The sequence below is a fragment of the Anolis sagrei genome, chromosome 5 (genome assembly GCF_037176765.1).
Source record: "Anolis sagrei isolate rAnoSag1 chromosome 5, rAnoSag1.mat, whole genome shotgun sequence".
NCBI lineage: Eukaryota > Metazoa > Chordata > Lepidosauria > Squamata > Dactyloidae > Anolis > Anolis sagrei.
The window spans coordinates 124,707,443-124,771,026 of NC_090025.1; the positions used below are offsets into that span (position 1 = coordinate 124,707,443).

The 63,584-nt window shown below is 40.3% G+C and overlaps 1 protein-coding gene across 2 annotated transcripts; it reads right to left on the reverse strand.

Annotated features, from left to right (window-relative positions):
- Positions 1–3,923: 3,923 nt before the first annotated feature.
- Positions 3,924–52,010, reverse strand: MAPK12 (mitogen-activated protein kinase 12). Of its 2 annotated transcripts, none has more exons than XM_060777777.2 (12): positions 51,679–52,010; positions 44,787–44,916; positions 39,267–39,325; positions 35,866–35,977; positions 30,339–30,368; positions 27,092–27,139; positions 18,145–18,259; positions 15,960–16,031; positions 14,768–14,847; positions 9,517–9,595; positions 7,224–7,397; positions 3,924–4,126 (listed from the first exon to the last, which is right to left on the reverse strand). In XM_060777777.2, exons 1-12 carry the CDS (start codon positions 51,792–51,794, stop codon positions 4,056–4,058), a joined length of 1,086 nt encoding a protein of 361 aa, XP_060633760.2. In that variant the 5' UTR covers positions 51,795–52,010; the 3' UTR covers positions 3,924–4,055. The 2 variants fall into 2 exon arrangements, with proteins under 2 accessions (XP_060633760.2, XP_060633761.2); XM_060777778.2 differs by having other exon boundaries at positions 44,787–44,911; positions 51,679–51,784.
- Between the last annotated feature and the right edge of the window lie 11,574 nt (positions 52,011–63,584).

Consider the following 63,584-nt stretch of genomic DNA (forward strand, 5'->3'; position numbering starts at 1 on the left):
CAGCCAGCACAAGGGTTTAATCCATTGCACCACTTGAGGCTCAATAATAATAATAACAACAACAGCAACAGCAACAACAACAACCATTATTCTTATATCCCACCTCTATCTCCCCAAAGGGACTTAGGGCAGCTTACATGGGGACAAAGCCCAATATAAACAAGGTTGCAAAATAACACAATTAAACTATATTAAAACAATAAAACTAATAAAATCTAAGACACCATAAAACATAACCAAACAACACACAACTAATGGCTGAGAAAAGTGGGCATGTGCAGATTTGAGGCTAATAGGGGACAGGGTTAGTGCAACATAAATTGCAAGACTGGAGGCAGGGAATAAAGTGCTGGAGAACCTACCAAAAGATGTGGGCTAGGCAGACTTGATCAGTAGTTGAAGCACTATTCAAAGGCACATTGGAACATCCAAGTCTTCAGATCTACAGTAATTGTGTTACTGCAGTTTCCAACTAGAGTCAGCATGATATAGGGATTTGAACATTGGGCTATGACTCTGAAGACCAGGTTCGAATCCATGCTCAGTAATGGAAACCCATTGTGTGACTTTGGGTAACTCACTCTCTCTCTCAGCTTCAGCGGCAAAGACAAACGCCTCGCTGAAGAAATCTTGACAAGGCAATAATAATAATAATAATAATAATAATAATAATAGCACTTTATTTATATTCCTCTCTATCCCCAAGGGGACTCAGCGTGGATCATAATACACATACATGGCCTTTTTGGATAGACAGGAAAAAAACAGACAGAACAGAAAGGAGGTATGTTGTGTTGATGACATCCAGCTTTTTTGGCACCTTGAAGCTCAGATCCACTCACTGGAGCTCGAATCCAATCATAGGGGGTGCTGTCACTCCATCGTCTATGACGAAGAGCCATCAGGACTTCCTTCTTCCTTTTGATCACCGTGGATCTGATCTTTTCATTTATGGTGTCATAAAATATCTCCCCTGCTTGTTTTAGCGGTACCCAATTTCTTTACTTACAGCTCAAGCTGTTTTCAAACTGCTTAGGTAAATAGTAACCTGGGCTGAGAGTTGGGAACTCATGCCGACCCAGGACTTTGAACTGGCCTTTAGATTGGTAGATCTTATCATTGCTGGTGATTTTCCAGCTATGCTAAAGCTTGGCCCAGTGCTACAGGCCAGCTATGGCCCAGCTGCATTTCCAGTTGCCTGCTTAGTGTAAAAAAAAATCTACAGTTTATCTTCACTAGACAAAATGTAACAAGCAATATTTAAATAGGAGGAAGTAGGAGTTGATTATCACAGCATTTTGGGGACTGCAACTCAAGTTCTAACACAAAAATAAGTTGTATTTGTGTAAGAAATATCAAGGTGCATTTGGCAATATTTGAAGAGGAGAAACTCCCATTCACCCCCAAAATATAAGAAGTTACTTGACAGGGTTAGACCAGATTGAGCCCAAAGAATAATTGTGCCGTTCATTAGCTATGGATACGAAAGGAGCCACAGACAGATCCATTGTTCACAGACTGTAGATTAGGTGTGGTTGCTAGGTGGAAATGTCATTCCCATGTACTGGCATAAAAGCCTTTTGTGCAGCACAAGTGTTACTTGGCAACTGTGGAGGAGGACAGCATGAAAACATGTTTTCATGCATAAATGTGCCCTTCGTGTACGGTGCCCCATCTCTGTCTTACTATCTTTCAAGCATCATTTGCTTCCAAAAAAGCCTTGGAGGAAGAATCACACTCTCTGAAATCTCGCTAGTGAAAGTCAGATATACAAATAGATGAAAGTGTGAGCTTCTAAAAGGATGCCTAAAAGAGTGTATGCAGGACTCCTGGTGGCTTTTGATCTACCGGTTTTCAAAATTCTTTGCTTCATAAAATCCCAGTGGGTAAAGGGTTTGTAACTGAAATATGCCTATTGTTAGGCAAAATCCTTTGCGTTACATCCCATCCTTCAAAAGAATTGAGTCATTTTTAATTATTGGAAAAAGAAAGCATCCTCCACTTTCCTATTCTGCTATTATGTGCCTTCAAGTCATTTCCAATTCATGGCAAACTTATCATGGAGTTTTCTCAGCAAGGCATTTGCCTTTCTCTGCGGTGGAAAGTATGTGAATATTTGAAGAAGAAGTTCCTTTGAAGGATGGAAGGTCATGCAAGGCACTTCGTTGAACAATGATATAGTTGGCATGATTCACTAGAAAAGGCAGGCGTCCCCAGTGGCGCAATGAGTTAAATCTTTGTGCCGGCAGGACTGCTGATCGAAAGGTTAGCAGTTGGAATCTGGGGAGTGGAGTAGGCTCCCACCTGTCAGCTCCAGCTTCCCATGTGTGGACATACAAGAAGCCTCCCACAGGATGGTAAAACATCCAGGCGTCCCCTGGGCAACATACTCACAGACGACAAATTCTCTCACACCAGAAGCGACTGGTAGTTTCTCAAGTTCTGAGACACACACACACACACACACACAAACTAGAAAAGGCAATAATGTAGAAGGCAGTAGGAAAAGGGGAAGGCTGCATTTCAGGCGGATAGGATTCAAGAAGCCATGGCTTTGAGTCTTTACTACCTGAGAGGGCTTTCGATGCTAACTTGGAGGCTTCTCATTCATAGAGCTGCCATAAGTTGATGTTGACTTAATGGCAATTAACAACCATCTTCCACTACATTTGATGTAGCGGAAAATTGATAATAAGGTAGCATAGTAAACACAGGGCAGCCTGTGTTTGATGGTCATAAGGGAGCTCAGTAAATACAGGGCAGCCTTTTTCTCATACACATCTCCATATGCCATTTATTCAATTTTGTCCCTTATAGTATCTGCAGCCAATCCTGGCCAAATGTTCCTTGGGGCCCTTGGACCAACAATTTTTATTTTTAGCTCTTCTTTTAAACATCTCACAGGAAGTTACTGGAATAGTTTGTATTTGGTTTTTAGTGAGAATTGAGGAAAGAGATTGCTAAGTAGGAAAAGAAAGGGAAAAAAAGAATGGGATAGAGTCCCCTCTCTCCTTTTATTCAGGAAGAAATTGAAATCATGGATGTGCGACCAAGCTTTTGAGCGGCTGTTGCAGCAGTAACAATTATAAAGGAATCATGTGGTTGGCAATGGTTGGATTTTGAATTCTGACTCTGGACTTGGACTTATCTCTTTTAAATGGTCTTTTAAACTTATGATGATGTTCATATGGCAGGTCAGAGCCAACCTCTCCGGTGCGTATAAGCATTGCCAGTTCCTGTGCTTGAGGCATGATCAGCTGCATGTTCACTTTGCTTCCATCTTTGCCACATTTTTCCATATAGTTCATAGTACATGGGGCATATAGATGTGTTCCTAGATGTAATTTTACTATAGGCATTAAGTGCACTTGTGAAAGCAAATGTATCTAGGGAATGTTGAAAGTGGGTAGTTTTCTAATGGAAACATAGTCTATTTTTCAAGCCATCTCAACTGAAAGTTTTGGTTGTGGAAATACAGACCACAATTCATCTTTTTTTCCTTCCCTTGATTTTTCTTGGTACTAATTCCGGTGATTACAATGACATTTTTTTTGAGGCAGCTGCTATGAGAGTAATTACAGCAGCTGAATGTGCTTCTGTTATAAAAGAGGGCCAGATAGCAGCAACCAGACCTGAATACACATCAAGATAAGATGGGGCTTTTTAAGTATAGCAATAAAAACAAAATATGCAGTTGGAACCAGTCATGAATACCTGCAGCTGCAACAATTGCCAGAAATTTGAAAATGTTCCCTTTTTGAATTTGCCTAAGATGTCATCCAGTGGTTTCTATGGCCAATGAGGGTCTCAAATCCACCAATGCTGGCTCTCTGGATAAAAGGGTTATGGGGAAAGTCAACACATAACCACGCTATGCTATTTATCAAGGCAGTCATTCAAAGAGAAAACAATACAAGGACAACTTTTTCTTACAATCCAGATTAAAACAGATAACATCCAGTTTATTTATAAAACATTTGTACAATTAAATTATATATACACACACATATAAAAACACTTTACACTCTAGTATGTTCATCTGATATCTGAGATGGTTACACTGCTGTTTCTTTTGACTCTGGTGATGGCGGAGGGTTAAAATTTATCACTTCTTTATACGTGATACCTGGAAAAGATTTAATAAATGGAAAAATATTATGTTTACATTCAGAAAAAAAAGGATTTGCATCTAAAAATCATCATGAACTGTGGGAAAATATGACCCAATATTTTCTTAAATTAAGACCTCCCTTCATAACCTAATACTAATTATCATTATATTAATTAATATTATTGTGTCAATATTTGTATTATTAATACTATGTTGTCACATAACATGATGTTATGTAAGTGTTACATAATTATAAAAATGTTTTGCTTCCTGTTATTACTGTTGGGATTCAGCCCCACACTACCCAAGTCTCAAGTCCTCAATGAGGAACAGTTTAGTTAGCTTAGAATAGTCTGAGGGTTTCCTGAATGACAGTTGGAATTCATCTTATTCTTCTCTCTTTCTGCTCTCATTCTGATTGGTTCTATTAGCTCCAGCTCCTCCTGCGGGGACATGAGAGAAGCCTCCCACAAGGATGATAAAACATCAAAAATCATCCAGGCGTCCCCTGGGCAACGTCCTTGCAGACAGCCAATTTTCTCACAACAGGAGCAGTTGCTCCTGACACGACAAAAAAAATTCTGATTGGTTGTTTAAAAGGGATAATTTTCTACCGCAAGATTTTTGAATCTGACTTCTGACTTCTTACGCTTTAGTATGGAGAGTATGTGCTGTGTGCTTTGAGATCTCTCTTTGCTTGTGTGTCAGGAGAGTTGTAGTGATTGAGTTTTCCCTCTCCTGAAACATTAGAAGAGATGAGTAGCTCAGACCCAGTTTTTGATTATTAAGAAATGCAATTATTTCTCATTATTGTAAATAAATCTTTTGTGATTTTTTAAGATTGAACTTTGCATGTTTGCCTCCTAAGCAATGAATTCTTTACAGATGCATTACCCGGCACTTCACGCTCTGCTCACTAATGAGCTGATGTTCAATTTAGGTAACCTGTTTGTTTTTGGATGTTCTGCTATATTTTAGGGTAGTATTCCCTAATAGCTTCTTGAAGGCAACAAGAGACGAGAAATGGCTAAAGGCGCCAAGATGTCAAGGGACTGGGAGAAAAGAGCAAGCCCATTCTTGCACCTTTAATGTCAGCAGAATAATTAAGAAGGGAAACGTTTCACTGCATATGCAGTGAATTCAAATGCCTGAAAATCCAGTTGTTATTAAGGATCCTGTCAGGTGCTAAAATGATGGCAGCCCCAAAGCCCTGTCACATTATGCAATTAAAAGTATGATTCCACTTTATGGCCATAAAAACATCCCATGGGATGTGTAGTGTGGCTGAGAATTCTAAGCACCCATTCTGTAAATCCCAGCATCTGACAGCATGGCAAAATTGACATTAAAATGAAATCACAGTCATAATTTCTAGTATTAAGGGCTGCTGGATAATAGCATGGACAGGTGACTAAATATGGCTTGATTTCCTTTGTATGGAAGGGAAGGGAAAGGAAGGGTTCAAGGTTCTGCCCCCCCCCCCCCCCCCCCCCCGGGCTGCTAGGTTTTCTGAGCCCAATCAGGTAGGATGGTTGTGGAGATGGACAGCTGAGATCATGGATGGCAATCCCAGGTGTCTGTCTCCACAGGCCCCATATCTCCAAAGACTTTTTTTCAGGGAAAGTCCAGGACTTTGGAGGTATTTTTTAAATCTAGATTTAAACCAGACAAATCTGATTTCTTCCAGGCTGAAATGGATTCACCTGAAGCATCATTTGGACACCCCAGGCTAATCTGTTTCCTATGCCATGTTATTTGGCAGTGGGGATGGTGCCTAAGAGAGTTTATTTATTTATTTGCCACACTTGTACCCTGCCCTTCTCAGGGCAGCCTCACAAAGGCAAAATTCAATACCTTTATTAGTAATAAACAATTACATTAAAACCAACCCAATTAAAAACATAAACATTAAAACGTAAGTTAAAATCACAAAATCCAGATCATATTCCAAGGCCAATCATAATGATAATTCCATTATTTGTTGTCTATTACTGTTGTCTATTACTGCGCTGCTTACTGAGCAAAAGCTTATTCCCATAGCCATGGCATTAGATTTTTCCTGCAGGTCAGGAGGGAGAGGGTCGATCTTATTTCACTAGGGAGGGAGTTCCATAGACAAGGGGCCACCACTTGAAAGGCCCTGTCTCTCATCCCCACCAGTCATGCTTGTGATCTTAGCCTCTGAAGTGGATCATAGAGCTCTACAGGTTAGCTGGGTCAGAACTGATTAGGGCTTTTTAAGCTAAAGCAAGCACTTTGAATTGTGCAGACTGAATTGTGCAGACTCGGTAGCAGACTGGCAGCCAGTAGAGCAGGCATGGCAGAAGGGTTGTGTGCTCTCTGTACACCACTCTGGTGAGCAACCTGGCAGCTGCCCATTGGACCAATTGAAGCTTCTGAACAGTCTTCAAAGGCATCCCCATGTAGAGCATATTGCAGTAGTCTATTCGGGGTTTAACAAGTGTGTGGACCACCGTGGCCAAGTCTGATTTCCCAAGGTATGGGCACAACTGGTGCACAAGTTTTAATTGTGTGAAAGCTTCCCTGACCCCATTGAAACCTGGGGTTCCAGGCTCAGCAATAAATCCAGGATCATTCCCAAGCTGCAAACCTGATGGAAAAAGCAACGTGTTCTTTGCAACGTAGTGGCTCCAGTACAGTAGTGGTGTCCCTAGTCTGTACACAAATATTCTATTTGAACTGTGAATGGTATGTCGTTTTCTACACATGAAGGAACCCAGCACATCTTCTTCCAGATTCCCCACACAGAGCATGGTTCACATACAGTAAGGTACAACTGAGAATTAAACAAATGCACACTGAAATCTCACCAAGCTTGGAATAACATAACAATGCTTTCTTTCCTGTGTAACAGCCAAAGGTTAGCCTCATTATAGCAGGCAAGAGAAAAAAATAATAGCCAGACTGTCACTGTATCCAAGCAATCCAATTCCTATTACGCTACTTTTAGGCTTAGATTTGTAGTAACACTTTCCTAGACTCTCCTGAGTCTTATTATATATTTTTTTTAAAATTAAAAGCCTACTAGTGTAACAGTTTTTTATGCAGCACACACTTTACTACAGCAGAATGACAGCAACAGCAAACGTACATTTCCATTCATCCAGAGGTAGATCCATGTTATCAAAAGTCTCATCGTACTTCTCAGCTTCGGTTTCCTCTTCCGGATCATGAATAGCCTCAAAGTAAGGATGGGCTAAAGCTTCTGCGGCTGATATCCTCTTCTCTGCATCTAATACCAACATCTTTTCCAAAAGGTTTACTGCTGGCTCAGTGAAGGAGAGATAACACATTCAAGCACAAGCATTAGATCCAGCAATTAAAAACAAGGAAGGGAGGGGAGAAGAAAAGGGAATGTGCCACACCTTTAAGATCAACTGGTTTTTATTTTAGCATGAGCTTTCGTGGATATAAACCCATTTCTGGAGATGCAGGTCAGAATGATATTAAAGCCTTTCTTCTCCCCTTCTTCCCCCATCTTTGAGGAGGATTAACTCGGCTACTTTGAAAGCTATTTTCAGATAAGATGTCATTTAGTAATAAGTCAGATTCAGGAGGTAGTATCAAGTAATTCATAAATATGTTTATCGCAGGAGTTCATTAGATTAAGGGTAGCCCCTGCATTTTCAGAGGCCACCTGATTCTTCACATGCGGTTCCAATGGCAAAAGTAATCCATACACATAATAAAAGTGAAAATATGTATGTGTATATGTGGCTGGAGTGTCCACTTCCACAGACAAGATCCCGCTTCCACAAACAGCTTTAACCCACAGTGCTGAGAAGCCACCAATAGCTCTCCCTCCACTGACATTTCAGTTTATAGCAAGCACCATGAACATGTAGCCCAACCCCTGCCAATGTCCTCCCCAAATACCATACTGCCCACCACTCAAGGAATGATTTAATTCAGGAAAAACTGCATCCTAGATGTGTTTCCTCCATCACAGACATTCCAGTGTTTCTTATCCTCACCACTGTTGTGGAATTTTCATGATCCCGTCCACGACCTCTCCCTTAACCCTTTCCTACTCTTTTCAATTATTTCTGCACAACAAACAGAGCAGAACTAATCAGCAACTGGAGGAGTTTGGGGGATTGATTCCAAATGATGGAAGTTGTAGCTCACCCTGCATCAAGTTAGAGCACTGTGACCCCCACTAACAATGGTCCTGGACTACATTCGGCACACAGATCCCCTTGACCAAAGAAAAATACTGCAGAGGTTTGGGAGGAATTCACCTTGATTTATAGCCATTGTAGGTATTGGGGTTTATAGTTCATCTGTAATGAAAGAGCACCATGGACCCCACCAACAATGGCCCTGTCTCTAACTTGGCACACAAAACCCCCATGACCAACAAATAATGCAGGAGGGCTTTGGGGTTCAGAGAGCACTGTCAATGCAAACAACAATGGATCTGCACCAAATCTGGCCCACAAACCCAGTATGTCAAAATTTGAATACTGGTGGATTTGGGGTGGAATTGGCTTTGGCATTTGTTAGTTGTAGGTACTGGGATTTATAGTCCACCTGCAATCAAAGAGCACTCTGTGCCCCACTGATGAGGGGCATGGACCTAACTTGGCACACAGAACCCTCATTACCAACTGAACGTACTGGGGGGATTTGACAGGATTGACCAGCCATGGTGGTAGTTGTAATTCATCCTGTAGCTTGAGAACATAATGAACCCCACACCAATGATGCATCTAGAGCAAATTTGCCTGGCATGACAAACTTTGACTACCAATGAAGTTTCAGGGGGTTGACCTGGCATCATGTGAATTGTAGTTCACTCACAACTTTATGCATTTTGTAAAATAAAAAAGACTTCTTCTAATAACCTGGGCAATGCCAGGTACCCAAGCTAGTAGTTAATAAATTCTACACTAAAGTGTACCTAACAGGAAAAGCTTATTTTTATGTAACACGCTTTGGGCTAGCAAGGGGCCATCAGCAAGGGATGGGAAAGGAGCAAGCACAACCAGGAGGCAGAAAGCCATTCTTAGCAGCTCTGAAATACATGAAACAGCTACACCATAACATTTAGGTCATCTATAAATAGCATCACATTATATCTCTGAAGATCTACTCGCTGGGGCATTACATGCAAAATTCAAAGAAATGTGAAAGATGAAAGTATAGAATCCCAGTATCATACATACAACTCTGACAACATTCTTTTGTGCCGTGTTCATTAAACTGTGAATACTTTTTTTGAACCACTCCTCACTTCTGATACATTGTCATGGGGAAAATGTTGTATATTGAAAAGTAACAAGAATGTTGCAAATTTTTGCTGCAAGGAAGCATAAAGTACCCAACACCAATTATCCTAATTGTTCACACATGATTTGTGTTATTCATATAGATCTACTTACCTAAAGGATTTGCGTACTTCAAGATGGCAGCAAAGTCTTTCTTCTGCACTTTTGGAAGGCTTTTGATGTAATTTTTTGCCTTGAAAGAAACCCAAAAACATCAAAAAGAGTCTCTACAATAGGGAAAATGCATTTATCTATGCATTTATTTAGGGATGCTTGGCAGTCTCACAGCAATTGACTGTGTTCAGATTCCGTTCAGGCTCAGATAGTTGCTATTAAAGACTGCCTGGTACACAAACAAGACATTTCGTGGCGCTTAAAAAACTCATTTATTTCAACTTCAATTTCTGAAGAAATGAACTGGAGTCAACAAAAGTTGAGGCTGAAATAAATTCATTTTAATATGCTTCAAGATTTCTTCTTTTTATACTGAAACACACTAGCATGTCTCTCTCACACATTTTCATGCTAATGACATCACATGGCATAAGAAAAATTAAAGCTAAATATTAATGTGGCAATGAACATAATGTGAATAGCAAGTTGTATGGGTGCCACAAGCAAGAGTTTGCACTCCTGGCTGTATATATACAATTTATGAATTCAAGGTTTGAGGTCAGGAGAAGTGCATCAAAGGATGAGTGCAAAGACATGCAAGTCAATTTCTGTAATGATCATTTTCTTCAATGTGTCTATGCAGTGTGTTGGTTTATTGTTTATATATTTGGGTTGGAGTGATAATGTTCTGTTTTTTGTATTATGTCATTTTTTTTACAATTGTTCACCAATTTGAGTCCCACCCGTGGGAGAAGAGTGGGATATAAAAATAAATAAATAAATAAATAAATAAAATAACATTATGCTTTGCATGCCTAATGCAGAATCCCAGCTAAAGTACTTTGAATATGATAACTCTTAGAGGTAAACATCATATATTTTTGTGCTGAAATTATATTGCTTGACTTATATACCCTGAACTGAACTGAATATAGTCTCTTATGGTCAAGTTATTCTGGGTCGGGCATGAGTGGGTTTAGTGCATAGGTACTAGAACATGTGTTGAGGGATTGCAATTTTCATCATTGTTATTCAATATGGCAAATGAGTAGGGATGATGGAACCTGTGCTTCAACAACACCTGGAGAGTCACTGGTTTTCCACTCCTTATTTTTTTTATTCAAATACAAAAAGAAAAACAAACAAAAGCATATTTACACAAATTACAATTTTTGTATTTTTTTAAAAAAATAAAGAACTACTTAACAAACATAAAACAAACAAGGACACACACCTACATCATAAGAACAAAACTAAGAGACAGAAAAACTAACCCACAAACCTCTCACTCACTGCATGCTGACTTTGATTTCTATTTATTCTATTCCTTTTAAATGCTGTTACATAAGCACCCTTCTCCTTTTAATTGTTGTAAATAGCAAACTTCTACAAGCCTTCTAGACTAGTTATTTGTTATGTATATAATTCAGATTGCTTAATATATATTTATGTATATTTTGATATGCAGTTTTTCCTTAACTCTATGTTGTTTGGGGTTGTGAGAGGGAGTACAGACCATGTGACCAGATCTGGGACTATTCAGACTGAGACTCCATTTTAGATGTAGGAGTTTGCATCAGATGTACAGTACAGCTTAGAAGTCAGTACAGTTGAGAAGTCCATCAGCACATTGTATGCAATTATCAGTATCAGAAGTCAGTAGTGTCAGTATGCTGCAGTGTGTAATCAGTCTGTATTGAGTCAATGTTCAGTAATGTATTAGACTGAAGAGAGTGTTAGTCTGTATGCAACAAAGAAGAGACTGGAACAGAATGCTTGACAGAACTTACCATTTAAACTCTCAAGTAATAACAAATGTACATGTATGCTGAATACATTAAGTTTGTAAGTAAATCAACTTGTTCATTCGTTCAGTCGTCTCCGACTCTTCGTGACCTCATGGACCAGCCCATGCCAGAGCTCCCTGTCGGCCGTTACCACCCCCAGCTCCCTCAAGGTCAGTCCAGTCACTTCAAGGATGCCATCCATCCATCTTGCCCTTGGTCGGCCCCTCTTCCTTTTGCCTTCCACTTTCCCCAGCATAATTGTCTTCTCTAGGCTTTCCTGTCTCCTCATGATGTGGCCAAAGTACTTCAACTTTGTCTCTAGTATCTTTCCCTCCAGTGAGCAGTCGGGCTTTATTTCCTGGAGGATGGACTGGTTGGATCTTCTCGCAGTCCAAGGCACTCTCAGCACTTTCCTCCAACACCACAGCTCAAAAGCATCTATCTTCCTTCGCTCAGCCTTCCCTAAGGTCCAGCTCTCACATCCGTAGGTGACTACAGGGAGTACCATGGCTTTGACTAGGCGGATCTTTGTTGCCAGTCTGATGTCTCTACTCTTTACTATTTTATCGAGACTGGACATTGCTCTCCTCCCAAGAAGTAAGCGTCTTCTGATTTCCTGGCCACAGTCTGCATCTGCAGTCATCTTTGCACCTAGAAATACAAAGTCTGTCACAGCCTCCACGGTTTCTCCCTCTATTTTCCAGTTGTCAATCATTCTTGTTGCCATAATCTTGGTTTTTTTGATGTTTAGCTGCAACCCGGCTTTTGCGCTTTCTTCTTTCACCTTGATTAGAAGGCTCCTAGCTCCTCCTCGCTTTCGGCCATCAGGGTGGTGTCATCTGCATATCTGAGGTTGTTAATGTTTCTTCCAGCAATTTTCACCCCAGCTTTGCATTCATCCAGCCCCGCACATCGCATGATGTGTTCTGCATACAAGTTAAAAAGGTTGGGTGAGAGTATGCAGCCTTGCCGTACGCCTTTCCCAATCTTGAACCAGTCTGTTGTTCCGTGGTCAGTTCTGACTGTTGCTACTTGGTCCTTGTACAGATTCCTCAGGAGAGAGACAAGGTGGCTTGGGATGCCCATCCCACTAAGAACTTGCCACAGTTTATTATGATCCACACAGTCAAAGGCTTTAGAATAGTCAATGAAGCAGAAGTAGATGTTTTTCTGAAACTCCCTGCCTTTCTCCATTATCCAGCGGATATTGGCAATCTGGTCTCTCGTTCCTCTGCCTTTTCTAAACCCAGCTTGAACATCTGGCAACTCTCGCTCCATGTATTGCTGGAGTCTTCCTTGCAGGATCTTGAGCATTACCTTACTGGCATGAGAAATAAGGGCCACTGTACGGAAGTTGGAGCAGTCTTTCGCATTTCCCTTTTTTGGTATGGGGATATAAGTTGATTTTTTCCAGTCTGATGGCCATTCTTGTGTTTTCCATATTTGCTGGCAAATGGCATGCATCACCTTGACAGCATCATCTTTTAAGATTTTAAACAATTCAGCTGGGATCCCGTCGTCTCCTGCTGCCTTGTTGTTGGCAATGCTTCTTAAGGCCCATTCAACCTCACTCCTCAGGATGTCTGGTTCTAATTCATTCACCACACCATCATAACTATCCTCAATATTATTATCCTTCCTATACAGATCTTCTGTATAGTCTCGCCACCTTCTCTTGATCTCTTCAGCTTCTGTTAGGTCCCTGCCATCTTTGTTTCTTATCATACCAATTTTTGCCTGAAATTTACCTCCAATGTTTCTAATTTTCTGGAAGAGGTCTCTTGTCCTTCCTATTCTGTTGTCTTCTTCCACTTCCATGCATTGCTTATTTAAAAATAGTTCCTTATCTCTTCTGGCTAACCTCTGGAATTGCGCATTTAACTGGGCATATCTCCCCTTACTATCACTGTTTCCTTTTGCTTTCCTCCTTTCTTGGGCTACTTCCAGTGTCTCAGCAGACAACCATTTTGCCTTCTTGGTTTTCTTTTTCTTTGGAACGTACTTTGTTGCCGTCTCCTGAACAATGTTGCGGACTTCTGTCCATAGTTCTTCTGGGACTCTGTTTACTAAATCTAGTCCTTCAAATCTGTTCTTCACTTCCACTGTATATTCGCTAGGAATGTTAGTGAGATCATATCTAACTGGTCTGTGTATTTTCCCTGATCTCTTTAGTTTTATTCTAAATTGGGCAATAAGAAGTTCGTGATCTGAGCTACAGTCAGCCCCAGGTCTTGTTTTCACCGACTGGATGGATGTCCGCCACCTTTGGCTGCAAAGGATGTAGTCAATCTGATTTCGGTGCTGACCATCTGGTGAAGTCCATGTGTAAAGCCGTCTTTTAGGTTGTTGGAAGAGAGTAACTATGTTACTTTTAATGAAGGCTACCTATTTTGGTCTCTTGAGAGCATGATTTAAAAGGGTAGATGTTTATGGGAGAGTAGATGTTTTGGGCAATAACACTACTGAAGATCTGCTATATATTTTGTGCATTGGCGTATCTTTGTTCCTAACAGTTCAGAGAGATAAACAGGTATATCAGTCTAACAACCGAGGGCCCTTCCACACAGCCCTATATCCCCAAATATCAAGGCAGAAAATCCCGCAATATCTGCTTTGAACTGGATTATTTGAGTCCACACTGCCATATATTCCAGTTCAAAGCAGAAAATGTGGGATTTTATTCAGCTGTGTGGAAGGGGCCTCAGAAACTAATTTGCCTTGCATGAATATTAGTGGATATTTACCACTAAGAAGAAGATTCACTCCAATGAGCATTTAACTCTTCTCAGGAAGATCATACTTTACAAATGGTTTATGATTATTCCAAATAGTGTGAATGCCAATTAATCTCCAAAAGGGTCGGCTATGGAGATTTCTGTTTTCACAAAATTAATAATATTCTGCTATTTCCTAAAACAAATTCCCCCCTCATTATTATAACTAGTAAATTAGTACGTCTCATTTTTGCTTGTTGTTGGACAAAATGGAGACCTTGGCAAGATGGCAAAACAAAAAAAAGCCCCTCATTAAGCTCTTGAGGGGGGATGTTATCAGCTAAGATCTAAAACAGGAATTGTATGGAAAATGCCTTTGTTGAATATAGGATGATACTATTTTTTACAAAGAAATGTAATCTCTTAGGACTGCAGCACATTTTCATCTTACGCGCTAAGAAGTTTTATGTTTGAAGAATTCCTACTGTCAAACGCTGCCTGATGAAAGCTAATAACACCATGAAAAAAGGATTGTAGACTTCCTCATGTCAAATTCTGCCTGATGAAAGCCAATAACACAAGGAAGACTGATTTCTACTTTTTAAATGTTCAGTAAGGTTTTGTTTTTTAAAAAGCACACAATACATGCCATTCAAGAATGCAATTACTGGTCTGAAATGCAGAAAAGCCAGTAGCACCAGATAGTTCTACAATATGACTCTTAGAAAGGATATGACAGGAGTTACTTACATCTTGGCTTTGTAGTTTCTGAACAAAATCTTGAGTTGGTGTGCCTGTAACTTTCATAATTTCTGTGAGCTGGTCCAAATCTGAATGCCAAAGTCAAGAGTCAAATCCTTAGTCAGTATTGTCTGTGTTCTCAAATAATATGCTGTGTCCAGGTTGGTTCATCAAGTGCTCTACTATGGCTGACTTCTCTAATCACCTCCCAACAAAGGATTCCCCCAGGCAGTAAAAAGCCAGACCATGAAACTGCTAGGCCATTAAATACTAATCAGGATGACCAATTGCAACATCCACACTTGTCTCAAACAGACTAGAGTTCTTTCTCCCACCCTGGACATTCCACAGATATATAAACCCCATTCTCCTAGTTTCCAACAGAACTCACAACCTCTGAGGATGTCTGCCATAGATGCAGGCGAAATGTCAGGAGAGAATGCTTATGGAACATGGCCATACAGCCCAGAAAATCCACAGGAAAAATTCTGTGTGGAATCTATATGTACTCTCCTTCCTGTATCATCTCAGAAATGACTACAGTTGCTTAGGAATCACTGGGGGGCGGGGGGAGTTAGGTATAAGATGGGCAGTGATACCTTTACGAAATCATTTTGGCTTTAGTTTTTAACCAAAGTTCTGACTTTGATATAAATTTTACACAGCTATATTAAAGATTCAGGTAATTTGAAATTTCTCTCTGGAAACCAATTCTAATTTCATGTTCTTGAAGATTGTCAGCACTGGCAAGTTTCTTTGGCCTTCATGCATCAATGGCTTTGACTAAGATTTGAGACCCTATCCACAGATTTATATTTATTGAAATCACTTTGCAGCCCTTCAGGGCCTCCAGAGCAACAGACAAAAAGAGACAAAAGCTCTCTTCAAAATATAAAACTAAGAAGTTTAACCAGCAGCAAAATACAGAAGACACAGTATAAGCTAGCCAACCTTTTAAGGCAAATATTATAGCCCCAAAATATGGGTTTCTTCCTGCAATGAATTATGCAAAGCATCTGCAGCAAACATTACATTTTCTTCCTTGCAAACGTCATAAAACCTAATAAAAACTGGCCTGACATTTTCAGTAATTAGCTCAACTGACTATTTGCTCAGAGCATTTTGGAACTCACCTACTTTGATACCAGAATTGAAAAATATTTCTACATCTTAATGACACACATTCCTTATGAAAGGATACGATCGTTGCCTTTGAAGAGTGGCCTTCCAGTTATCATCTCAGCCATTATACAACCCACTGACCAGATGTCAACTGAAATACAGAAAAGGGTTTCGAAAAAATGTGTGTGACAAATCTAAAATCAGTTTATTCAGAAAGAAAAGAAATAGCTTTAAAAGGGAAGTAGAAACACTACATCAAAGACTCCTTCTACACTGCCATATAAAATCCAGATTATCTGCTTTGAACTGGATTATATGGCAGTGTAGACCCATATAAAATGTAAAGGTTTTCCCCTTGACATTAAGTCTAGTTGTGGCCGACTCTTGGGGGGGGGGGAAGGGTGATGTTCATCTCCATTTCTAAGCCGAAGAGCCAGTGTTGTCCGTAGACACCTCCCAGGTCATGTGGCCAGCATGACTACATGGAGCACCGTTACCTTCCCGCCAGAGACATACCTATTGATCTACTCACATTTGCATGTTTTTGAACTGCTAGGGTGGCAGAAGTTGGGCCTTAACAGCGGGAGCTCACCCCACTCCCTGGATTCAAACTGCCAACCTTTTGGTTAGCAAGTTCAGCAGCTCAGCAGGTTAACCCGCTGTGCAACAGAGGGCCCATGGACTCATATAATCCAGTTCAAAGCAGATAATGTGGATTATCTGCTTTGTTCATCTGGATTATATGGCAGTGTAGAAGGGGCTTATGTATTGTTTACTGTTGTTTTTATTTTCATAGTTTAAAGAAAGCCTAGTAATTTAAAACCTTGCAAGAACATAAATGACACTAACATTTCATTTTCTATTTCTCTGACTTTCTCATATCCCACTCTGGTCAACTTTGCTGGTCTGAAACAAACCCAAGGTAAATGGTTCATAGATCAAATTTTGTTAAATAAAGTATGTTATTAATAAGTTTCATTGAATGAGAACTGCCTGCATTTTTGATGATATATTAGTTTTAATATGAGCTTCTTTGAACACTGACTTGTTTTCTTCTTGTCTTAAATCTTGTTATTAATTTAGTTATGAATATAAGGTGTCATTTTTAAATCAATCTCACTTTTAAGGCTACCAATGTATGACAGAACTAGAATTTACACATTAAATTACACATTACAGATCCATCTGGCAATCAGTTGCTGACCCTTGTAAAATTTCCATTTCTTTGAATCAAGTGCAACTGATTGCAGTTTGTTTGAACTCACAAATTATCCAACTGCAAGACACTCAGCTTTGCCAGAAAGAAACAATGCTATTACAAGAAGCATCATTTAAATACATGTTACTATTAAGAACTGTAACACAGGTTGAGTATCCCTTATCTGAAATGCTTAAAGCCAGAAGTATTCGATATTTTGATCCACAACTACCCGCCAAGTTTTTGGAATAGTAGCATTTTCAAAATGGGATGTCTTAGAGGCAGGACCCAAGTTTAAACACCCAAACTAGTTAAAACCTGGAATCACTGACTGCTCAGAAACTACACAGATGGATCATGGGGATGAACAGCAGAAACGGGTAATGAGTGAGGCAGTTGCATTGTCCTAGCTGCTTCACCTAACCCAGGCACTGGGCAAACTTCAGTCCTCCAGGTGCTTTGGACTTCAATTCCTAACAGCAGGTAGGCTATTAGGAATTATGGAAGTCCAAAACATTTGGAGGGCTGAAGTTTGCCCATGCCTGGCTTAACCACACTCTTCACAAGTGTGGCACTACAGTTGGTCACTCTGACTTGAGAGGATGAGAGTTGTGGTCTATCAAATACATGTGAAGGACACCAGCTCACTACAGACTAATGTAAGAAGATAATAAAGATCTCTGATACCATGAGAAGGTAGAATAATCCCCAAAGAACTATGTAAAGACATATCCCAGATGAAAGACTCAAGGGTGGCAGAAAGCCTATCTGGTTTGCTGGTGGCTTCATGGGATATAAAGCTTGATAGCATTAGCTACCTTCCTTTTTGATAAAGGCATTTGTATGTAGATTGACAAGCACAATAAGTACAACAGGAAATGATAATATACCAAGTGTTCTGTCTGGATGGTTGAATGAAGAAACCAATATAAGCATAGTATATCCTTTTGGAGTGATGTCACTCCAATGCAACTGGAAACAAGCAATTTAAGATTTTGTAAACAGCAGTGAGAGAACGTTCATTGTGGAAAACTAGCATTAATTTTAGTACAATCACAAAATGTACCTGTTTGTGTATAATGCATCCAATTCAGTATAACCTCTGGGGCTCTGTACCACCTGGTGACCACGTAGCCAGTCATCTCACTATCTGTATGTCTTGCTAGGCCAAAATCCAAAATCTATTACAGAGCAACCAAAATACAAATTGCAATTTACAATTCCAAATTGTTCATAAAGTTGAATCTTGCATTGCTTATAAATGGAGCAGATTTACTGAAATCAATGCGAATTACGTCAGTGATTAGCAAATCTGGAAAACAGAACACATTGCACTGATGATTTGTCCCTGTAACCGATATAACATATATATTACTTGATTTCTACATTTTTCAACTATAAAGCTGGTGACAGAATTGAGCTGCCGTGTGACACTAAGTTTCAAATTTGCTTTTTTCTTTCTTTCTGAGAGCTCATTCCACTTGATCAAGGAAAGTTTCAGAACCTAATTAGTTTCAGGGCTTTCTCCCGGCATCTGTTTTCTACATCAAGGATCAACCATTAGAATACGTAAATTAAAAGAGAAATTAGTGCTATGGGAATTAGCACTTTTTGATGACAATTCTCAAGACCTATTAGCTAAGATTTATGCTATGGTAAATGCCTTGATAAATGGCGGAGGGTGGTAGGGAGAGAGAAATTAAACAGAAGTGGGAAAAGGATTCATGAACGTTTATTACAGAAGCTATTGGGATTACTATTTTTCAGTCCATGAAGATTTCTCCAAGTTTGTCAGTACAAACAAAACAGTATAACCTACTGTTTTGATGGAATTGAATGCTGCCACATTTAATAGGATGGTTTCAAAAACCCTATGATATAGAATATGTTAGAGAGATATGATTCATCCATGTCATCTTTTTCATATAGAGTTGAAAGGAGGACAAATCTAATTGTACAGAGATAACACAAATAACCTCAACATTTCTGGACCTTAATTTCGTAATGCCTTCTTTAATAAGGGTGGTTAAGGTGACTGTTGTTGTTTATTCGTTCAGTCATTTCCGATTCTTTGTGACCTCATGGACCAGCCCATGACAGAGCTCCCTATTGGCCATTGCCAGCCCCAGCTCCTTCAAGATCAAGCCAATCACTTCAAGGATAACATCCATCCATCTTGTCCTTGGTTGGCCCCTCTTCCTTTTTCTTTCCATTTTCCCCAGCATCATTATCTTCTCCCAGCTTTCCTGTCTTCTCATTATGTAGCCAAAGTACTTCATCTTTGCCTCTAATCTCCTTCCCTCCAGTGAGCAGCTAGGCATTATTTCCTGGAGTATGGACTGGTTTGATCTTCTTTCGGTCCAAGGCATTCTTTGAATTTTCCTCCAGCACTACAATTCAAAAGCATCTATCTTTCTTTGCTCAGCCTTCCTTATGGTCCAGGTCTCGCATCCATAGGTTACTATGGGAATACCATTATTTTAACTATGTGGATCTTTGTTGTCAGTATGATGTCTCTATTTTTTACTATTTCATCGAGATTGGTCATTGCTCTTCTCCCAAGAAGTAAATGTCTTCTGATTTCCTGGCTGCAGTCTGTGTCTGCAGTAATCTCCGTGTGTAGAAATACAAAGTCTGTCACTGTCTCCATGTTTTCTCCCTCTATTTGCCAGTTATCAATCAATCTGCTAGCCATAATCTTGGCTTTTTTTTGTTTAACTGCAACCCAGCTTTTGCACTTTCTTCTTTTACCTTCATTAGAAGGCTCCTCAACTCCAGCTCGCTTTCAGCCACCAAAGTTGTATCATCTGCATATCTAAGGTTATTAATGTTTCTTCCAGCAGCTTTAACTCCAGCCTTGGATTCCTCAAGCCCTACACATCACATGATGCGTTCTACATACAAGTTGAATAGGTAGGGTGAGAGTATACAGCCCTTCTGTACTCCTTTCCCAATCTTGAATGTATGAAGTTATATTAATAATCTTAAAATCACTTCTATCAAAAAGGTATTTGGGTGTATTTGAGAACATTATCCTTTGTTATAATGCAAGAATATTTTTGAAGTGCTTCAATGAGAAGTAATGGACTGAGCAGCTGTTTGAGCAAATAAATACATATGATTTACTGGGGCAGGGGACTCAAAATCAGATAATGAATCTGGATGTAGTGGATTGGATTGCAATTTATTGCTGCTATTCGGACATAAAACTAGTACAGATATGAAGAGATGTAGCTTAAAATTATCTGGGTAGTACATTTTTCTAAAGTGCTAAATGAAGATAGTTCCCAGACAAAGTGAAAGAAGGTCTTCAAAGCCATAAATTGGATGTTTGAAGTACACTTCAATTCTAACTCATGAGGCTACTTACACTACTTTTCTCCTTCTTCCAGAAAATACATGATTGAATAAATGGTGGAACTGGTAAATTTGCATTTTAAATTGTAAGAAAGAAATGAAGTTAAATCAAAAGATGAACCAGGGCTCTGAATCAATTAAAAGGCAGCTTATAACTTCACAATTATTTTGTTACAAATTTCAAAAGACTCCAATGATCAACTTTTACTTTTAGCATTTCAGGCAACTAATAAAGAAGACTGAAATCCTTAATAAAGAAACTGTTATTCTTTTCAGAAAAGGTCATATAGCCAGCCATCTGTTTTCATGGTTTCTGCATCCAAGATTCCACCATACCATGATTAAAAATATTCTATTTTTTCCCAATAAGCCAAGCTTGATTTTGCCATTTTATGTAAGGGTAACCATTTTACTACGCCACTGTGTATCAGGGGATTTGGCCATCCACAGATTTCAGTGTCCATGGGAGGTTCTCGAACCGAAACCCAGCAGATGCAAAAAACTCAGTGCATTAATCACAGATCTTAGAAGTTGCAAAGGTCTCTTTCAGATGTACATCCAGAGGGGACTCATGAAGCCTTGTGTGCACTTAAATACAGCTTTGCATAAAATTCCATTTGCACATAACCAGAGTGGGAATCACACAGCTGTCCAGATATAGTTGGATTATCAGCCCTAATCAATATAAAGGTAAAGGTAAAAGTTTCCCCCCTGACATTAAGCCTAGCTGTGTCTGACTCTGGGGGTGGTGCTCATCTCCATTTCTATGCCAAAGAGCCAACGTTGTCCGTAAATGCCTCCAAGTTCATGTGGCATGACTGCATGAAGCACCATTACCTTCCCGCCAAAGCAGTACCTATTGATCTACACACATGCGCTTGCTTGTGAACTGCTAGGTTGGCAGAAGATGGGGCTAATAGCGGGAGCTAACCCATTCCTCATATCTGAACCACTGACCTTTCGATCAGTAAGTTCAGCAGCTTAGCTGTTTAACCCGTTGTGCCACTGGGGGCTCCTAATCAATATAAGCAATGGTAAAAAATGCTGGGAGTTTCCTCATAATACTCACCTGATATACTGAAACAGTAAGGGATGATCAGTGATACTTTCTGATCTTTTGTACAGAATTTGGAAATGTTTCTCTCCTTTTTTGGACTTTAGCTCCCCAAATTCCATGAGAGTCATTAAGTGGAAGAATAACTACTTAAACTTTCTGCTTCTTGCTATCTTTTTGCTCAAAACCATCAGATACACGCTACTTTTCTTGCTACAGCAGAAAGGCAGAAGAATGTTGGATTGTAAAGTATGACTGAATTCTCTGGTTCAAAATGTCTTAGTGCTGGGTTGTTTTTCTTGTGTAATTTCTGGAAATGTATTTAAAATAAAAGTATTTTTTTTAAGTCTGGAGGTGTCAGCATTGTTTTGCAAGGTGCTTTACAAACCATGACCAAACAATAGGCAGTATTTATTTGAAAGGATTTTTAATGGGGTTACATGATATCTTCGTACGATCACATTTAGAGATTTGATGCAATCAGCAGCACTTCAACCCTTTTCTAAGAGGTGGTAATTTTTCCACAGGGCCTACACTTCACTCTAAAATGACTTGAGGTTAATAACATCCACTTGCTTTGACAGCAGTGCTTTACACTACAATTTCTTCATAGATAATAGGCTTATGGAGGATCGCTGTTCACTGAGAGAGGGACGTGCAAGTTCTCATCATAGCAATATAATAGTGCTTTTGAGCACACTTCATCAATAGCTCAAATTTCCTTACATTCACAAAACCTTCATTTTACAAAGTTTATTTCCCTATTTCTTGATCAGCTATAGTCTATTTTTGAGTGGTGGTGATGAATGCCCCAGTTTCACATGCGGTATTCTAGGCTTAGTTATCAAAGAAAGAGGGGTTTCAATTTAGAATTTAGCTAAAAGTTTTTAATTTTAATATTGTACATATCTACACATTTAACATCCATGGATTCAACTATCTATAGCTTGAATATATATCTTTTTGAAAAATACAAAAGCATAATTTAATTTTGTCATTTTATTATACCATTGTTTTTGTGTCAGAAGACATTTCTGGTGTTGTAGTTCAGCCAGCTGATGACAATGAGGGGTTTGGGGTGCAGGGCCTGATGATTCTGTGGGTGCCAAGACAGAGGGGGTTTTGCAGCAAGGTGGTTCTCCAGTTGGGAGACGGAGGGGTTTCTGGAGCAAGATGTTGTTTCTGTGTGTAGGAATGAAGCTGCTTTGGAAGCCAACAGGCAGGGAGGGAAGGATAACATTAGCTCATCCAAAGACGCAGCTGGCTTAGACAGAGATACCAGGCTGCTCCTGAGGGGGAGGAAATTCAGGTGCAAGCAAAGTCATGGGAAGGAGAGGCAGAAGCAGGTCTCTCAAGGTCAAAGGAATGTGTCCTTGTTTTGCAGCCTTTAAATGAGAGCGAGAGCTGTTAGGATTTCAGACTAAGCAAGATTTCAACTGGAGTGGGAAACTCCTGTCTTGTTCCTGGTTCATGCTTGAAACTCAAGGCCCAAGATTTCTAGTCAAGTTTTGCTTCCTGCTTTATGGATTTACCTATGGATTCATGCTCTTATTTTGTTCCTTGTGGATAGACAATTACTATGCCATTGTATCCCTTAAAACATTAATTGAAGTAGAGAAAAATTACAAGACATTATAATCTTTAATTGTAATCACACTATTACACCCTATATGAAAAAGTTCCACTGAGGCCAGATCTGGCCTTTGGTTTTGAGGATGGTCACTGCATATTTGGGACTCTTCTAGGCAGGGCAAAATCCAGATAGGAACCAGCATTTAAAATGTGCGTGCATTTAGGATACACAGCTGCCGCAAACCATATGATTTTGCTGGGGGAGGTGCCTACATTCCCTCTCATGCCAAACCAGCATCGGTATGGGGAGGCGGGGCGGTATGGATACCAGTCCCCTTCTCTTCCTGGCCCCCTTTTCTAGTATTAAAAACATTAAAAGTAGAAAACTATCATTGCTAAGGACTTCAAAGAGCTCCATTGCACTTGGAAATGAGCTCTGTTGCAGCATTTCCTTTCCCAATTGAGCACTTTGGATCCTCCAGCCATGATGACTCTTTTAACTTGTTTAATGATAGAAAATAGGGTGAGGGGGGTTAGAGTGGAAGTACCATTCCAGTTCTTTAGGCTCCTGGAGCCCGAAAAACCAAGATGGTATGGAAATTGTCCCTCAGGATTGCAGAAGGCAATCCCGAAGGTCAATCCCCACAGGGCTCACATCTGCAAAGATCTGGAACTTACTGAAATCAAAGTTTACTCTGGGTTAAACTTTGATCAGCCCGAGCCATTGTTTGGGTGCCTCAGGCTAATCTGAAAGAAATACCAGGCTTCAGGCCTGTGTAGAAGAGCCCTTAGTATAATTTTGGTGTACTAGAAAATGAAAGACTAAATGTGGGAAATAAAGTGGATGCAGGGGTTAACAATTTTCCCCTGTGTGCAGTACATTTGGTGGTGCTGCCATGAGTAAGGGACTTGGAGAGTACTGCTCATAGTAACACAGTAGCAAATGACTCCATAAACTTCAATGTATTATACCCTCTGGACCTCAGATCAGTAGCTTTTCCTCTAGAACAAAGCAAAAAGCCCTAAGGCAGATTGGACACTGTGTATTTATTTATTTATTCCATTTATATACCTCTTTTCTCAGGCCTCGGGTGACTCAAAGCAGTTTACAGTAGCAAAAATTCAATGCTTAACACCATAAAACAATTTAAACAATTAAAAACCATGGCATCAATATGCCATCATACAAAGTCAATACAACATTATTCATAGCGTCTCTTAGTTAAAATCAAGATCCAATCTCATCATCCAGTCGTTCCTGTTCCGATATTTGTTACACTGTCTTTTCAAACGCCCGCTCGAACAACCAGGTCTTAACCTTCCTACGAAATGCTAGCAAAGAAGGGGCCGATCTAATGTCTTTGGGAAGGGCATTCCATAGCTGAGGGGCCACCACTGAGAAGGCCCTGTCTCTCATTCCTGCCAAACGTATTTGTGACACAGGCGGGATCAAGAGCAGGACCTCTCCAGACTATCTTAATATCCTAGCTGGTTTATAGGAGGAGCTACGTTTGGACAGGTAAGTTGGGCCAGAACCATTTAGGGCTTTATAGGCTAAAGCCAGCACTTTTAATTGTGCCTGGTAGTAAACTGGCAGCCAATGGAGCTGACGCAACAGAGGAGTTGTATGCTCCCTGAGTGCCGCTACTGTTAGTAACCTGGCTGCCACCCGTTGGACCATTTGAAGCTTCCGGAGAGTTTTCAAAGGCAACCCCACGTAGAGCATGTTGCAGTAGTCTATGCAGGATGTAACCAGAGCGTGGACTACTGTGGCCAAGACAGACTTCCCAAGGTACGGGCGCAGCTGGTGCACAAGTTTAAAGAAATGTTCTGTGTAAAGAACATTTAAGAAGGTAGGGTAGGATCTGTGCTGCCACCTTTCATAGGAACACAGGAATGATGAAGAAGAGAAGTTCTTGGCCGGGGGGGGGGGGGGGGGGGAATGTGGAGTAGAGTGATTGGTCCCCTCTATTCTCACCAAATCACATTATAATTTTTCATTTCCACGAGGAAATAGCTATTTCACTTATACATTCCTCCCTAACATATACTGGGAGATAATGCTCACTCATTGTGCCTGACATGAGTTTCAGCACTATCCAAAGAATCACTTGTGTTGAAACAAGAGCTGTTGTTTCAGAGAAATGCAGCTGTCCACTTAGTTTTGATGTCCTTGTTTATGTTAAATGGCACTTTTGGAAGTAACAAAACACTGCTCTGAAAAAGCCTATTCATGGTGCATTATTTATTGGCATATCAATCAGAGAGGGCATCACAAACATATCCAATTCACATCTAATTGTGACCCGCCTCAAGTCGTGGGGAGAGGCAAGTAAGAAATAAAATTATCATCATCATCATCTTTTTAAAAACCTGTTACAACTGAATGATTAACAAAATTAATTTGCCCACTTTCAGGTATTTGAGTCTCCTGATTTTCTTAAACCAGTTGCAATACTGTGCTGGATCATAATTCGGTAAAACCTGATATCTCTTCTCCGTCTTTCTCATAGCATTCCCTGCAGATTCTCCAGCAATGTCTCATAAGGATTATTTATTTATTTACAGTATTTTCAGCCCTAAGAGGACTCAGGGCAGATCACAGAACACATATATGGCAACATTCAATGCCATTTATAAACTGACTAGACAGACAACTGTACACAGACAGAGGTATATATAGGCTTTCCCATCTCTGGCATCTTGGAGGTTGTGCTTGATTCTGGCCATGGGGGTGCTGTCGCTCCATCTTTCCCGTTGAAGAGCTTTGTTAGTAAACTTCCTCCCTGATCGAATTGCAAACATTTTCTGGCATTTCCTTATGGGTGCCTTAAATATCTCCCTATTTTAAAGCAGTACCTACTTATCTACTCACAAACTGCTAGGTGGGCAGAAGCTGGACTAAAGGCCAGGAGCTCACCCCAACCTGGGCTTCGAACTTTCAACCTTTTGATTGGCAAGATTTACTGCAGCTAGCGGTTAACCTGCTCTGCTAAAGCCCGGTCTGGTATCCTGTGATACTGGAATTAAGAAGGAAAAGGGATTCTGTGAAAAGCCTGGCAATGTATTTTCTATCAGAAGGAACAAAGTACCTGGCTGATTTGAGAGGGGCGCACATCTAACCTACACAGCAGGATCTCACAGTCTTTTTTAAAGGGTCTACAAGGGATGACATATAGAGAAGTGTTGGAGGAGTCCAGATAGCTTCATTTTAAGCAGCTAAGTCTGGATCCAATCCTGTGCCAAACTTTAAACTTACACTGATTTTTTTAGACATGAAAAAAGTTAAAATAATATAGTCGATATCGATCTTATATGAATCTTCGAGTTCCATAATATTCACCTGTCAGACAACATGTCTATTTGGGATTCTTTGACTGTTTTTGGCTGCTACAGTTTCTAGCATTCAGATACAAATATTCTTTTAATCCCTGACGTTCTCTTCCTCTTTTTCCTTACATAGTAGCTTGGCAGCTCAAATACAGTGAAGGTGCTGCAGCAAAAATTAAAGCAATATGCAAGGTGGTCGGACAAAACTAGCAACTTATGTTTGTTTGCTAAATCCATTTTGCTTTGCAGTGATTTCTTAACAGTGCTGATTTCAACAACGGTTTTAGGTATTTCTAAATTCTAGTATTATAAAATGTCTTCCAAAATGGAAGATCACAATAGAACACTCTAAGCTTGAACTGGATCTAAATTATTAACATCAGACCAATTAACATGCCATAGTTTTCCAAAGGAAACAAAGGCTTTGTGGATATGCTAACCAACATACAAGTGACCCTTGCATTATCTCCTCACAGAATGAAATGATTGAGAAGTGCAGAAGGATCATTCAGGAGGTAGTTTCCTCACTTTACCTAATGTTAGGGCCATTACTACTGAATAAATGTACGTCAGATTTGTGAACACAATATTCTACTATTTCAGTAGAGATGTCAACTACCATGATACAGCACCACATTTGACATACTTTCAAATTCCAGTTATTATAAGGAAAGTCGGTTGTGACATTGACATTTCTTACCTTCAGTTCGCAGTCTTCATTTACTGCTAGGTTTCCAGGTTTTAGGTCCTATAAATATATATTTTAAAACAGCTCTGAAACGGAATAGTCTCTAGATAGAACAAATGCAATTTTAAATATATTCAGTGTTTCTTTTCAAATGAGGCCAACATTTCAGGCAGATCACGAAAAGCAGCCAAAAACAAGCAGTGGCAGCCTGCATGCATATGAACTGGATGGTTGCCCAAATCAGAGCACCGGGAGTGATGCCTGTGGTAACTGAGCCATAAAGAAACAGAGGCAGTAAGCAATAACAGTGCTGAGAACTAAAAGAAGCCAAACATCAAGCTACGTATTTCAACTGAATGTCTGAAGCCTGTTGAATTTGCAGATAAAATTCTGAAAACTAATTTAAAATTGTGACAGGCCTGTGAGAAAAGCTCCATGCCTCTTTAGTTTTAGTGCTAAGCCCAAATAGGTCGAACCTAGATGAAAGGCCAAGCATGCTAGTGCTGGTATCATTCCTACTGAGGCAGTACCTTTGTTTGGTTCAGAGCAGGCATGGTGACAAAGGCTGAACTTTGGCTCCTTATAATTTAAGACACAACAATATATATATATTCAGCAGCTCATTATAATATTTTTAATGAGAAAACTGAAGAAAGAGTTCTCTTCTTTACTCCCTTCCACATTCTTGATAATTAACTACAAAGAAATGGTCACACTGTGACATTTACAACACAATACTGGCAATAATAAATAGTACCTATTGCAAAGGAGTCAAGGAATATCAAGAATAAGAGATCTAGATTTTCCTGTTCTGGCCAATTCTCTTTTTAGAGTAGGGGAGAGAAGATTCTGGCCTGAGCAAGATTGCATTCTTGCAAGTTTTGTGAATAAACTCTGTAACTTCTACCAATGCCACTCCTCTTGTCAGCTTTGTTTTGGCCATACACTGCAGGGAATTCCTGCTAACTCCAATCACTAATCAGGCTGTGGGATTCCATAGAGTTCAGTAAATGCTTTTTAATATTTATGGGAGATGCCATCCAGAGTTTTGGATTTGGGTACCATAATCCCAAGCTCTGTCTCTCCTTTACGACTAATGCCAAGAAAGCTGTCATTGTCTGCATGCAGTGAATGGCTGGATGCTAGTGAAAAAAAACTACCAACAAGATAGATGTACTATTGTCCAGTAGGAAATTCACCCTAGGATTGGGATCACAGCCTGTACTGGATAGGGTTGCACTCCTTCCAAAAGATCAGGTTCATAACTTGTAATTGTAATATAAAAAGCTCTCAGAGCCAATGTTGCTCCTGGAAAGCCAGTTTGTTGCGGTGGCCGGGAGTGCCTTTGATTCATTTTGTTTGGTGTGCTAACTATGCTCTTTCTTTGGGAAGGCAGATATGGCTACAATGATTCATGTCTTAATTATCTCTCAATTAGACTACCATACAACACTTTACATGCAGCTGCCTTGAGAATGTTTGGAAGGTATAGCTAGTACAAAATACAGCAGCCAGACTGGTTTCAGTTGTGCATTTTAGAGACCACAAAAATGGTCTTGCAAGAACTGCACTGGTTTTCAATTTGCTTCTGAGCTAAATCCAAGGTGTTGGTTTTGACCTACAAAGCTCCAAACAGCTTGGGTCAGGATATCTGAGACCATCTCCTCTCATATATGCCTATTAGACATTTGAAATCTTCAGAGCTGGTCCTATTTCATTTCCAAACAGCTTGTGAAGGAAGGTTGGTGGGGACACATAATGAGGCTTCTTCTGTGGCTGCACCTCATCTGTGGAACTAGGAGCCCCCGATGGTGCAATGCGTTAAACCCTTGTGCTGGCAGGTCTGCTGATTGAGAGGTCAGTGGTTTGAAACCAGGGAGATCAGGTTGAGCTTCCTCTGTCAGCTTCAGCTCCCCATGCAAGGATATGAGAGAAGCCTTCCACAAGGATGGTAAAACATCAAACATTCCCTGGGCAATGTCCTTGCAGATGGCCAATTCTCTCACATCAAAAGCGACTTGCAGTTTCTCAAGTCGTTCCTGACACACACACACACACAAACGTTCTATAGAACTCCCTACCTAAGGAAATTAAGCGGGCCCTAGCTCTTTTAAGCTTCAAGCGTGTGCTGTTCTGCAAGGAGTTTAATGTTTGAAAATATTTTAAGAGTTTAAAAATGGATTTTAGGAGTTTTTTTTAGGATACTTTCAAAACAGCATTCAAATATTGGGTTGCTATGGGTTTTCCAGGCTATATGGCCATGTTCCAGAAACATTCTCTCATGATATTTTGCCTGCATCTATGGCAGGCACCCTCAGAGGTTTTGAGGTCTGTTGGAAAATAGGCAAGTGGGGTTTATATATCTGTGGAATGTCCAGGGTGGGAGAAAGAACTGTTGTCTGTGTGAAGCAAATGTGAATGCTGCAATTGGCTATCTTGATTAGCCTTGCAGCTTCAAAGCCTTGCTGTTTCCTGCCTGGGGGAATCCTTTGTTAGGAAGTGTTAGCTGTTTTTTATTGTTTCCTGTCTGTATTTTCCTGTTTTTTGAATGTTGGTCTTTATTTATTATCTTGATTCTACAGTGTTTTTAAATACTGGTAGCCAGATCTTGTTCATTTTCATGGTTTCCTCCTTTCTATTGAAATTGTTCAGATGCTTATAGATTTCAATGGGTTCTCTTTATAGTCTGACATGGTGGGTGTTAGAGTGGTCCAGCATTTCTGTTTCCTCAGATAATATGCTATGTCCAGGTTGGTTCATCAAGTGCTCTGCTATGATTGCCTTCTCTGGTTGAATTAGTCTGCAGTGCCTTTCATGTTTCTTGATTCATGTTTGGGCAATGCTGTGTTTGGTGTTTAAATTTAAATATTTAAAATGTATTTAAATAAGTTTCTTTTAAAAAAAAGGTTTTCCACCTCTGCACGGCTTTAATTGTTCATCTCCTAGAGGGGAAAAGGAAAAGGCCTAAGGCTATTAGGAATTGTGGGAGTTGGAGTCTAAAACACCTGCCGGGCCAAAGTTTGCCCATGCCTGACTTAGAGAGTTCTTGTGGGTTGGAAAGCAATACAGAAAAACTTTAAATTAATAAGAAATACAGTTAAAATATTGGGAGAGTCAAGCTAAAAACAACTAAACCAATAATCATACCAAAACATTCTTTTAAAAAGATTTTAAAGGCAATTAAAATACAATAATGATCAAAATATTAATACTACACATATACAAACAGAAAAAACTTGAAATGAGTAATTTCACTTACCCGATGAATTATGCCTGATGAATGAATATACTGTAGGGAAAGAAAAATACCAGCACTTATTTTTCATCTGAAACAATAATAGGGGCAATGACTGAGCTTGGACTGTTTTGGAAAACAAATTTGAGAATTTCCTAGCCAGCAGGGTTAATTGATTTTATTTTGAATGGAAGCTGGAGATTTCTCTAAATTGTAATATAAAAAGTCATGTTTCTGTGCCAAGACTTGTCTTTCTGTCACAGTACAAAAGAAACCAGGATTGTCCCTTGTAAAACAAGACATTAACCTACATAAGTATGATATCTCATTGCTACAGACCAATGTGCTTCATCTTAATCTGTATATACAGGAAGCTACACTTTCCCTAACTAGTATAGTTCAAATGTTGCTGTCGCTTGCTCTTCATTGCAAAGACTAAACAGACTGATAAAACACACTAAACTGAAGGCCAGAGCAATGGTTGCTTATGCTTTTCTACAACGCAGTTCTACCTGGATTCTCCTTTTGTTTTCACTTTGCTCAGGAAGATAACTGCTAGCCTTCAATTTAATTCTATGCATGCAAACATTAATCTTCGCTTTCCCCTCCACCATCAGGAGACAAAACAAAGTTCGGAAATGTAGTAAGAGTGCATTGTCACAGCATATCAAGAGAGCCTTCTGTAGAAATGAAAGCTAACCACAAGCCTACAGAATCCTATTGCTGGAAGGAATGGCCAAAGGAATTTTCCTAAATAACTGCCCAAGATCTAACAATTCATAGAAAAACAAGGTATTTCCTTTGAGCCACATCCTCACCAGCCAAAGCACTCTTTTGATTTCAATATGTCTATTCTGCCACCTAGGAGATTAAGATCAGAGATTAAGGCCCTGCTCTCAGTCCTGCCACCTCTGCAGGCACATCTGGTGGGGATGAGAGACAGCGCTTTCTCAGTGGTGGCCCCTCAGCTGTGGAACTCCCTCCCCAGTGATATTAGAGTAGCTCCCTCTCTCCTGGCCTTCAGAAGGAAAGCTAAAACCTGGCTCTGGGGTCAAGCCTTTGGAGATTAACTACAGTGCAATAATAACTATGAAATATGTGCAATGGTCAAAATTGACAATTTTCACTCTGACCTATCAGCTGAAAGAGATGCACTTTAATGAATTCACTGTAAAGCTGTGGTTCTCAACCTGTGGGCCTGCAGATGTTTTGGCCTTCAACTCCCAGAAATCCTAATGGCTGGTAAACTGGCTGGGATTTCTAGAAGTTGTAGGCCAAAACACCTGGGGACCCACAGGTTGAGAAACACTGTTCTAAAAGCTGCACATCCTGTCTGATCTTGGAAGCAAATCAGGATTATCCCTGGTTAGTACCTGAATGGAAGACTTTCAATGAATACTGGATGCTGTTGGTTTTATTTCAGAAGAAGGAATTGCCACATATACGTATTTATTGCTCAAGAACCTTAAAAATATATATAACTTACCTGAGGACATTAAGATACATATACACACATTCATAAAGAGAAAACACAAGATACTAGCAAAGACAAATTGCTGTACTGTTCTCACAGAAAACTAGCATTAGTATTTGGGACTAATAGATATAGCTCGTGGTTGGTATGCAAATGTGTGAAGGCTGCATAACACAATGAATCCCATTTTCTGCACTGTGGTTTGGACTGTTTGTTATCCTAAGTGTATTCTTAAGATCAGGAGTGATTGTGTATACTCAAAGGAGCATGTGAGCAGATAAACTCCACAAATAGCCCTGGAACAAACATACACAGAGCATGTTTAGCAGAATAACTTAATGGCACAAAGGTGAACCAAGGACAATGTAAGTGGATTTTGCGTGATCACTCCTCTGGCAGAGAAATGTCCCTCAAGGTAGATAAGCTCCTTACTGATATTTTTTTCCAGATAGATTATATTTCATTAGGTTGAATACAAACTAGAGAAAAACATCCTTATGTAATTATGTGTGCTTTTTTCATGTCAGGAGTAACTTGAGAAACCGCAAGTCACTTCTGGTGTGAGAGAATTGGCCATCTGCAAGGATGTTGCCCAGGGGATGCCCAGATGTTTTGATGTTTTGCCATCCTTGTAGGAGGCTTCTCTCATGTCCTCAAATGGGGAGCTGGAGCTGATAGAAGGAGCTTACCCACGTTCTCCCCTGATTTGAACATCCGACTTGCTGCCTTCAGTCCTGCTGGTACAAGGGGTTAACCTGTGCTGCTGGGTTATGTATTATGTATGCTGTAGGAGGATGAACAATAAGCTCATAATGGAGAAATTATGTGTGGTGCAGGAGAAGAAAATAATTTCTCCACTACGAGCTTATTGTTCATCCATGTGCAACTGAAGCTGATTTAACCAGACATGGGTGACTACGTCAATGCTGAAAACATTTGGGAACCACCAGAAATGGTACCGGAAGTTGCATCCGTACAGGTCAAATCGTACTGCTCTGGTGGGGAACAAATATGCCCAATAAAACAAAACACACAGCCAAAAAATGTGTGGAGATAAAATGTCATAATTAAAAGTTGGCAATCGTGTTTGTCAAGGGCAGCTCAAGCTATCTCCTAACATCTCTCTGTGGACTTTGTCCACTGCCTCAAAGCTTGGAAAAGCAATTTTTGAGATGACATCCCTTAGAAAGCCCAGCTAGCACAGACAATGCTTATGCTGGCTAAAGATGAGTTAGAGGCCAAAGAAGTTACTTTTCCAAGCTGTGTTCTGTCTGTCAAACAAATAAAGCACCATTTTCCAACTCTCTCTCTTTAATTATTATTATTATTTTCTTTCTTTCTGTACTTTTATTGGGATGTTTTCAGAAATAACACGTTTCAGTGCCATTCAGTCCACTGTAGCTCATCAGCTGACAAACAGCTTGTTATACAAAACAGAGGAAACAGTCAGAGAAAGAGTGAGAAGAATTAGGGCAACATGGTGAACTTTTGTTTGTGTCAAAAATGGTTTCTTAGTCACTGATGCTCTTATGTAAACTGGAATCCTGACTCTTTTTAAAAAAAAAATAGACCATCAAGAGAGCTTTACCCTTTTATTACGTAATGCTTTTGCATCTTCATTTCCTACTGAGATAATGGATCATTTCAGCCATAAATGTGTGATAGGGCAGCAAAATTGTCTTTCTGACCTACCAGGCACGAAAATTGTACTTTCTACCCTACCAGGTACAATTGTCCTTCCTTGGCTCTGCCATGTATACTTCAAATTGCTTGGCTGATTCCCAGATTGCCCATTTTTGAAGGAAAGGGAAATAGAGAAAAATAGCCAATGCCACATAGGAAAGAAATAATTATTTTAAAACTATATATCTGGATCAGAAAAAGAAGTCTGCATCCTCTATCACAGCCTATATTGTGTACCTTTATGCACTGTTAGCTATGTCACAGAGGTGCCAAAGAACCCTCTTAGTGAATTGTGACAATGAATAATAGAAAACCAACAAGTGTTCTGATGCACATTGGCAATGTCCTATTGAATACTGGATCTCACTGTGCATTGGTCTGGGTGAACAATGCTCGTTTTACTACCTCTCCTACATAGTAATGTAACAGTAGTCTCTTACTGACTAGACATTGCGAAACATCAATTGCATTTCCTACAGGTTTTAAGTACACTTATTAAGGACATAAGTCCTCAAGTGAATTCTGGTCATTGGCAATAAAGCATTTTGAACAGTTTACAGCTTTAATTACAGACATAGCAGATTTTGATTGCTTGGCTTAGAATAAATACCAGTTAAGCCAAGTTATGAAGTGCAGCTGATGACAAGATAAATACTCTCCTTTATTTTTCATTCTTCCATTTGCACTGAGCACATGAGTTACATAAGGCACTTGGATTTGATTGGGCTGGGGTTAGGTAGTGGGCCAGGAGAGAACTTATGAGAAAGAGCAAAAAAATAAGTACTATTGAAATTTGGCATGTAGATTAACATCTCATATGTGTTCTTTCTTTTACTATGTATGCAAATGTCTTTATCTAAGAATGGATACCATTGCCTCAGGAAAAAATATTTTTAGTCAGCACATCAAATCAATCTGCAATCATACTTCATTCACAGTGAGCCTTCTAAACTACCATATATACTCAAGTATAAGCCGGGTTTTCAGCCCTTTTTTAGGCTGAAAAAGCCCCTCTCGATTTATAGTTGAGTCAAATTTCTTTATTATTTTACTCTGATATTATTATTATTATTACATTTATTATTTTACTCTATTTTACTCTTTATTATTATTATTATTATTATTATTATTATTATTATTATTTTACTCTATTATCGGCTATGGAACGCCCTACCCATTGACATCAGGCAGGCCCCTTCGCTACTGGCATTTCGGAAGAAGCTTAAAGCCTGGCTCTTTGAGCAAGCGTTTGGCTAATCAGCGCAATTAAACATAGGATGACGGTAAACTGAACATAGGAACGGCTCAAGGATTATGAGATTGGATTTCATTTGTGATCGAGGCATTATGTATGATTGTTGTGTGTTTGCTTCTGTGTATGATGTGTTTTAACTGTTATTGCTATGTTAATTAATATTGTGTAAACCGCATTGAGTCACCTAATTTAGGTTGAGAAACGCGGTATAGAAATAAAGCAAATAAATAAATAAATAAATAAATATTATTATTATTATTACATTTATTATTTTACTCTCATTATTATTTAATCAGAGCTGGAAAGTCTTATCTTAAATAACCATTTTAAAAAAATATTCAAAAACATTTAACCTACCGATGCCTCAATTAATGTAATTTTATGAGTATCGATTTTTCTTTTGAAATATACCAGTAGCTGCTGCATTTTCCACCCCCGGCTTATACTCGAGTCAATATGTTTTCCCATTTTTTTGGTGATAAAATTAGGTGCTTCGGCTTATAGTCAAATCGGCTTATACTCGAGTATATATGGTATATATCACAGAATTATTACAATCCAGCAAAAAGTGTCTGTTTCTGAGCCAACAGTAACCATACAAAGCTCTATAAAAGAAACTATTGAGCACAGGGAGACCAAATCAATTTCTCTGCTCTCTCTTACTTCTTTTCTTCCAGTCCTCTCACTCTCCCTACCTGCCTGATAGGAGTTTACGTGTGAAAGCTATGTGTGTGATCCTCAACTAAACTGCAGCAAATTTAATGATAAATAGAACAATTACTCTTTAAATTTTATGTCCCAAAATTGGTTTAAGGAAAATCTGTTCTTGCATTTCAATCTACTACACATTTAAGTCAGTAATGTAAACCTTGCTTAAGAGATAACCTAGCTCAATATTGCACCTTGAAAATAAAATGTATTTTTTAGATCAAAGATTTAACATTATTGCTTCAAACCTCATTTCAAATTAAGTTTACACAAGCAATCCTGATTAGTACCAGTTTGAAAGACACTCTATACTGAGATAAAATCAAACCATGGGTTTTGTGTGGAAGGCGAACTATAGCAATGTCAGCATGGGCTGTTAGGAAAATATCAGGGTATCAATAACATCAACAACAACAACGGAGATGACTAACCTTTAGGCCCTTTAACATTTGATAGACTAGGAATTGGATTCTATCTTCAGTTAACTTTTCATGCTTCATTATTTTACTCAAGTCTGTTCCCATAAATGGCATGACAAGGTAGCTAATGGAAAAAGAACACAGATTCAAAACATTGTAAACTCATAAAGGTCAAACCATAGCATGAATGTTACAAATATAATCTTTTCTGTTAATTGTTTAACCAGATAAAATAGTGATACAAAATAGATTCCCAAATGAGTTGCTCTTTTCAGAAGCCTTCACTAATAAGAGATATATTTTTTAATTGGTCACAATCTATCCATTTATCATTTTTTCCCAAATTTTCTTAAACACATTACAGGAATTAAGAGAGAAATATCAATTTGAAATGATGTCATTACAGCTGGATTCCTTTTTTAAACTAGTTATCAATTTTAAAAAAATGGATTGATTCAGTGGAAATAAGAATTGTTTATTCCAGAACATTAATGGCTGGGAAAGAAATTTCATAGAAAGGAAGATATGCATTTTGTAAGACAACTAAGAAAACTCAGATTTACGGTGAAGAAAGGCAGGAATGGCCAACATGAGATTATGGGCCCATCCAGGCAGGGCCCATAATGTGGGAGATCCTGCAGTTTTATTTGGTTTCTGGATGCACTGCTGGAAGGTCAGGAAGGGCATCTAAACCCCACCCCAGGAAAGCAAGGGTTTTGGGGAGAATTGTGGGGACTTTAACCTGTGCCCAACCGGTTTTCTTAAACCCAGTTGGGCACGGATTAAAGGCCTGTGTGGAAGCAGCCTGCAATATGAGGATGTTCTCCAAGCGCCCTGTGGCCAGTCAATAGCTGTTTTGAAAACAGAACTAAACCTTGGCTGCTATCCAACTGCAATAACTATGGAAAACATTGTGCAGGGGTGCCTCAAACACTTATGTTTGTGGAAGCCTTTTATCATACAAGTATAAGTCACTAAGAGAAGTTAAGCCAAGGCCTCCCTTTTGTAATGCTTTTTTATGTAGATTGAGAGACAGAAGAAAATGCTATTGATTCAAAGCTGTCCAGTACAATTGCAAAAACACTTCAACTCACACAATAGGGCAAATTTAGCCCATCTCACATAATCCACCTCGTTTTCAACAGTCTCCCTAGAATTGGCATGTACAGAGTAGGGAAAACCAGGCAGGAAATCCCAATTTGAGCTGCTATCTGACAACTCTATCATTACTGAAGATAGAAAGTTGTGAAAATGTCTAAAAATTGATAAAAACAAGGGAACATCATTTTTAAAAAAAATCAGTTCCTAAAATCAAAGTGAATGTTAGTCAGAGAAATCCTTTCACATTTCTATTACATTCAGATGTCACACTGACTTATAAGCCGCAGGTCTAGATGTTTATTTACAACTATGTTCTATTGAATTTAGTGTAATTTAATGAATCCTGAATATACATGCAATTGCCTTAGGCTGTTACACAAACTTTAGCCTGAACTCATCAAAGTGGAAGCACTGCAATCCACATGAAAATGATTGACTAGGTAATAAGGGATGCAAAGGACAAAACACGTTTGGCTTCTTAAGGCTATATTTAGAGCAGAGGAAACAAACAAAGCTTTCTGATCAATAAACTGGCTGAGCTCAGAGCCAAATTTAATCTTCAGATGGCTGATCATCTTCGGCAAATGAAAACATAAATGTGCACTCTCCCCTGTGATTTTATTACAGTTAATTTGCTGAAACTCATGAATATTTCAAAGCCAAATGGAAATAGCTCACTAATTGGTCTGACAACACACAGGTAGTTAGCAAGAGTCATTTGTTGAAGCGGCATCCGAAGTCTAGGTTTTAAAATAAAAATGTTCATCATTTATATTACTGCATATGTATTTAACAATAAAAAGAATTCCACATGCAAAATTAAAAACAGGCATCACCTATATAAAATTTATATTCCATTCAGAAAAAAGAAACAATAGAGGGAAACAGAATGTATAAAAGGATACATTGCTAAAACATCAACAATTAAAGGAACATAAATGGAAAATATGTCTCACGCTACTGGCCAGCAACCATTTGGTAGAGTGCTAATTCTAAAGATTTTGGAAAGCAGTAGCCATTGTTTTAAATTAAGGATTTTTCACTAGAATTATCTTTGCCTGGATCTCCACTTAATCCGCATTCTGAAACTGAATTATATGATTGAATTCTTTAACCGAATTTTTAAAAACTGCTGTTTGTGTTTAATTCTGCTTTAATTTTTGTATTTTTGTATATTTTATGTCAAGTCGGTTGGAGTCCCCTTTGGGGAGATAAAGCAGGGTAATAATAATAATAATAATAATAATAATAATAATAATAGCTGTGTAGATCCAGCCTTTGTTTCTGATTGACAGTGGACAGTTTTCTTTAATAAGGTGTTGGCAAGGGACTTCAAACCAAAACGGGGGAGGACTTAATCCAATTGTAGGTTCCAACTGTACTGTCATTGAACCAATGTAATTTATGAAACACTGACTTAACCAAGAGCTTTTATACACCAAGGGCCAAATTGGTTTGGAATAAAACAGTTTCACTGTGCAGATGATTACACTGACATTTCTGGAGCAGGTCAGGAAGGCGATTACATTAATAACGGAAGACGGCCTCAAACTGGTTTCAGAATCTGCAGTATCCATGACTCGGCAGGTGCCGAGGAATACAGGTTTCCCCCCCAATTCCCTACCAAGATATGAACCAGCATATAAAGTGGGGGGAAAGGGGGAAATGACAGCAGTAGATATAGTCAACAACTTGTCCCACTGTGCTGGTTTAAGGGCTGCTAGTGAAGCTGCCATGCAGAAACCAAGTCGGCTCAGAACTTGAAAGTGTAGATACTTCCAATGACTATCTGAAGAGGCCCACTCCGAATCAGCATCAGGGCAGGTGCCTTGTCAAGATGTATCTACACTGCAGAATTACAGCAGTTTGACACCACATTAACTAACATGGCTTGGAAGCCCGGAATTTATAGTTTTGCAAAATATTTACTCTTCTGTCATAGAGCTCTGGTGCCACAACAAGCTACAAATCCCAGGATTCCACAGGATGAGGCCATGACGCTTTGGCTCCATCTAGGCCCAAAATGCAGGACCTGTCTTGGTAAAAGCGGATTCATATGGAATAAAAAAGGTTTCTGGGGTTTATTCCATATTAATTAAATACTTCATTAGATCCAGGCCTTCCTGAAAGGTCTGGGCCTAATGAGGTATTGGGCCTATGGGGAGCCACTGGAACCTATCTTTTTGAAAAATTACGCTGATCCAAATGCTAAGGAGAGATCTTTAAAAAACAACCACTTCCCATGGAACCTGTGGGAGAAACACAAATTCTAACATAAAGTCCAAACTCTCCCATAAAAAATCAAAACTTACAAGTCATTAAATTTATCCAGTGATGGATCTGGGGTGAAGACATCCAGTAATCCAATTACCTATGAAAGAGGAAAGGAGGACATATTAGGGAAAAAAAATCATCATTCTACAATTCTTCCTGCCCAAGACACGTGAATGCAATCATTCTGAAAAGAAATACTGATAACTGAACCCAGGGCCACCAGTGGGAAAGTCCAGAAATTCTCAAAGTCAGCTCCCAACAGATTTCAACCATAATGGACAATGGTATAAGATATGGGAATTGTATTCCAAAACCTTTGGGGGACCAAATGATCCTTAGGCCTGGGTTAGGTAAACAGTGGCACAATAGTAATATCAATGCATCTCATATTGAGGGCTGGATCCTAGCCACTGAGAAAAAGTTGTCATTGCAGAATGCAGGTTTCTTCCTTCTTCCCTTTTTTTTGCCCTTCTAAAGCCAACCCTAAGGGATTCGGGGCCTTCATGATTAGTGGATTTTAATTATTACTGTTTTTCTGAGGGTACCTTTGGAACTAATCCATAGTATAAAAATCTCTGTGAATTAATTTGCAGGAAAACCCTGCTTTAACACCTTAGGACACTAACTAGCTTTTGGTATGAATATTCATAGGGAACAGCTTGCAGAAAGCTAATAGTGTAAGGGTTAATATCAATGGGAATAGGAAAAAACATTCTGCTTACTGATGTGTAAATACAATGATAATCCTAACCATTTGCTGGAGCAGTAATATTACAAAATGGCTAAGACAATAAAAATGATTCTTTTCAATGGAGCTGAATACTGAGATCAAGATAACACTCTCTGTTCCCAAAGTACCTTGATTCACAACCATACATGTCAACATTTAAACACAGTAAATAAAAACTGGATAAAATTTCATTGCCACAGGAATGAAGGAAACCATAAATGTTTCAACTCACATAACAACATTACTTCTACAAAGTTAACAGATATCTGATACTTTGACTTAAATGCTTGCTTTGTTTATTGTATAAGAAGCTATTGATATTTATGTGGTGGAAAAAAGGGTGATTGAAGGCAGTGCCAAAAATGGTGTATCTTATGTGAACTGGCTTAGGTCTTATAAACTGCCCCTTCTCCTCTCCTTTTCTGGTATGACCTTGAGAAAATTGGAATATTTGCTTCCATTTTTAACTAACTGCAGCTTTGTGTTATGATCAAATCAAGATGAATTATAGTTATGTAGATTTAACAATGGTCTATTGGGGGAAAACCAACTTCAGATCTATTGTCTGAAGAAGTTTATTTAAAAAGAATAGTTGAGATTAACTATATTTAACATATTTGTTTAATGCTAACTTTTAGTTAATTGAAACCAGGAATGAATGTGTCTAATCGGTGACAACATTAGAAGTGGAGACAGTGGCTTATTAATTTCAAAAATTGCTAAAGTACTTCGAGTATAGTGATCATGGATCCTTAGAGGTCATTGCACTATAGCTCCAAGAATCCCTGCCCACCAGTTAGTCTGTTGTAGATCAGCCAGAGACTGATGGTTTAACTGATGATTTAGAGAGGATTGTGGGCTTTCCTGTGGCACAAAGTGATGGGGCCTCAAGTCTGGGAAATTCAGATCTTGGAAATGATGTTTCTTTCTGTGAGAAAATTGGCTCAAAAAGTGTAGGGCCTCAAGGCCAGTCCAAGGAGTCAGAAGTAGCAACAACAGATAAGGAATTGAGTGAAGACTTGTGTAATAAGGAGTGTTCCCAGGAGAAATTACTTGTAGCTTCGGAGATCAACAAAAGTCTTTGTTTACAAATCAGAGCCAAAAATAGATTATGCAGGTCTGAGAGATTACATGGGAAAGTTAGGGAGAAAATTCATGGGAGACGTAATGCTTTTATGAGTGTCTATTAAACAACAAGTTGTTTACCTTAAGGGCAGTTCAGGCAACACTGCATTAGAATGAGAAGCTAAGCATGAGTTTTCTTGTTCTTGGTTCAAGTCAAGCCTTAGTTTTGGATTTTAATATTCCGGAAGTTTTCTATGTTTTTGTTCATGCACTCCTATTCAAGTTTTTTACTAGTTATACCTTCTTGCTTGTGGGCTTATGCTGTACCTGTGATTTCTGGCTGTTCCTGGACTTTTTCACCTCTGGAACTTTATGAGACATTTGGATTATTGTTTGGTTATCACCTGTTGCTAAACCTTTTTGGATTATATGCCTTCTTTTCTTATTCCTGCTTTTTTATGTTTTTTATGTGCTTTACAATAAACTGCTTATATTCCTGGACTCTTGTATGGTGTGGTGGTCATAGGTGTTTCCAGGTCTGGAGTGCAACACAGCTTGATTGAGAAACCAAAGTCTAACAACACTTGAGGGCTCAAGTTATTTATTATGCTTTAATCTGTTGTTTTAAAAGAACTGTGATTAATTTGGTCCCATTCCTTTGCTTGAGTAGCAAAGCAATGGGACCAAACATTCCTATTACAATACACTTACAAGGATTGATTACAATGGGCTCTTGATTATGTGTTCTTTTCTTATATCCATCAAATTTTAATGGCTTTAATCCCATAGATTTGTACTGATTTTTTTAAAAAAATATTTTTACTGGTGTGTTAGTTTTTATTCTGGAGGTTTTAATATTCTATAAAGCATCTTGAGACCCAGAATTGGAGAAAAGGTGGAAAATAAATGGGAAAAAGCAGTGGTACAACTACTAGTAGTGAATGATGAGAAGAATAATGAAGTCTAATGAAAAAGGCAGGGCAAAAAAATGGCACCAGAGAACACCTCATTTTCTTAACACAAAATTGCTTTATTTTGAAACCATAATCAAGATTCAATGGTGCTCTTGAGTATCTATCCATCATTAGTGTGAATTTCTTCCCTATTATAGTATTCAGTTTTCCCAAATATAAACATATGTACATGTGTCTTCAAGTAGCCAGTTGACTTATGGAGAGTCCAAGAATTTAACCCAGGGTTTTTTTTTTGTTTTTTTTTAGGGCTGTGGGGGATTAATAGGAAGCTGTAGGAGGAAGGAGTGAGATTCACAAGACGTATACTTTAGGATCCTGTCCATTTATCTGCACCTTGGCAAGCTTATCTGAAGACTAATTTATATGTAGCAAAGATTGTTTTGAAGTAAAATATGCTGTGCCAACAACACTCTCAGATTCTGAATAAACAGATATATAATAAGGGCATTTCTCTCATGTTTAAGCAATTTATCCTTGAGTGTTATGCATTAAAGATCAGTAGAGAAGTCAAGTAGTTCTGACAGTCACAGAACATCATCCATGTTTTTGCCTTATAAAAAGAGACTACAGCTGTTGTGCATTAAATCCCATAACATGTCCGGTTTTTGTAGGCAGCATTTATGTTCTTGTACACTAGGTTCTCAATTTTTGCAAAGGTTTGGAGTTCAGAACCCTCAAAGTACAAGAAAAACATTTGAATCTAACCTTTCCCACTATTTATGTTGCTGCTGTGTGTGTATGCCTGCCCCCCACCCCACAAGCATGTGAACAATTTCAACAAAAAAGAGGAAACCATGAAATTAACAAAATCTGGCTACCAGTATTAAACTAACTCTAAAATAAGGACAGTAAATAAAGAGCAACACTCAAAAAAGGGGAATTCCAGACAAGAATAAATCAGGGCCAGCTAACACCTCAGAACAAAGGATTCCCCCAGGCAGCAAACAGACAGATTTTGAAGCTGCAAGACCATTAAATGCTAACCAAGTTGGTCATTTACAACATTCTCACTTTACTCAAGCAGACAAGAGCTCTTTCTTCATTAAAGAGATACTAGGGGACAAGTGGGAAAGATAGAAAGTTTATCATCAATGGAGAAGTTATCATTTCTGAAACCTTTCAAGGAATGCTGAGCGGACAGGTTTACTTGGATCTATTTGAAAGCTGAGCACACTTGCTCTTCTTCAAACAGAAACTGGCTTGCTGAATTCAGGAGTTTGATAACCGGGCAAAGTATGTTGCCTTGAGAATCAGTGATAAGAATATAGCCAATGTTTGGGGAAAATCCTTTTTGAAATAACAGCTACCAGAATTTCAGATCCAGCATAGCCAATGACCAAAAAATATAACTTTTGGAATAATGTCTATATTTGATTTTAAGATGCCATCAATGGTAACATGGTAGCAATGGTAACAATGGCAACAAGTAGTCTGCAGCAATAGGTCCTGCAGATTACTTCAACCAGAGAAGTCAGCTGTAGCAGAGCACTTGATCAACCAAGCTGGACACAGCATATTATTTGAGAACACAGAAATACTGGACCACTCTAACAACCACCATGTCAGACTATACAGAGAAACATTGAAATCCACAAGCATGTGGACAATTTCAACAGAAAAGAAGAAACCATGAAAATGAACAAAATCTGGCTACCAGTATTTAAAAAACCCTCAAAAATCAGAACAGTAAATAAAGAACAACACTCAAAAATGGGAATTCCAGACAAGAAATTATCAGGGCCAGCTAATCACCTCCCAACAAAGGATTCCCCCAGGCAGTAAAAAGCCAGACCTTGAAACTGCCCGGCCATTAAATGCTAATCAAAGTGGCCAATTGAAACATTCACACCAGCCTCAAACAGACAAGAGTTCTTTCTCCCACCCTGGACATTCCACAGATATATAAACCCCATTCTCCAAGTTCCCAACAGACCCCTCAACCTCTGAAGATGCTTGCCATAGAAGTGGGCGAAATGGCAAGAGAGAATGCTTCTGGAACATGGCCATACAGCCCGGAAAACTCACAGCTACCCAGTGATTCTGGCCATAAAAGCCTTCGACAACACATTCACAGGGTTTTCTTAGTTAAGGAATACTCAGAGGTGGTCTTGCCAGTTCCTTCCTCTAAAATATAGCTACAGCTTCCCATCCAACTATTAACCAGGGTTGAGCTTGCTTAGTTTCTAAGAATTAGACAGTATATAATGCCTTTAGGGTATTTAGACACTGATGTTTCTTTAAATTAACATAATGACTGGAAATGGGAGAAGAAAAATGTCCCCAATATATTTCATCCTCATCTGCATCTCCTCAGCTCTCGACCTCTTTTTCTTAATGTGTTCTACATTACTGCCTATCTCCCCTGAGATTTCAAAAAGCCTACTGAACTATCAACTTAAATTAAACTCACATCAATTCTGCTAAATCTCCAACTTGCTTACCCTTCTGTAGGATACAGCCTACATAATGTTTTCATCCTCTTGACATGCACTCACATGAAAATGCCCCACAGTAATAGGAACTGCTACCATAATTCATCCACTCTCAATTAGCTTGGATCCTAAAAGGATAGATGTTCAAAGAAAGCAAGCCCTCTTTCCCATGAATGGCAAGGTTATGAGAAGAAATATGAAAATATTCACAGACATATGTGCACCTATGAATAAACATACGAGAATGTGTTAGAAAGAAGATCAGTAACTCCTGAACATTTTATAGTTATATGCCTAGTCACACTGTGAAAGAGATAATAAGGAAAGGGAAAGAAGTCTGTAAGTCTTAGTACTCACGTTTTCATGCTTCATGTGTTTGAGGAGCCGCAATTCCCGGTAGGCTCGTTTGGCAAAAAGATCCGATTGAAACGGACGGTACAACTTCTTGATAGCCACTTTAGTTCCACTTTTCCTGTCAGTAGCTGAGCTTAAAGGAAATGGAAACAGAACGTCTGTGAATTAGAGCTTGGCAGAAGGATTACATATCTCAGAAAAGGGACAACACATTTAGTGGGGACAAAGGACAAGCAATTAAGTAAGAATAGCTGACAAAAATCAGTTCCTGGCTCCACAATTCTGGCCAAAACAGGAATATGTATGTGTGCTTCACTGGGATATTATGTGTAAATAAATAAAGGTGGTTGCGTGAATGAAGGTACTTCTCAACCTGTAGACATAATTTTAATAAAATAATATTTTATTTGTCTATTTGTTTATTAGGAGAGACAGGCAGATTCCAGTCAGTTACAGTAGCCATTTCTTTAAATGTCAGATTTGGCTGTGGTGGCACTTGCCTTAGGTCCATCCCTCTTGGATTACTGCAATGAACTCTGCAAAGGGGCTGTTTTGAAGAGTGTTCAGAAACTTTAATTGGTTCAAACAGGTGCACCCAGACTGCAAAATGGCCTGGCTACAGGGTGAGTAAAACTCTGTTGTTGCAGAAACTTCACTGGCTACACATACTAGATGAAGAACCTCATTGGTAAAAGCCAACTCTTTTAGAAGGAGGTTAAAGACCAAATAGTCAGTTGGGATGCGAATCACCACAAGTATTGTGCATTGGGATAGCACCTTCTATGTACGATTGATTTAGTCCATGTAGAACAGTGTTTCTCAACCTGGGGGGTCGGGACCCCTGGGAGAATCACATGGGGGTGTCAGAGGGGTCGTAAAAGACCATCAGAAAACACAGTATTTTCTGTTGGTCATGGGAGTTCTGTGTGCAAATTTTGGTTCAATTCTATTGGTGGAGTTCAGAATGCACTTTGATTGTATGTTAACTATAAATCCCAGCAACTACAACTCTCAAATGACAAAATCAACACCCCCCAACCCTAGCAGTATGCAAATGTGGGCGTATTGGGTATCTGTGCCAAATTTGGTCCAGTGAATGATATGTACATCCTGCTTATCAGATATTTACATTACGATTCATAACAGTAGCAAAATTACAGTTATGAAGTAGCAATGGAAATAATTTTATGGTCGGGGGGTCACCACAACATGAAGAACTGTGTTAAAGGGTGACAGTATTAGGAAGGCTGAGAACCACTCATGTAGACAGTTATCAGAGACAGCAAGAATTCCTTTTCTCCCTCTCCACTGGTGTTTCCTGATGCCACGTGATTTAGATCTGAGACAACACATGCAGGCACCTTCTAAGAACACTTTGCTTCTCCTTTCACTTTGTCAACCTTTGCAGGAGGAGAAGGAAGAAAAAAATCTGCACTTGACACTTCAGACAGAAGGGAGCCATGGTGGCACAATGGGTTAAACCCTTGTGCTGGCTGAACTGCTGACCTGAAGGTCGGCAGTTCGAATCCATGAGATGGGATGAGCTCCTGTCTGTCAGCTCCATCTTCCCTGGTGGGGACATGAGAGAAGCCCCCCACAGGATGGTAAAACATCTGGGCGTCTCAAGGGCAATGTCCTTGCAGACGGCCAATTCTCTCACACCAGAAGCGACCTGCAGTTTACTCAGTTGCTTTAAAAAAAACCAACTTCAGACAGGGATGCAGTAACATCTGTGGCTGTGGCCAAGCCCATTAGTTCCTCATGAGGTGAGAGAATGCTATCTAGTCTCCACTCCAAAGTAGTTCCTCATTCCTGTTATAGTCAAATTTTAACTAGCTGGAACATGGCTCTGACTCAGTATTAAGAATCTATTTTAATATACTGTTGCATGTTACACTATATTCTTGTACTCTTGTTCTAATAGGTTTCCCAGAAGCAACAATTTGGTGGCAATGGGAACAAATCACTGAATGTGATGGGTCTTGATTTTGATCCAGTATAGCTGTTTTATGTTCTTAATGTTCTGTATTAAATCAACATTCTTTGTATCTTCATTCAAGTTATTTCAGCCCCATCATTCAGGACAAACTTTCACAAGATCATTTACAATAAAAATGTATAGCAGAGCAAACCATATCTAAATCTTTATGGTAAATAGCCTGTTTTTTCTTATCTGTCTTCATATGGTTGTTGTGCTGACAAGTTATTTAACCACCTGAAGCAAAGCCACGAATGTCACCTTCCCCACACAGTTAAGTCAAAGTGTCATGTACTTAAAGCTGGCCAAGTTGTGTTGGCATATCAAACACAACCCCCCAAATACTTGTGGTGGCAAAATTAGAATACTATACCAACAAATTGGTTGGTTTTTCAATATACAGTACTCAAACCTGCTGCCTGAGACAGCAGCTTCGTTCTACCTAATGGGTGGTCTGGCATTGACAGACAGGCAGATGTCTTAGTAATTCTCTGTGGGACAAAAGGAATGCAAGGAACTGCCCAACTATACAGCTCAAAAGCACTTGAATGCATTAAAAAGAAGCTTATCTCTTCCCCGCAGGCCCTTGTGCACAACTCCATATCTGACAGCTGTCCGTCTCTTGTATTTTATTCTTCCAATGTGTGTCCTCATCATTAACGGTTCCCAGAACTTTTGCCTCCAACTTTCCATCCTCACCATGAAGACTGGAGGCAGTAAAAACGTAGGCTTGTATATATATATATATACACACACACACCTTTCTCCATAAGTGTCGTCCTTGACACTTGACATATGTACAAGAGGTGAAAATCCAGCAGGTGAAGTGCAGAAAGACAGTGAATTTGATTTGTTAGAACAACAGAAAAAAAAGAAACAATCAGGGCCAGATAAAATCTCCCAACAAAGGATTTCCCTAGGCAGGAATCAGCCAGGGTCTGAAGCTGCAGGGCCATTCAATACGAATCAAGGTGACCATTTGCAACATTCACACTTGCCTCAACCAGACAAGAGTTCTTTTTCCCACCCTGGACATTCCAGAGATATATAAAACTCACTTGCCTTTGACAATACAGAAAAAAGAAGTCTAACAGCAAACCATCAACATGCTATCAATCCCACGAATGGGCTGGATAAATTCAGAATAATGTTAAAAATGGAATTTATAAGATATTCAGACATGAGAGAATGATTTCTTTTAAAATGCTACATTGTTGGTGTAGGAGGTTAGGGATTTTTTTTATAATGTTGTAGAGATGAAATAATTGATGTATGGAGTGAAAAGCAGCATGGAAGACATTAAAACAAAACTTGTCATAATTGATAACTGATTTCTTGGACTGGGGATAAACAACAGGTAACTTTTTTTACTATTTTAAAAATTGGAAACCTTTTATGGACTTGATGGAAAGGGAAAAATGAATGGTTTTGATGTCTGAAAGGATTTGAAAGAGAATTTGTTTAAATGGCAGAGAAGGAGGTAGGAAAACCATTTAGGTATGAACCTAAATGGTTCTGGCCCAGCTTACCTGTCCAAACTGATCTCTCCCTATGAACCATCTTGGAGCTTAAGATCATCTGAGGGGGGCCTGCTCTCGGTCCTGCCTCCCTCGCAGGCGCAATTGGTGGTAATGAGAGACAGGGCCTTCTCAGTGGTGGCCCATTGGCTGTGGAACTCCCTTCCTAGAGATATTAGATCAACCCCCTCCCTCCTGACCTTCTGCAAGAGAGTGAAAATGTGGCTTTGTGACCAAGCCTTTAGAGAACTGGTGCAATAGATAGACTTGGAACAATGTGCAATGACCATTGGAACGGCCCAGATTACGCTCGTGGATTACGTGTTGAACTCTGAATGTATTGTTTTAAGATGTTTTAATTGTTTTAGTGTACTTTTTAAATCTATTTTAATATTTATTTAAGTGTACATTATCTTTTAAGTCATGAAATAATTGCTTGTGTGTTAAACCACCTTGAGTCCCCTCCAGGGTGAGGAAGGTGGAGTAGAAATGTCATAAATAAATAAATAGTAAGTTATGGAACTATAGCTGCTGATAAAAAGACTTGAACTCTTCTTCTCTCTTTTTTTTCTTTTCCAGTTTCTTTTAAAACAGTGAAAACCTCTCATTAATAAGATTTTATAATAAAACATTGGGAACTCATTTCCCACAAGGAACATTGCTTCCTACTTTTTCTCCCCAGCAGGAAGTTCTCTGAAATACAGTCAACAAAGCAAAATAGTGAGTCACTTCCAGATGGGCTCAAGGCAAGAAATTTTCAGGGAAGTGGGTGTGCTGGGATGAGATGAAGCATTTCCTTGTATCGCCCCAAATATTTAATTCCTTGCACATGGCCTGTTGTCCAGTGCAACGTTTACATGCATGAAACAAGCTCTTCAACACATATATAACTGCAGATTTACATTATTTTGATGCACTAAAAGTTTATACTAGTATGTTTTTAAAATGAGAGTTATAACACAGGCCTGCAATGAAAACAGTTTTCCAAAATGTATCTTTCCTTAAGAGTATTTTGGGAAGCTGAATTCAAAACACACACAAACACAGAAAAAACACTGCACCATGCACAGTTCTTTCAAAAATTTGATTCCCCAAATTTTTGAATGAACCCAAATAATGATGGATCTGGACCAAACTTGGCATGAATACATGACATGCCCAAATTGAAAACTGGTAGGTTTGGAGGGAAATTGGCCTAGACATTTTGGAGTTATAGGTACTGGGATTTATAGTTCACCTGCCATCAAAGAGCACTCTGAACTCCACCAAAAAGTGAATTGGACCAAACTTGGCACACAGAACCATCATGACCAACAAAAAATACTGGAGGTTGTAGGGGGAAAATTCACCTTGATTTGGAGGAGTTGTAGTTCACCTACATCCAAAGAGCACTATGAACCCAAACACCGATGGATCTGGACCACACTTGGCACACATACCTGATATGTTGAAATTTGATTATCGGGGGTGGGGGAACTGACCTTCCTTTCTGGGAGTTGTAGTTCACTCACAATCGGTGACTTCCACAATTTTTGGTTGTGTCAGGAGCAACTGGAGAAACTGCAAGTCGCTTCTGGTGTGAGAGAATTGGCCATCTGCAAGGACGTTGTCCAGGGGATGCCAGGATGTTTTGATGTTTTTACCATCCTTGTGGGAGGCGTTTCTCATGTCCCCGCATGAGGAACTGGAGCTGATAGAGGGAGCTCATCCACACTCTCCCCAGATTTGAACCTGCGACCTGTCGGTCTTCAGTCCTGCCAGCACAAGAGTTTAACCCACTGCGCCACCGGGGGCTCCACTTCCACTAATGATGGATCTGAACTAAACTTGGCATCTAGAAGCCCCATGACTAACTCACCCTACTGGAGGGGTTTGAAGGGATTGACTCACCATAGTGCAGTGGTTCTCAACCTTCCTAATGCTGCAACCCCTTAATACAGTTCCTCATGTTGTGGTGACCCCCAACCATAATATATTTTCATTGCTACTTCATAACTGCAATTTTTGAACTATTATGAATCATAATGCAAATATCTGATAATCAGGATGTATTTTCATTCATTGGGGCGTATCGGGAATTTGTGCCAAATTGGGTTCAGTGAATGAAAATGCATCCTGCTTAGCAGATATTTATGCACTATGGTGGGTCAAACCCCTCCAGTAGGTTGAATGAGTCATGGGGCTTCTGGATGCCAAGTTTAGTTCAGGTCCATCATCGGTGGAGGACACGGTTTCTCTGGTTGTGAGTGAACTACAACTCCCAGAAAAGGTCAGTTTCACCCCAAACCCCTCCAGTAAACAAATTTCAACATATCAGGTATGTGTGCCAAGTGTGGTCCAGATCCATCAGTATTTGGGTTCACAGTGCTCTCTGGATGTAGGTGAACTACAACTCACCCAAATCAAGGTGAATTTTCCCCAACGACCTTAATAATAATAATAATAATAATAATAATAATGTATTATCGAAGGCTTTCATGGCCGGAATCACTGGGTTGTTGTAGGTTTTTTCGGGCTATATGGCCATGGTCTAGAGGCATTTTCTCCTGACGTTTCGCCTGCATCTATGGCAAGCATCCTCAACCCAATAATAATAATACTTTATTTATAACCTGCCACCATCTCCCCAAGGGACTTGGAGCGGCTTACATGAGGCCAAGCCCAACAGTACATCAATAAACAAAAGCAATAAACAAAAACAATAAATACAATACAATTAATATAAATCACATATAAACAATAACCAATAAACAGTAACACACAAAGATTTACAAAACCTATGGCCGGGCCAAAGGTAATAGTTTAAAATTTAAATTCAGTATTTTCTATTGGTCGTGATGGCTCTGTGTGCCAAGTTTGGTCCAATTCCCTTTTTGGTGGGGTTCGGAGTGCTCTTTGATGGCAGGTGAACTATAAATCCCAGTACCTCCAACTCCAACATGTCCAGGCATTAGGAAGGTTGAGAAACACTCGTTTTAAGGGGTCATTAAAAGGCTAAATTCCTACAAAACCAGCATTCCCCCCCCCCCCCTTTTTTTTGGTTCAACATTCTGAAGAAGCATATTTGAGGTCAATTCAGGATCTCCAACCCCTACAAAACCAGCATTCGTGTTGTTTATTGTTGTGATGGGACACATTTGCGCCTGAGGCGATTTGAAAAGTGAGAACGCCCAGTTGGTAGTGGAGTTGCGCCTTGGAAGCCAGTGCTGAGGCTGAGAGAGAGTGGCTCACCCGAAAGGGGCGTGAAACCGCGTTAATTCTGCAGTGTAGATGCCCCAATGCTCCAATTCTTCCCCCTTTCCCAGGGACAGAGCCCCAAAGAGACCCAGTGAGGGAGGTTCAGGCGTGGCCTCCTCTTCCCCCCTCCCTCCCTCATTCCCTTCCTCTTTCTCGGACTCACCAAACGGCGCCATAGGCTCCGGAGCCCACCGCCTGCAGCTCCCGGTAGCGCTCCCTGACCTCCCACACCGTCTTGGTGATCTCCTGGCGGTGGAAGCCTTTCTTGGGGGAGGACATGGCGTCGCCCGCCTGCCTGGCTTCCTTCTCTCCCCCTCAGTCAGACTCGCTTCCCTCCCTCCATTCACTCGCTTCGACAACGACGGGGAGGAGGAGGAGGAGGAGACCTCTGTGTGAAAAAGCTTTCCAGCTGCTGGAGGGAACTGATAGGAGCATTTTTCCCCCTTGGCCTCGAAGGGGAAGCCCGTGTTGGCCTGCTTTTCCCGCTTTCATTTCCCCCCACGAGGAAAGTCGCCTTCTGGGAGGCTTTCCCTTTAACCCAGGCATGGGCCAACTTCGGCCCTCCAGGTGTTTTGGACTTCAACTCCCACAAATTCCTAACACTTTGGAGTGCTTTGTTAGCCGCCTCGAGTCCCTTCAGGGAGATGGTGGCAGGGTACAAATATTTTTTTTATTTTTCGTGTCAGGAGCGACTTGAGAAACTGCAAATCGCTACTAGTGTTAGAGAATTGGCTGTCTGCAGGGACGTCACCCAGGGGATGCCCAGATGTTTTTGATGTTTTACCATCCTTGTGGGAGGCTTCTCCCGTGTGGGGACATGGGGAGCTGGAGCTGACAGAGGGAGCTCATCTGCGCTCTCTCTGGATTTGAACCTGCGAGCTGTCAGTGAGTGTCCTGCTGGCACAAGGGTTTAACCCACTGTGCTACCGTGATAAAAATAAAAATAATTTTATTATTATTATCTGGCCATTGGCTATTGTTGATCTCCAGGGAAGGCCTGGTTCCATAAAAAGGTTTTAACTTGAGTGTGAAAGGCCACCAAGGAGGGGGCCGATCACACCTCTCTGGAAAGGGAGTTCCAGAGCCTCAGGGCCACCAACAAAAAGTCCCCCTCTCTTGTTCCCACCAGCCACACTTGCCAGCCGCACTTGTGACGGCCTCTCCTGTTAGTCTCAGGGTTTGTGTGGGCATGCAGGAGGAGGCGGCCAGGATGTTAACTGGAGCTCTTTACAGAGAGAAGTCAACCCTCCTGTTTAAGGAGCTCCACTGGCTGCCATTTACCTACCAAGCCCAATTCAAGGTGCAGGTGCTTACCTACAAAGCCTTAAACGGTTTGGGACCTGCCTACCTGCGTGACCGCATCTCTGTCTACGAACCCACGTGCTCCCTTCGTTCATCCGGAGAGGCCCTGCTCGCGATCCCACCTGCGTCGCAGGCGCGTTTGGTGGGGACGAGGGACAGGGCCTTCTCTGTGGTTGCCCCCCGACTTTGGAACACCCTCCCCAAAGACATTAGACTAGCACCCACGTTGGCAGTCTTTAGGAAGAACTTGAAGACTTGGTTATTCCGATGTGCCTTCCCAGAATAGGATAATCTCCAGCACTCTGTCCCAGAAGCACTTTATTAGAGTTTAATACTCTCTGCACATTGCACTTGCCCAGAACTCCAACATACCACCTCACACACCCAGCACTTTTTAACCTGTACCCATCATTGGCCCGGCCCTGATTTTATTGTGTAATAGTGTAATGTTTTGTTGTGTTATTGCTTATGTTTTTAATTTGCTGCATTGTTATTGTTTGTTGTTATTGTGTTGAGGCCTTGGCCTTTGTAAGCCGTATCGAGTCCTTTGGGAGATGCTAGCAGGGTACAAATAAAGTTTAATAATAATAATAATAATAATAATAATAATAATAATAATAATAGATGTGGTCCCTCAAGTAGTCTGGGTTCGAACCATTTATGGCTTTATAGTTGTAATAAGGGAGTTGTGTGCTCCCTATAAACAACCCTGTTGAACAATCTGGTTGACAGTTGGATCAGTTGAAAGTTTTTAACACCCTTCAAAACACATTATGGTAATATAATGGCATATGCCGTTAAGGCCAAATCAGATGTCCATCGAAACATGTGCAGTTGGCAGTGTTATAACTGTGCAAATGCACACCTGGCCATTAAAACCACTGAGAATCTAGATTTAGGGCTGAGTCTAGGAGTATAATAAACTTGCATCTTCAAGGGAAGTGTAATCCCATCTAGTACAGACTAAATCCCAGATTCCTGATCTACCTTTTGACTGACCTTTCTATCTGGTCTGGATTAAGCTTCGTTTAGTCCATTGTTGTTGACAAGGACAGTTTGCAGCTCAGTTCAGAATCAAACAAAACTGTATTTAGAGTTTTGATTATTTTTTCATTCCCTGCAAGAGTCACCATACTCCAGACGACAACCTCTATGATCTATAATGACAGTATGTAGACGATCATTCTCCAGGGCTGTGATTCATGCAACCCTCCAGATGCTGTTGAATTGCAAATACCCATAGCCAGCATAGCCAAGGGTTAGAAAACTGAAGTTCAACAATATTTGAGAAATGCATGATTTCCACCCTGCCTTAGTTTTATCCTCAGAGTTGGCAACTTAATATAATAGTTATGCATTCATTTGTTGCATATCCTTTCTTTTTTCCAGAGATCTCATGGTGGCATGCAAGCTTCTCCTCCTTCCCAATTTATTTTCACAACAACCACATGAAACAGGTCAAACAGGAAAGGATTTTTGATCACATACCAACCATGTTTAAGCTGGAAAGGACAAGGGACATTCTCCCTGCTTTTTTAAATAAACAATGCCTTTTACTTGTGATGACTGGATTGTGGCAGATGCCTTGGAGAGTTGTCTCTCTGACTCATTCACCACAAACAGAAATATGGCCTCTTTTGGTATTCTATCCAACACCTCTCCCTATGGTCATGGCAGATTATTTCCAAAAGAGAGACTAGAAGCAGGCTGAAATAAAAGTACAGTTATTTGAGCTGAGGTCTATTCACACTGTATAGTTTTCTCCTCCTCTTCCTTCCATTGGAACTGCAATGGTTCCATCCTATGGTTTAACGGCAGTTAACAACAAAAATTGCCAGTCCAGGATTTTATAAAATAGAATCATACCAGTTAAAGTGGAATCATAGCACTCTAATTGTATCATGTGAACGAACCCTTGGGATCAATGTAGAGTGGCCTGTACTCCAGTATTGGCTTTGGGCTGATCCAGTCCTTCAAAGTAGCTTTCCTCATATGGTAGGTAGTACAGCAACAGATGCATAATAACATGACATTACCACTTCTTTTCCATCGCACCTTGGGGGCTTATGTGTCATTAAAACATTTATAATGAAAGTACTACAAGAAATAAAGTTTGATAAAATTATACCTCTAGTAATGGCACTTAGCATGGGCTGGCAGGAGTTGCTTTGATCAAATTAGTTCTCATTCTCTAGCAGGACAATTGCAAATGTTGCAATGCAGCCTGGTGAAGAACAGATTTCTTACAAGCTTTCCCAGCTAGCATCCTATTTCATCATATGTGTGAAGTAATTTGCAAGCTTGGGTTATAATAGAGGATATATTAGGTTTACAACAAGGTGAGAACTAAAGATAACAGAAATACCAATATAATTTTAAAAATTCTGTGGGTAGGAGTATATTCCATCTGGTAGGCTTCCAGCTGGTGGCTCATGATATTTATTGAGGCAGACAAAATGCTTGTCAGTATGGTTTTGCAATGGGTGTATGTTAAATAAACCCGTATATTAACTACAGCATTATATGCAACTATCTGACAGTTGTTCAGTTACAAACACAAAAGGAGCATATAGACAAAATGGGAAGAAGTTCTGATTTCTGTTGGGAAATGAGTAAAGAATATCATTGTTCCTGAATTGTTATATCCAGCCAGCATGACCACTAAAGGTAAAGGTAATCATTTTCCCTTGACATTAAGTCTAGTCGTGTCCAACTCTGGAGGGTGGTGCTCTGTTTCTAAGCTGAAGAGCCAGTGTTGTCCATAGACTCCTCCTAGGTCATGTGGCTGGCATGACTGCATGCCGTTACCTTCCTGCAAGAGCAGTACCTATTCATCTACTCACATTTGCATGTTTTCAAATTGCCAGGTTGGCAGAAGCTGGGGCTAACAGCGGGAGCTCATCCCACTCCTCGGATTCGGACTACTGACCTTTTGGTCAGCAAGTTCAGCAATCCAGCGGTTTAACGTGCTGCGCCACTGGGGGCTCCTAGCATGATCACTAGTTGTTACCAAAATTTACAAAATAATAACTTTACCAAGCTCTGCTCACCCTAACCAATTTTGATGTGTGCACATTTGCCTGAGATCTTACAATAATGTAGATTGTAATGTACAACTCACATTTCTATTGTACCTTATGCCATAAGATATATATTAGCCTTAAAGTTTCTCTCCAAAATATTCATTGCTCAAGTGGAGCAAGACAGAAAAATTAAATATCAAGTATCCATGCAGCCAGTTCATTACTGTTTGGCCCCCAGTGGAATCATAGGACTATAATTGTATAGTGTGAACAAGGAGATACATTTTGAGACCCTCCATGCCCACTGGGGATACCCTGCTGATAACACTGAAGCCTATAGTTTGACTATATTTGAGGCAGAAGCATATCACAGAATTGCATTGGAGGACCCAGAGAAGTTCACAAACACTTCTGAGAGGATTTGGAGGGGGGAGGCTGTGAGTAGTGAATTCTAACATCCACAACAAAAAGTTAGCTTTGATGGTGGTGCTAGCCTGACTTATGCCATCACAACTCAACATGTCGATACTAATGGGATTTTACATGAATATAACACTATTCTCACTGACCATTTACTTAATACTATACCTTGATATAGATGATTATCTTCCCTGGATCTTATTCTGCACACATATTCCCTGTATGGATATTCACACGATAGCAGTGATCTGAACAACATGTGGTTTCTTCTCTATTAAAAATTCAATTTCCTGGTTTATTGATAACAATGGTTAAGGTAAATTGACAGGTAATATGTATTATGCATTTGAACTGCTATAAAAGAGAGTGCTGGGTTATGCAAATGGAATTCATAAATCAGTGTCTTTCATGAATAGAAAATGAAATAAACATCATTATTATCATTGTCAGTTATGATTATAATCAAGAACAAGCAGCACTCTCTAATGGATAGAATCCTCTATAAGAGCTGAGTAACTGAGGCTCTCCAGCTTTAGATCTATTTCTGTTTTATTGACTATCCTAAAGCCTTTGACTGTCTGGATCATAATAAATTGTGGCAAGTTCTTGGTGGGATGGGGATACCAAGTCACCTTGTTTTTCTTTTGAAGACTTACTTTCTTACTTACTTAGGCGATCCCTCATTGGACGAGTAAGATGGTCTTCCATCATGAGTTTCCTTGTGGGTCCGCATGTGGCTGTGGAGCCCTATTCTTGCTCTGCATCTTCTTCCGCAGTGAGGGCATTGGTTTCCAGGTGGAAGGCGGTCCCGGTCGGGGTTGGCTTGACGCGCCTTCCTCCTGGCATGTTTCTCTCTTTCACCCTCCACTCGTGCCTCCTCGAATTCTGCAGCACTGCTGGTCACAGCTGACCTCCAGCTGGAGCGCTCAAGGGCCAGGGCCTCCCAGTTCTCAGTGTCTATGCCAGAGTTTTTAAGGTTGGCTTTGAGCCCATCTTTAAATCTCTTTTCCTGTCCACCAACATTCCGTTTTCCGTTCTTGAGTTCGGAGTAGAGCAACTGCTTTGGGAGACGGTGGTCAGGCATCCGGACAACGTGGCCTGTCCAGCGGAGTTGATGTTGGAGGACCATCGCTTCAATGCTGGTGGTCTTTGCTTCCTCCAGCACGCTGACGTTTGTCCGCTTGTCTTCCCAGGAGATTTGCAGGATTTTCCGGAGGCAGCGCTGATGGAATCGTTCCAGGAGCTGCATGTGACATCTGTAGACAGTCCACGTCTCACAGGCATATAGCAGGGTTGGGAGGACAATAGCTTTATAGACAAGCACCTTAGTATCCCTACGGATGTCCCGGTCCTCAAACACTCTGCTTCATTCGGGAAAATGCTGCACTTGCAGAGCTCAGGCGGTGTTGTATTTCGGCGTCGATGTTGACTTTGGTGGAGAGGTGGCTGCCAAGGTAGCGGAAATGGTCGACATTTTCTAATGTTACACCATTAAGCTGTATCTCTGGCATTGGAGAGGGGACGGCTGGTGACTGCTGGAACAGCACTTTGGTTTTCTCAATGTTCAGTGACAGGCCAAGCTTTGTGTATGCTTCTGCAAAGGTGTTGAGAGTGGCTTGTAGATTTTCTTCTGTATGCGCACAGACGACATTGTCATCAGCATACTGGAGTTCTATAACAGATGTTGTTGTGACCTTGGTTTTGGCTTTCAGTCTGCTGAGGTTAAATAGCTTGCCGTCTGTCCGATAGATGATTTCCAGTCCGGTGGGAAGCTTCCCATCAACAAGGTGAAGTATCATGGCGATGAAGATGGAGAATAAAGTTGGGGCAATAACACATCCCTGTTTGACACCCGATTCCACCTTAAATGGGTCACTTTGTGAGCCATTGCTGTCCAAGACTGTTGCCATCATGTCATCGTGGAGGAGCCGCAGGATGTTCACAAATTTGCTTGGGCACCCGATTTTTTGGAGGATGGTCCAGAGAGCGCTGCGATTCACTGTGTCGAATGCCTTTGCAAGGTCAATGAATGCCATGTACAGAGGTTGGTTTTGTTCCCTGCATTTTTCTTGGAGCTGTGGATCATGTCCACAGTTCCTCTGGAGGGGCGGAAGCTGTTCTGGGATTCTGGGAGGGTGTCTTCTGAGAGGGGCAGAAGGCGGTTTGCAAGGATTCTTGCGAGGATTTTTCCAGCAGAGGTTAGAAGGGAGATACCTCGATAGTTTCCGCAGTCTGTTCTTTCCCCTTTTTTGAAGAGGGTGATGATGGTGGCATCCTTGAAGTCTGCTGGGATTTTCTCGGTCACCCACACTTTTCCTATAAGCTGGTGGAGTTGGTGTGTCAGCGCAGGTCCTCCCTCTTTAAAGATTTCAGCAGGGATCCCATCCGGTCCGCTGGCTTTGTTGTTCTTTTGTTGGCTGATGGCATTGCTGACTTCTTCCAAACTAGGCAGTGCTGCAAGCTCATCCCTGGTTTGTTGTTGCGGGATTTGTGAGAGGACCTCTTCGGCCACACTGGAGCTGCGGTTTAGGAGGCTTTGGTAGTGTTCTTTCCAACGTAGTGCAATTGACTTTTGGTCCTTCAGGAGTTTGGTTCCGTCTGATGAGCGTAGAGGCTGTATGCCATGGTTTCTTGGCCCATAGATGACCTTTGTGGCTTTGAAAAATCCTTGAGCATTATGGGTATCTGCCAGGTGTTGGATTTCTTCAGCCTTCTTTGTCCACCAGATGTTCTTGAGTTCTCTTGTCCTTCTTTGGACCTCAGCTTTTGCACTGGCGTAGATCTTTTTCTTAGCAGCACAGTTGATGTCTCTCTGCCATGTTTGGAAGGCTTTCCTTTTCTTGTTGATTAGCTGTTGGATCTCGATGTCATTTTCGTCAAACCAGTCTTGATGTTTCTTGGCTTGGTATCCAATAATTTCTTCGCAGGCTTGGATGATGGAGGTCTTCAGTTTGTTCCAATGTTCCTCAACATTTTCGGGGTGTGCTGTGGGTAGATGGTCCTTGAGTGCTGTTTGGAGATGGGCTCGCCTGGAGGGCTCCTGAAGGGCTTGGGTGTTCATTTTGCGCCTTGTCTTTCTTCCTTGGAGTCTGCGCTTGGGGGCGATCTTGATAGCCATCGTGGATCGGATTAGCCTGTGGTCGGTCCAGCAGTCGTCAGCACCTGTCATGGCTCTTGTGAGGAGTACGTCACGGCCGTCTCTGGCACGTGTGATTACATAGTCTAAGAGGTGCCAGTGCTTTGACCGGGGGTGCTTCCATGATGTCTTGAACTTGTTTTTCTGGCGGAAGAGCGTGTTGGTGATGACAAGGTTGTGCTCCGCACATTTGGTGAGAAGCAGGATGCCATTCGAGTTGCTGTTTCCAACCCCGTCTTTTCCTATGGTGCCTGGCCACAGGTCGAAGTCTCGCCCGACTCTTGCATTGAAGTCCCCCAGGAGGATGATTTTGTCCTCCTTAGATATCCCCGATAGGACGGTGTCCAGCTGACAGTAGAATTTCTCCTTGATGTCTTCATCAGCGTCTAGTGTTGGTGCATAGGCACTTATGATGGTTGCCCGTTGGTTTTTGGCAAGATCAATTCGGAGGGTGGAGAGTCGTTCGTTGATGCCAGTGGGTGCTTCGGACAGATGTTTCATCAGATCATTTCTTATAGCGAAGCCAACTCCGTGCATTCTTCGGTCTTCTTCGGGCAGTCCCTTCCAGAAGAAGGTGTAGCCTCCTTTTTCTTCCTTCAGCTGTCCCTCTCCTGCTCTCCGGGTCTCCTGAAGGGCTGCTATGTCGATGTTGAAGCGTCCCAGCTCCCTTGCAATGATGGCAGTTCTGCGTTCGGGGCGTTCACTGCCACTGTTGTCCATCAGAGTCCGTACGTTCCACGTACCGAAGTTCATTTTCCTTTTTTGGCCGCAGGGTGGTGACCCCACTGGACGCGGCAGTCCAGTCAGGGATAAGTGAGGCAGACTATGTTTAGGGCACCTTTTCTAGCCCCCTCCCCGTGTGGGGTGAGCAGAGTGGGTCCTAAAAAGGGCTGCTCAGTCGCGGATACAGCTGCCGAACTACTCAACTGCCTCGGACCTTGAGGTAGAACGACTGAGTCCGTACCCACCGCCCATGTGCCAGTCTGTGACTAGGGGCTTCCAGATTTCACAGTCCTGCCCCCGTCGCCACTCGCTGATCGCCATGGGACTTTGGTTGCTTGGTTTTTATTTTCTTTGGAAGACGCCTGTGCGTGGGTTTTTTTAATGTGTGGAGGTCAGTGCACAACTGAACAACACACAGTCTTCACAGATGAGGTTCCACTGGTGATGTAGTTTAACACAATGACCATGGCTTCTCAGTCTGTTGCAGCCTTCTTCCGCCTTCGCAGCCATTGTAACATGTTCCATGTTATCCTCCGCCTGCTCCGCCGTTGAGGTCTTTGGGTCTTCGGACTGTGCTTGGTCTGGGACCTCCCCCGCGGCCACTCCTGGGAGTGCACGACTCCAGTTGTTGTGCCTACAGGTTCATCGGAACACACAAGCCCCCTCACCACGACAAGGTGACAGTCCATCGAGAAGAATCTGTATAACGACCAAGTAGCAACAATAGGAACAGACCATGGAACAACAGACTGGTTCAACATTGGGAAAGGAGTATGGCAGGGCTATATACTCTCACCCTACCTATTCAACTTGTATGCAGAACACATCATGCAATGTGTGGAGCTTGACGAATCCAAGGCCGAAGTTAAAATTGCTGAAAGAAACATCAACAACCTTAGATATGCAGATGATACCACTTTGATGGCTGAAAACAAGGAGTTGAGGAGCCTTCTAACCAAGGTGAAAGGAGAAAGTGCAAAAGCTGGGTTACAGTTAAACATAAAAAAACCCCAAGAATATGGAAGGAGCTGGGGGTGGTGACGGCTGACAGGGAGCTCTGGCATGGGCTGGTTCAGGAGGTCACGAAAAGTCAGAAGCGACTGAACAAATAAAACAAAAATATCTGATTGACAGTTAACATTCTTCTACTCTATATATTGATCTAGCAGACTCTGAACATAACTGTACTTATGGTTTTTTAAATAACTTTTAGATTTGTACTTTTATTGAATCTGTTGTATTGTTTTCAAATATGCTGTTAGCTGCCTTGAGTCTTGTTGTTGAGAGGGAAGGATATATATGAATAAAGGACTGATGAGGATGCCCAGAATAAAGGTGTGCGAAACAGCTCAAATCCTATTAGTAATTTGTTTCAGAGATTTGGAAGGCCCCTGCTTCATTTCATAAAGATTTGGAGGCATCCCATTCCTACTCATAATCCAAGTCTCTGAAGCTTCATAATTGTTTCGTTAAGATTTGTTCCATTAGCAGCAATGGGCAAATTTTTGAGGCTACTATTTCCATCATTTCTATGGCTATCAGAATGAAATTTGGCACACCTGTAGGCAACATTTATGACTTTCAGCCTGCCAAGGTTCAGAACGTTTTGTTCATCCACTGATTTTTAGGAATTGTTAAAAGTTTTTTTCAATTAAACATATTTTTACAATAAATTCCCCTGAAAAAAAATATTTTTCAGCATTTTTCAGCATTTTTTTTAAGAATGAATATTTTAGAAATAATTATTTCTAAAATAATATTTTATTTCTAAAATATTATTATAATTATAATACTTATTATAATCTAACTGTATTTCTAAACTGCTCATCTTATCAATTATCTTTCAGAATATCAATCAATACCTGTTTCAGCATTTGAAACTAATTGGATTCTTAGGACAAACATTTGTGGCAAAATGTCCATGTTTATGGACATTTGTTATCTTTATGAGTTTATTCAATCTAATCAATTATTGTAATTATTCTTTTGCTTAGGATGAGGGTGAGGTGGCAAGGATTTTTCTCTTCCCCTTTCTCTTCCCTTTCGAATTATATGTCAACTCCCAGCATACCAAGGCACTTGAAGTAATGCTCAATGGATTAAAAAATTTACAACAAAGACAAATTTTCAAGAACATCTAAAATGTTCCTTTAAAATAATTTAAAATATATAATGCTAAAAGTCAGAGGAGGAAGTCAAGCCTCAAAGGCGATGCAAATGTTTTAGCTGCATGCAAAAAGCTCAATAGAGATGCAGTCTGCCAGACCTTCCCCAGGAAGGAGTTCAATACTCCTGTTATTTGTTCCCACCTAACCTTCCTTGCAGAGTTGTGAGATATGCAACAAGGTTTCCACTGAGGATCTGACTTCTGGCAGACCCCTATGGGAGGAGCCAGTTTTCCAGATATCTTGGCCCCAAGCTGTTTAGGATTTCAAGGATTAAAAACTGTCATCTTGAATGAAATTGAATTTCTCATTGTGTATCAGGATTTTAATCTATTTATCTTCTCTAAACAAGATGTAATCTAAAACTGTGATTCGTACAGTCACAGCTCTATGGTCCCTGAGAAGGCATCCATCCCTTCTATCAATGGCAGAGAGGTTCAATGTTAGGTGGGGAGATCTGACCACACATCTATTGCTCAGCTAAAATTGTCATGTCCATCTCCTCCCCAATGCTGGACTTCCAACAATTGTTGCGACAAAAAGGGGGCATTTTCTGAGCCTGATGGAGAAGTGGGGTAAGAAAAACATAATTTTCCCTTCCATCTTCTGAGAGCTCTCAATAAGATGGTTCAGATTTTAGCTACAACATTGCTAGAAGTACTGAGGAACAGACAAATGTGGACTATCTACAGACGTCACAATCAACTCCTGAAACCATTCCATCAGCGTTGCCTCTAAAAAATCTTGCCAATCTCTTTGGAAGACAGGCAGACAAATGTCAGCATGTTGGAAGAAGCAAAGACCACCAGCATTGAAGCAATGTCCAGCCAACTCTGACAGGAACCTCCTTCCACCAGGAAACCGATGCCCTCACTGTGGAAGAACATGCAAATCAAGAATAGGTCTCCACAGCCACCTACATATCCACCACCAAGACACTACACTTGGAGGGCCATCATCTTTGGACTACAAGGGATTGCCTAAGTAAGTAACAGACAAAAACCAGCAGTCAAATAAGAAGGATCCAGAACAGAGAAAGGAGGAAACTCCACTGTGTGCACAGCATCTGAAGAGGTCCTCATGTGGAAGAAAGCCTTGTATATTTAATGGAAATGGTGACATAATTAATATGTAAATATGCTTGTGTTAGAAATGGCCATTTACAGAGATATTAATAATTAATTGTGTGTAGCAATTCCTTCCAAGGGAGGCTTGGTTTGTATCTTCCCTCTCATTGTTATTCAGCTGGTTGTGGGTGCCTTTGCCTTCAAATAGACTTTTTTCCACTTAGTGGTTGATG

Coding starts and splice junctions, on each gene's coding strand:
- MAPK12 (XM_060777777.2), bottom strand. CDS start 51,794: ATGTCCTCCCCCAAGAAAGGCTTCCACCGCCAGGAGATCACCAAGACG. Junction 30,369..35,865: donor AAATGTTAAAGGGCCTAAAG/GTTAGTCATCTC, acceptor CTTTCCCTACAG/TATATTCATTCATCAGGCAT. Junction 18,260..27,091: donor ATGAAGACTGCGAACTGAAG/GTAAGAAATGTC, acceptor GCTCTGTAATAG/ATTTTGGATTTTGGCCTAGC.